We start from the raw sequence: 62,052 nt of genomic DNA, 5'->3' as shown, positions 1-62,052 counted from the left end.
ATTGAATCTGGATATTATAAGAATGAGCTTTGAGTATTTTCAAATAGAGATGGATAGTGATTTGGAGGAGCTGGTTGCACACAATAACACCAAGGTATCAGATTATCACCAGGAAAGGGTTAAAGTGTTTACTTGGATGGCTATTCAATTGTTCTGATGAGGAATTTAAAGAAGGATGAAGTATGACTCCATTGAGATTGAGGAAATGGAAACAGAACCATTGTTTAGCATGAAGACATTTCTAGAACCCAGGGAGGAAGATGAGTCTAGGACTGAATATGATGTAGACAGTGAGTATGAGGACCATGATGATGACTTTATGGGAAATTAATTTACTATCATTTTGAGTTGCCTGTTGGTGATTAGTTTCATCTCAAAATGATGTGGGAGTGCGCTAATGGACTGCTATCTCTTTGAAGCCTTCCTCAGAGTAACCTTGTGATGTATACAGCAAAACTTTTCCTTAAGAAAAGCATCCCTTGAAAGCTGAGTGAGAAATGAATTTTATGAAGGCTAATTGCAATGTCAGACCTAAAGGTACACATACACCTAGTCATGCTCTCATCCTTCAGAATTTTTTTGTCAGTCTATCTTTATGAGATGAAAGATTGTATCTCTGGGAAAAATTGTTACGTGCTTGAGCAGCTTATCGTCGGTATCCATATTATATGCGAAGTTGTGGCTTTTTTGAGTGAAAGTAAGCCTTGACACCTTTTAGATCCTAAAGTTGATGTCTGTGTTACATACTTGCAGCTTGATGCTTCTTATAGGCTTTGAAGTTATAGAGTTACTAGTATCGCCTGATCAGATATCCTTCAATATTTGAAGTTATGCTTTTTATGATTTTAATAGATGATGCAGAAGAAACTTATAAATTATAAAATTTTTTAATCAGGAGTCATTATTGAATCCGTGTATTTTATTGTTCCTTTCCCAACTTAAGGCATGCTCCAAACCAGTTCTGTTCTGCACTATCTATCTGTACCAAAATTTCTATTTCAGTGTTTCAAACTGATTCTTTTAGGTCTTCCTTTCTTTTAAGCTTCAAGAGATTCATATTTCATGTTCTTTTTCTTATTTTATTTTTTTTGCATACCTCAACATGGTCATTATAGAATTTTTCATTGGTTCATCTTAAATTTTTCATGAATAGCTGATGACCTCTTAGAATTTTTCATTGCTGTTGGTGGGTAGTTTCAGCAAAAAATGACATGGGACTGTGCTAATGGACTGCCATCAGTGGGAAGCCTTTTCTTTTTTTGGTAGAACAGATTGATTATACAAATCTAGTATGAATACATCCCATAAAAGCCAGAAAGTAAAATATCCTGAAACAAAGGTGGGATGGAAAACGAATCAGTTCATAGGACCTCGCTCGAGTGTTGGGCTACGTAAGAAGCAACCCAGTCAGCCGCCCAATTAGCTACTCTGTAGATATGCCTGGCCACCAAGGACACACACTCTCTAGAGCTTCTCCAATTGCATGTAGGAGTGGGTGGGCACCAGCTGATCTTGCTTGCCCCTGAATCCACCCGATCATTGCGGTCGAGTCACCTTCGACAATAATACAGTTAGCTCTAAGGACCCGCCTTGCAAGGGTGATACCAGCCCAGGCCACTCTCAGCTCCACTCCAAGTACATATGTCTCAAAAATCGGCATACTGCCTGCTGCCACTAGACTCGAATTTGGGCCTTGGATAACAAAACTTGCACCCCCTCTACACCCGTCATCCACCACGCTATTGTCGAAGTTGACCTTTGATGAGAGCACAAAAGTGTGATCTACATACCACTTAAATTAATCTTATTGTTAACAGATGATGATAATATCGTCGAGTTAAATTGTATTTTGTGTTTCGCATAGTCTTATCGTAAATCAGAGATAAAATGCACATTTGGTACAGGTTTGGTTCAGGAAGATGCTTAACCCAAGCTGTGCGCACCCAATCTCGCCATATCCTAGTCGAACCCATCATTTATCAAACTCACAATTATGGGCAGCAGCCAGGCCTGACCATATTAGAGCGACACTTGGCGACCATCCACATGGAATGCACCAGAAACATCCGAAGCCCATCCTTCCGCATCAGTCTGCATCCCAAAACACCCAAAGCACCGCATCCTCTTCCTCTTGATTCTCCTGCGGAACCAGCGAGCAGCACCCCACATCATCTTCTTTCCCCGTAATCCCAGCTTCCGGATCAAGCAACGCAATGCCCGTGATCACCTCCCAGCATCACGCGTCCGTGAACCGTGTCCAACAGCGTCCGCGTGCCAACCTCCAGCCCGAAATCCAGCCACGGATTGCCGCCCTCCGCCTCTGCAGCACCCGTTTCTTCCTTCTGCAGCGCCCCAGCAACGAATCCATCTTCCGCGATCAACGTTCGAGATCCCTCTCCTTCCGCCTGTGAAGCACCCCAGCAGCCGCAATCACCGCCCCGGCTGTCCGCGTCCTCCACCGTTCCAACGCTCGTGATCACCTCGAATGGGAGGCGGTGAAGATTGTTATAAGAGGGGGGAAGAAGAGAGGCATCGGGGGGCCGCCTGCTGGGGTTGAAGGAAAAGAGAAGAAGGAAACAGGGGATGCCCTGTTTCCAAAAATAAAAAGAAAAAAAAAAGATATAGAGAGAGGAGTAACAGGGGAGAGTCTTTGATGTTGATGGCTGGCTAATCCTTTAGGTGAAGGGTGATGGAGGAACCCTTGATGTATTGCTATCTTTGAAGTAAATTCTAAACCTTTAATTCTTATAGATTTATATTTCCAATATATTATGGATTCTTGCATAATTATTTTGTAGATAGTTCTTTAATGGTTTATGTTGATCGACATGTGGACCGCTTTAGTATTTGATTTATCGTTGATGTAATAGGCACGATAAATGCTTAGAAATAGAGTTCATATGTCCCTAAAATATATCCCATGCTTTGATCTATCCTATATTTATATCTTTAATCAAGAATCGAAGAATTTATTTCTTGAATGCAAAATTATCAAGGGGGATTCCAGATCCTTACTCCATCTTAATCTATCCATACTTTGATTCTCTGTGTACTGATTTGTTTTCTATTTGTAAAACATCATCTTAATCAACAAATTAACTGAATTAATTAATTTGAGATTACGCTAATAATCCATATATCGTTCCCTGAGAAATCGACCTCGGATTTCCGAGTTATACTACTTGTGCGAATCTCCTGCACTTGGGAGAACATTTTTTTTCGAAAGCATCAAGTTTTTGGCGCCGTTGCCGGGGAGCGGCTGAGTTATTAGTATAATTTTAGATTTAATTTTTACCTTAGTAGTTAGTATTTTTTTTTTAAAAAAAATTAAATCTTTACTACTATTTTTAATTTCCTGCACAGTTTGCATCAAATTCTGATATCATAGAAATTAGCCGTCTGATTTGACTCAAATTTGGTCAGCTAGTGCAAGACACGTTGTTCAATAATCTGAACGGTCTGATTGACATTCCGAGACTTTTAAGACCATTAGATTAATACGAAACCTTGCTGCTTTATGTTTTAAATTTTCTGCATTTAATTTTTTTTTGAATCAGAATTTTATTGTTATTATATCTCATTAACCCTTGTTGCTAATTGAAAATTGAAAAAAAAAAATGGAAAAACCTAAAATTTCAAATTTCAAATTTCAGAATTCAAATTTCAAACTTCAACTCATAAAAATTAAAAAAAAAGAAATAAATAATTTGCTTGATCAACTATTCAATGAAATTTAATGTCATGTCATAAAACATTAAAAAAAAAAATTCTCTTGATTGTTGCATATAGTATAAGGCATCAACATAAAATATTCTAAGGGCTGAACCCGTTTAAAAAGATAAGGTCGGGATTTCATCACTCGTTCTTAGCCCAAAAATCACCCCAGTGCATAAATATCCTAAGCTTAACTAAAATCAACTAGACGTTGGCCCCTAAGGACATTCGAGCTCAATAGGACGAAGACCACCGAAAGTTGCACCAATTTCGCTCTGTGGCTTAGTTGATGTTTAGGCAAGCTTTGTCCCTATAAGGGAGACAATTCATCTGTTCGAAGCAAGTGGGTTTTAAGTGGGACCTTTGCGAACGCATCGTGACCCCTCCACTTACCTGGGAGCTTACCTGGTCAACTCGGTTCATTAGACCGGATTGGAGGCTTAGGTGTCCTCTTCAAACCAGTTAGGAGCTGTCTAGAAATTTAAGAAAAACATTAGAAATTAAGGTGTAATGTTTTGATGCATGCTTGATTGTGAATAGATTTTTGTTTTTCTATATTAGGTTGTCCTTTTAGATATCTTTAGGTAGCACTTATATTAAAAAAAGAATAAAAATAAAAAAAAGAGAGGAAAATATTTTGCATGCTAAAGTGGAATAGGGACGACACCGGTCGATTAAGTCGTACAACTTTAGATCATCCCTTAGGACACATCCTTGAAATTCCTTCGCAGTATCTCACACCTTGTGAGATGGCTGATTTAAATGAAGATGCGGGGAGTCACCACAATCGAGAACGAGAACCCCATGTTATGACTCTAAGACAATACCTACAATCGGCTAGGACTAGTCAGCCTTCATGCATAATTTTTCCTGATAATGTAGGACATTTTGACATCAAACCAGGGGTAATCCAATTGCTGCCCAAGTTTCATGGGTTAGAGTCCGAAAGTCCGTATCTTCATTTAAAGGATTTTGAAGGATTGAGCATTACATTTAGAGTGCCAAACGTCACCGAGGATGTCCTTAAGTTGACATTGTTCCCTTTCTCTCTAAAGGATAAGGCCAAAACATGGCTAAACTCTTTGCGACCTAGATCAATAAGAACTTGGCAAGATATGCAGAGAGAATTTTTAAAGAAGTTCTTCCCCACACAAAGGACCAACTTTTTGAAAAGACATATCAGCAATTTCCAACAAAAAGATAATGAAATATTTTATGAATGTTGGGAAAGATTTAAAGACCTTCTTCTCTCATGCCCTCATCACGGATTCGAAACTTGGAGAACCATTAGCTTCTTTTATGAAGGTTTATCTCCACAGTTGAAACAATTTGTAGAGACCATGTGCAATGGTAGATTTTTAGAAAAACACCCTGATAAGGCGTGGGAGTATTTGGATTCCCTCGCTGAGACTGCCCAACTTTGGGATAACGGGGATAGAAACAATAAGTCTTTACCTAAGCCTACTAGCTCTGTACAGAGAGGCCTTTACAACCTCAGAACTGAGGATGATCTTCATGCTAAAATGGCAGCCCTCACTAGGAAGGTAGAAGAAATTGAGCTTAGGAAGGTTGAACCTGTCAAGACTATAGAGCTTAGAAACGAGTGTTGTGGTATCTGCGATATGTCGGGTCATACTACTACAGATTGTCCCACCATACCGGCATTCAAAGAAGTTTTGCACGATCAAGCAAATGCTATGAACTCCTACCAAAAGCCTTATAACGATCCATACTCGAATACCTATAACCCTGGTTGGAAGAATCATCCAAATTTTAGGTGGAGAAATGATCATCCTCAACAATCACACCATTCAGTTCCTCCACCTGCACATCCTACTTTTGCATCACCACCCTCTCAAAAGCCAAATATCGAGGATACCTTGCAATCCATACAAACTTTTCTACAAGGTCAAGCTAATATCAATGCTCAAAATACTCGAAATTTTGAAGACATAAGGAACCAATTGTCAATGTTGACTACCGTCCTAAGTACCCAAGAGAAGGGTAAGCTTCCAGCTCAACCCCAACCTAACCCACAAGTGCACGGTAGTAATAATACGGCTCCTTCTAGTTCGCATACAGAACATGCAAAGAGCATCATGACTTTGCGTAATGGAAAAGTCATTAATCAGACCGTCCCATTGAGACCGCAGGTCTAATTCTGATGCTCCCAAAGCCGATGAAAGGGACAAAGAAAAAATTGAGGTCCCAACTTCTACCGAGAAAGTAGAATGTCTTTTTCCTCCACCTTTTCCACAACGGTTAAAGCCGTTGCAAAAGCTCGAACCTAATTCTGAAATTCTTGAGCTTTTTAAGCAAGTAAAGATCAACATACCTCTTCTTGATGCAATCAAACAAGTACCCTCATATGCCAAATTTCTGAAGGACTTGTGTACTGTTAAGCGCCGATTAAATGTTAAGAAGAATGCATTTTTAACTGAAAATGTGAGTGCTATTTTGCAGCACAACATTCTCCCTAAATATAAAGATCTAGGTTGCCCAACCATCTCATGCATCATAGGCGACTTTAGGATAGAGCGAGCATTGTTAGATTTAGGGGCGAGTGTGAATTTGTTGCCATATTCTGTATATGAGCAACTTGGTTTAGGTGAGTTGAAACCAACCTCCGTCACTTTGCAATTAGCTGACAGATCAATTAAAATTCCGAGGAGGATTGTCGAGGATGTATTAGTCCAAGTAGACAAGTTCTACTTTTCTGTCGATTTTATTGTATTGGACACACATCCGGCTTCGAACTCACAGTCTCAGATTCCGGTCATTTTAGGACGTCCATTCCTTGCAACTTCTAATGCATTGATTAATTGTAGGAATGGCATCATGAAGCTTTCTTTTGGTAACATGACCTTAGAACTGAACATTTTTAATGTGTGCAAACAACCCAATGATCCTGAAGAGAGTAAGGAGGTTGATTGGGTTGAAACCATCGCAGAAGAATATTTGTTAGCTAAAGCAATTAACGACCCATCCAATGATAGCTTAATTGATTGGTGTCCTAATGGAACCGATGATGATGATTTGTCCGTCATACCTATTGTGGATAATCTGGATATCAAGATGGTCAATGGGTGGAGACCAAAAGTAGGAGAATTTGAGAGGTTGTCGCCTCGAGAGGTGAAAATAGTACCATCCCATGAGCAAGCACCCAAGCTCGAATTGAAACCCTTACCAAAGGAACTTAAGTATGCTTTTCTTGGACCTGATGACACTTTTCCTGTAATCATCTCGTCTGGACTTGATCATACTCAGGAAAAAAAATTAGTTGGTGTTCTAAAGAATCATAAAGGAGCCTTAGGGTGGTCTATTGCAGACTTGAAGGGGATTAGCCCCTTAATCTGTACGCACCGGATATATTTGGAGGACAATGCCAAAACCACAAGGCAAATGCAACGAAGGTTGAATCCTACGATGAGAGATGTGGTTAAGACAGAAATCCTCAAGTTGCTTGACGTGGGTATTATTTACCCAATTTCCGACAGCAAGTGGGTAAGCCCTACTCAAGTCGTTCCTAAGAAGTCGGGTTTGACGGTGGTAGAAAATGAACAAGGTGAACTAGTTCCAACTCGTGTTCCGACGAGTTGGCGCATGTGTGTTGACTATCGAAAGCTGAATTTGGTCACACGAAAGGATCACTTTCCTCTACCCTTCCTAAACCAAGTGTTGGAGAGAGTTGCAGGGCATGATTTCTATTGTTTTCTCGATGGCTATTCGGGATATTATCAAATTGAAATTTCACCAGAAGATCAAGAGAAGACTACCTTCACTTGTCCTTTTGGCACATTTGCTTTTCGACGAATGCCATTCGGGTTGTGTAATGCACCTGCAATATTCCAAAGATGCATACTCAGCATCTTTGAAGACATGAACGAGAAGTTTTTGGAAGTGTTCATAGATGACTTCTCCGTTTTTGGTGACTCATTTGATGATTGCTTGTCACATTTACAAGCAGTCTTAGCTCGATGTATAGAAAAGAATTTGATATTGAATTGGGAGAAATGCCACTTCATAGTACCAAAGAAAATTGTCCTAGGACATATTGTTTCATCGAAGGGCATGGAAGTAGATAGAGCTAAGATCGACTTAATTGCTAAGCTACCTGCACCCAAGACGGTTAGAGATGTTCGATCATTTTTGGGACACGCCGGATTTTATAGGAGGTTCATCAAGGACTTTAGTGTCATAGCTCGACCATTATGTAACCTCCTGTCCCTTGATACACCATTCAATTGGACTGAAACCTGTCAGGAGGCATTCGAAAAGTTAAAGTCTATGCTTAGCATTGCACCCATCGTACGACCACCTGATTGGTCATTACCTTTTGAGATTATGTGCGACGCTAGCGACTATGCGATAGGAGCCGTCCTACGACAACGCAAGGATAATAAGCCATATGTCATTTACTATGCAAGCAAAACCTTAAACGATGCTCAAATGAATTACACCACCACCGAGAAGGAATTGCTTGCAGTAGTATTTGCCTTAGATAAATTTCGCTCTTATATCTTTGGTGCTCCTATTGTTATCTTCACAGACCATGCAGCGTTAAAATATTTGCTAGATAAGAAAGAGGCCAAATCACGCTTAATACGATGGATACTTCTTCTCCAAGAATTTGACATCACTATTAAAGATAAAAAGGGAGTAGAGAATGTGGTTGCTGACCATTTATCACGGCTAGTTTTTCATGATTCAGTGCCACAGTTTTCCATCAAGGACTCATTCCCTGAAGAGCAGTTGTTTGCACTTTCTAGTATGCCATGGTATGCAGATATTGTAAATTTTCTTGTTACAAGCCGGATGCCAGAACATTGGGGGTCGACAGATAGAAAAATTTTCTTGCGCGAAGTAAAGAATTATTACTATGACGAACCCTATTTATTTAAATATTGTAACGATCAAATCTTTAGACGATGCATACCGGATCATGATATACAAAGCGTACTTTCTTTCTGTCACACTGATGCTTGCGGTGGACACTTTGCCTCTAAGAAAACTGTTGCAAAGGTCTTGCAATGTGGTTTCTATTGGCCTACTATGTTCAAAGATGCCCACGAGTTCTGCAGGACATGTGATTCATGTCAACGTATTGGAAGTCTAACTCGTAGGCAAATGATGCCTCTTCAACCCATTACTATTATCGAAATTTTCGATTGTTGGGGCATCGATTTTATGGGCCCATTCCCACCATCTTTTGGATATGAGTACATTTTAGTTGGTGTTGAGTATGTGTCCAAATGGGTAGAAGCTGTGCCTTGTCGAACAAATGACCACAAACCAGTTTTAAACTTTCTTAAAGAAAATATATTTTCTAGGTTCGGGATGCCCAAGGTTATAATTAGTGATTGGGGAAAACATTTCTGTAATAAACCTTTTGAGATCCTGTTACGAAAGTACGGTATCACTCATAGAATTGCAACTCCTTATCACCCGCAGACTAGTGGCCAAGTAGAGTTAGCCAATCGGGAGATTAAACGAATTTTAGAGAAAACGGTGAATCCATCACGCAAAGACTGGTCTTTAAAACTTTCTGACGCATTGTGGGCTTACCGTACTGCTTATAAAACTATTCTAGGTATGTCCCCGTATCGGCTAGTCTATGGAAAAGCATGTCATCTACCTGTTGAAATAGAGCATAAATCGTATTGGGCCATTAGAAAATTAAACTTTGAATTGTCAGATGCTGGTTTAGCTAGAAAATTACAACTTAGTGAGTTGAATGAAATTCGTCGGGATGCGTATGACAATGCTAGACTTTGTAAAGAAAGAATGAAAATTAGGCATGATAAATCAATTCTAAGAAAATCTTTTGAACCTGCACAAAAAGTTCTTTGTTATGACTCTCGATTACATCTGTTTTCTGGAAAGTTACGATCAAGATGAACAGGTCCTTTCATTGTAAAAACTATTTTTCCACACGGGGCAGTTGAAATTGAGAATCCACAGGATGGCAAAATTTTTAAGGTAAATGGACACAGATTAAAACCTTTTCTTGAGAATTTTGCAGATGAAGAGTACTCCTTTTCCTTGGGGGAGCCTTCTTATGACTGAGCTTGACGACAAAGGTATGTGTATATTAGTTAGAATTATATTTTTCTTTTATTTCTAGTTTTCTTCTTAGGTCTTCTTTTCTGGAAATCAACAGCTCAAGGTATTCTTCTTCCTCCAATATTATTTTCTCTATTGTCTCTCATATATAGTTTTCTTGCATCTTTTACATTGAGGACAATGCAATGTTTAAGTTGGGGGGAGGAAAATATTTTGATTTAAAAAAAAAAAAAAACTTGTTTTTGCATTTGATTTATTCTATTACTTTCTTTTCTGAGCAAATGCACGTGTATTTTCCTATTAAGCTTGTGCAACTATTAAGGCAAGGAACACATGCATACTATGATTGATTAGAGACCTATTATTAGATCCCCACACGTATACTTAATGACAATAGGAAAGCCTCAGGAGTTCACATTTGTTAACTGCATTTTTGTTAGCTTTATCCGTAAAAAAAAGTATGAGTATCCTTGTTCGTACCATAAGGTTTATGATTTGGTTTTCACATAAAGATAGAGGTTGAATATTCCAGTTAGATTACTTAGGTGCCTTATGATCCGACCTTGGTTGACCTATAGTCACGTTGCAGTCACATATATAATAAAAATATCTATATGGTTCAGTCTACCATCTCTTTTCTTGCATGATAATTAAAAAAAAAAAATCCTTATGATGACAAGTCTGGCCTTGTGGCGTAGTCTGGTTCGAGCAATTAAGTCCGAGGGGTGTTTCACCTAATGTCTTGAGCCAACTGGATGGGGGGTCATTGGCTGAAAGCTCGCTACATGAACCTTACTAGAGCCTAATGGGGTTGGACTATTGTAATCGTCATATGTGTTTAAAAATAAAAATAAGCATGAATAGGGTTGGTCGGACTGAACCTAGTGACATGTGGTAATGACTGGTTTGACTCCATTGTGTTGGACCTCTGTGTACCCGGGTTGTTTAGTTGGGATTGATAGCTCTTTCTTTACATGCGAACCATCCTTGACAAATTTAGACAACATGTGATATTCTGAAAATGTGATGGATCAGGTTCTAATAAATTGTAGAAAACATTTGTGGACTTGAGTAGTGCACCTAAAACTCAGGCGGTACCCTGTTGTGGTGGAGGTATTAGTGCTCCAAGAAAGTCATTCTATTTATGCACACTACACTTTAGTATTCCCCTTGCTTTGATACTTGCCAAGCTTAAGAAAAATATATATCACATGTGTATTAGCTTAGGCTTTATTTCATATTTTTTTTTAGGATCTCATGACATATCATTCATGATGTTTGTGGGTAACATCCCTGAAAACCCTCACGAGACAACACTCGTCCACTAGGGTAACCTAGGGGTTAACGGCTTGTTGCACATGCTAAGTGCAATCGTGATTCCTACGAAATTGAGTACTTATCTTAATTTTATGCAATTAGTTCTAATAAAACATCAAAGGATCAACCAACACTCTTTACTCTCATGTTATTGTTTACTCCAAATTGCTAGAGACTAGCAATAAACTAGTTGGGGGGTGTGATGAGAGCACAAAAGTGTGATCTACATACCACTTAAATTAATCTTATTGTTAACAGATGATGATAATATCATCGAGTTAAATTGTATTTTGTGTTTCGCATAGTCTTATCGTAAATTAGAGATAAAATGCACATTTGGTACAGGTTTGGTTCAGGAAGATGCTTAACCCAAGCTGTGCGCACCCAATCTCGCCATATCCTAGTCGAACCCATCATTTATCAAACTCACAATTATAGGCAGCAGCCAGGCCTGACCATATTAGAGCGACACTTGGCGACCATCCACATGGAATGCACCAGAAACATCTGAAATCCATCCTTCCGCATCAGTCTGCATCCCAAAACACCCAAAGCACCGCATCCTCTTCCTCTTGATTCTCCTGCGGAACCAGCGAGCAGCACCCCACATCATCTTCTTTCCCCGTAATCCCAGCTTCCAAATCAAGCAACGCAACGCCCGTGATCACCTCCCAGCATCACGCGTCCGTGAACCGTGTCCAACCGCGTCCGCGTGCCAACCTCTAGCCCGAAATCCAGCCACGGATTGACGCCCTCCGCCTCTGCAGCACCCGTTTCTTCCTTCTGCAGTGCCCCAGCAACGAATCCATCTTCCGCGATCAACGTTCGAGATCCCTCTCCCTCCGCCTGTGAAGCACCGCAGCAGCCACAATCACCGCCCCGGCTGTCCGCGTCCTCCTCCGTTCCAACGCTCGTGATCACCTCGAATGGGAGGCGGTGAAGATTGTTATAAGAGGGGGGAAGAAGAGAGGCATCGGGGGGCCACCTGCTGGGGTTGAAGGAAAAGAGAAGAAGAAAACAGGGGATGCCCTGTTTCCGAAAATAAAAAGAAAAAAAAAAGATATCGAGAGAGGAGTAACAGGGGAGAGTCTTTGATGTTGATGGCTGGCTAATCCTTTAGGTGAAGGGTGATGGAGGAACCCTTGATGTATTGCTATCTTTGAAGTAAATTCTAAGCCTTTAATTCTTATAGATTTATATTTCCAATATATTATGGATTCTTGCATAATTATTTTGTAGATAGTTCTTTAATGGTTTATGTTGATCGACATGTGGACCGCTTTAGTATTTGATTTATCGTTGATGTAATAGGCACGATAAATGCTTAGAAATAGAGTTCATATGTCCCTAAAATATATCCCATGCTTTGATCTATCCTACATTTATATCTTTAATCAAGAATCGAAGAATTTATTTCTTGAATGCAAAATTATCAAGGGGGATTCCAGATTCCTACTCCATCTTAATCTATCCATACTTTGATTCTCTGTGTACTGATTTGTTTTCTATTTGCAAAACATCATCTTAATCAACAAATTAACTGAATTAATTAATTTAAGATTACGCTAATAATCCATAGATCGTTCCCTGAGGAATCGACCTCGGACTTTCGAGTTATACTACTTGTGCGAATCTCCTGCACTTGGGAGAACATTTTTTTTCGAAAGCATCAACCTTGAGAAAATTCTAGAATGGGGACTCCCAGGTGAGAAGCACTATCTGAGTCGCTGCAGAAGCAGAGGGGAAGCTCCAGGTGTCCTGAGCTATCGCAGTCTCTCCAGCAATAGAGGGGTAGGTGACCTCAACAGCTTGCATTAAGGTCCTCTCCAAAACGAACCTCGCCGATCGCCGGGTGCCTTCGAAGATGTAAGCATTCTTGGCCAACCATATATGGTAGGCAACATAGGCAGCTCTAATGCCCTATGCCCTGGACGCCTTGGTGGTGCTGCTCTGCAAGAACTCTAAGAAAGTCGAAACAAGCATCCTTGATTGGAGCACCGTCGGAAGCGGGTTGGACAGCTCCCAAACCTGAGTTGCCCTCTGGCACCAGATAAAGATGTGGTCAATAGACTCCACCTCACTGCCACAGCACGGGCAGGTCAGGAGGATGCCCATTCCCCATGTACCAACAACCCCTTAGTGGGAAGACAGCCCCAGGCCAACTACTAGATGAAAAGGCTAACCTGAAGGTGAACTCTCAGTCTCTAGATCCGTCCACCCTCCAATCTACGGCCAGCCTCCACCCTGTATAGACTGTAGAGCTTCCACGCCCTTACCCTCGGGTTGTAAGTGGACCTCTTGACCCTCGTATCCGGATAGCCATGCACCGGGATCGCAATGGACCGCACCCTCTCAGCAAGCCTATCCCCAAATAGTTGGGCCACCAGCTCCATATTCCACCTCCGCTCACCAGGATGAAACAAGTCGCAGACTCTCAGTGTCGCCGTAGTCTCCATACTGATTATAGTCGGCCAACGCCTCAGTGGTAAAACCAGGCATCCTACATCACCTAAACCGATTGGCCATCACCCAACAACCACCTGATATTGGAAAAGAGTCAAGAGACCTTCTGGGCATGAGCGCAAACTTCCCTCCAGAAGAAGAACCTCTAATTTTCTCAGTTATTAGCACCTAGGGTCAATTGGCCGTACTTAGCCCGCGTCGCTGAACTCTAGAGACTATCAGGCTCAAGTATAAATTTCGCAGCATGCCTAGCTATCATGGCCTCCCTCCTAACAATTAGACACTGTTGTATACCCAATCCCCATCATGAAGAGGTTGGCAAATAGTCTCCCAGGAAATCAGGTGCACCCCACCACTACCACCACTGTGTGAGCCCCACAAGAAGCTCCTAAACATCCGTCCAAGCTTGATCACAGGTTCTTCGGAAGAATGGTATTAGTCAGGAGGTAAACCGGTATCGAGCTCAAAACCGATCTAACCAAGGTCACCCTGCCCATCATCGATAAGGCTCTGGATTGCCATGCCTCTAGCCGTGCACGCATGCCCTGTTCTGCTGCCGCACACTTGACCCTCCGGAGTCTACTACCAATGATAGGCACACCCAGGTAGCTTCTCGGTCCATTCTGCTCCGAGATCCCCAAACATTCTTTGAGTGCAACCTGTAGCTGAGGGCGAGCCTTGGGACTGAAGAAAATAGCAAACTTGTGGAGATTCACCTTCTGGCCTAACACCTGATAGTAGTAGCCTTCAAAAATCCTTCTGAAGAGACTGGCATTCCGAAGAGAGGCCCGTCCGAGCAACAAACAATCATCTGCAAAAGGCAAGTGCAAAATCGGCCGGGCCTCTTGCGAAGGCACATAGGAGTCAAGCGCCTGGTGCAAGGTCGTGGCCCGAAGTGCACGTGACAATGCGTTATCACACGTGATAAAGAGGTAAGGGGAGAGGGGACAACCTTGGCGCAGACCGACAGTCGATCGGAAAAATTTTGTCGGGGTGCCATTGATCAGGATGGCAAAGAAGGGCGCACATACACGATTGAGGATCAATTTAACCCATGCACTGTGGAAACCATAGCTCTCCAGGGTGACTTGGAGGAAGTTTCAACGCATTCGAACATAAGCTCTCTCCATGTCGAGCTTGATGGCCTTGAGACTTCGGCGGAAAGGCGCTCTCAGCAGATCATGCATAAACTCCTGGGCCAAAAGGATATTGTCTGTGATGCTTCGCCCCTCCACAAATGCCCCCTGCTCAGGGCTAACAATATGGGGAAGGATCAGTTTCATTTTGCAGACCATGATCTTAGCAACTGCCTTGTACAGGGTTGTGCATAGGCTAATCGGTCTGTAGTGACCTGGTTCAGATGCATCCTATATCTTCGATATTAGAGTGCTGAAAGTTCTCTTCCAGGCCTCTGGCATCCTCCCAGAGTTGAAGAATTGCTGGATCGCGACCACCAACTCATAGTCGATGATTACCCAGAATCTCCTGAAGAAGGGGCAAAAACCATTGGGACCTGGCGCTTTATCCTCCGCCATAAACCAAATGGCCTTCCGAATCTCATCCGACATCACCTCAGCTATTAGGGCAACGTTGTTTGCAGCACCAACCTGCGAGTCTGGCAGTGGATACGAGAAGGATCCCTTCCCCCCTCCCAAAGTAGCAGTCCACCTTGCTTGGAAGAAATAAAAGATCTCCTGCCTGATCTCCTCATCCCTATCAATCCGCTGCCCATTGCTGCTCCTTAAGATTCGAATCCGATTCCTATGTCTCTTGATGACCGTGGACTAGTGGAAAAATCTGGTGTTCCTGTCCCCCTTCCTGATTCACTGAACTTCGACATCTGCTGCTATAGGACCTCCTACTGCTGGAGTAGGGAGTGGTGCATGGCAAGTTTCCCTCGAAGCTCGGCTAACTCGTCCTGAGTGAGTCTCCCATTCTGGTACTCCCTTTCCTGGAGCTCCGTGATAGCCACCTTAATGTCATCCAGTCTCCTGAAGATATTGCCGACCTCCACACGATTCCACTTGTAGAATCTGCGCTTAGCTAACTCCAATCTGTGCATCACGCGATACATGGCATCACCATGCATTAGGATCCTCCAAACCTCTCGGACAATATGCCAAGACTAAGGGTAGGCGAGCTTGAACTTCTCAAAATGGAAGGGGCTATGATACTCAGTGCTAACGAGAATTGGACAGTGATTTGAGGCAATCCGCGGCAAGTGGCATACCTGGTAATTAGGAAAACACTGGATCCAGCCGGCAGTGGCAGAGGCTCTGTCAATTCTCTTCCATACCCTGACCGTGCCGAGATGATTATTGCACCAAGTAAATCTCGGGCCAGTGAAACTAAGATCAACCAAATCGTTTGCTCCAATAAAGTCACGAAATTTTCTAATTTTAATCTTATCAGAATAGGGTCTGCCCCCTCTTTTCTCCTGGGGGCCATCAATACAATTAAAGTTACCCGCCACCATTGACGGAATGCCCTGCTCATTCAGGTTGGAGATCTCCTTTCGGAGTACCCGATGCTATCCGTAATCTATACTAGCATACACACCAGAGAAGAGCCAAGGGTTTTCATTAGATTCTGAAATCACAATAGCAACATGCTAAGTACAATTGTGGAAAACATCCACATTCGCCTCTCCCACCCTCCAGGTTACAACAATGCCTCCGGCCAGCCCCCGAGACTCAATGGCATAAAAAGCCCCATGAAACCGGAAATCGACGATGAACACGAGCAAGACTCCCACTAGATAGCCGCATCTCCAGCAACACACAAATTCAGCATATGTTGTTGCACCAGTATTCTAAAAGTGGATAGGAAGGAGGGTTTGCCGGCTCCCCTACAATTCTACAACAGAATTTTCATGGCGGGGACTAAGCAGAGGATGGTTGGGCTTCCTCCCCCGAGCTCCCTCCAACATCCGAGTTGGCTAGATCACCTTCCAAAGCCAAGCCTTTTCAAGAGTGACCTTGTGATGCATACAGTAAAACTTCTGATGAAGAAAGTTATTCTTTGAGAGCTGAGTCAGAAATGAAATTTATGAACTCTTTGCAACGTCATGACCTAAAGGTCCAGCTAGTCATGCTCTCATCCTTCAGAAAATTTTGTCGTTTGTCAATCTTTATGAGATGAAAGATTGTATCTCTTGTAAAAATTATTGCATGCTTGAACTGTTTATCTTCACTATTTATAGTGGATACATTTTTGCAAAAGTTTGTAACTTTTAGAGTAAAAGCAAGCTTTGATACCTTTTAGATCCTAAAATTGATGTCTATATTACATAACTGTAGCCTCATGCTTCTTATAGGCTTTTCAGTTTTTCGAGACTTACAAGACTTGCCAATCAGATGTGCTTAAATATTAAAACTCATGCTCTTTATGATTTTAATAGATGGTTCGGAAGAAACATATAAATTATAAATTTTTTTATCAGAAGTCATTACCTAAATTCATGCATTTTAGTGTTGTCCCATCTTAAGGCATACTTCACCTCTCACATACTATATGCACTAAATTTTTACTTCACTGTTTCAAACTGATTCCTCTAGATCTTCCTTTCCTTTGAGCTTCAGGATTCATATTTAGTGTTCTTTTATCGATGTGCATTTTTGCATGCCTCGACATGGCTGTTTGAGAAGTTTTTCTTATTTGCCTGGAAAAACCCTTATGAATAGCAGATATCCTTTTAGAATTTATCGTTGCTGTTCAAAATTTGAAGCATGATAATGATTTTGTTTACCTATTGAATCACAAAACTATACAAATTCTTTTGTTGCTGAACTGCACTAGTTTCCTTAAGTATTTCTTGCATTTAAACTTTGCACTTATTCTTCTCATCCATTTCATTCTATCTGCAAGTCAGACCTCTGACAACTGATTCTATTAAAAGAATAAGGCAAGGCATTCTATTATCAAACATCCAATTCTTGTAAGTTTACCGAACTATCTTTTTAATAAAATACCCTTGATTATTGAATGTTTGCTAGTCTAACTCCTATCTAAAGAGTGTGATACAACATGCAGAAATTATTTGCTTTAAAAGATATTCCACAGAGTTGTCCAGTGATAGCTCAACAGTTATTTCTAACAACTTCAAATTTAATTAGATAGGGTGCTTCTACTAACTCACTCAACAGAATTTAGTAGTGTAGGATAAATTTCAATTTCATCTGGTTGCCAATCCCCATGTCCTTGTAGATTTGTTTACACCCAATGCAAACTAATTATAGACCAACTGATAATAAGAATAATGATGCATCAACCAAGGAATTTTGAGTTATTCATGTATTGACACTTGAAGGGATAATGTAAGACAGTCTAGGATTGGGGCTATAGGGTCTAGAGAAGCAACGTTGAAACCTGTAGGCTGCTGGAATTAGTCTATGACCTGAGTTTTCAATAGAACTGAACTAAAAAAGTAATGTTTTTGAAGAAAATAAGTATTGGTTATTATCAAGGTTTTAAATACCGATATCAAATCTATAATGGTTGTCCCAAAATAGTACAATACCAATGCAGTATTGATATGGCTGGTATGTACCGAGACCCTCGTAATCAATAAAAAAGAAAAGCAACTAGCAAACATTAGAAAGGTATCCAACTGGTTTTGGCAACCTGAGGTTGGTACTAGTGTTGGTTTTGCATCAGAATGGGATGGTAGCACCAGTACTGGTGGTACCATCCCATTCCAACAGTATTTGATTCCTTGACTATTATATAACAAGTCTAGGAATTAATTTGGATTTTAAGGGCTTAAACAATCAAATAACTGGAATCAAATGCTTGCTAGAATTTTTTTGGGAAAATATCTGATTATACATGACAGGAAGGAACTGGACGAGATAAAGTTATGTTTTGGATCAAAGAGGTTAGAAGAAAGCCAAGTGATGACTGTAATAAAAGAATGAAAGAAATAAATGGTAGAAGGAAAGAGGGAGGATAGTACTGGACCCAATCCGGAATCTTAGAATCACACCTAGGTTGCAAGCCTTCTTGCTTATTCTATGGCATCATACTACAATAAGCAAGGTCAGAGGAACCAGTAACAAACCCCGTACTAGTTTTCCGGCATGTACCGACACAGCGGAATAGACGGAAGAGAGGGAGAATGAGAGAGGAAGAGAGAGAGAGAGAGAGAGAACGGGAGAGGGAGGACGAGGACACTGGCGGAGGGCCCGTGGAGCCCGACAAAGGCCGCGAGGGGGCCGACGCCGAGGAAGAAGGGCCGCTTAAGCGGCCGACCCCTGTTTCGAACCATGGGCTCTCCGCCGGCATCCTCTCCCTCTCTCTCTCTCTCTCCCTCTCTTCTCCGCTTGCTCTCTCTTTCCTTCTCTTTCTCCGGGTCCGGAAACGCGTTCCATTTTTTGAGCCGGAACCGTACCGGTGAGCCACCGGTATGATTTGAAACGGTTTGAAACAGGCGGAACCAGCCGGTTCGGATTGGTTCCGCCGACCTTGACAATAATAAAAAGAACTTTGAACTTTCATTCATCATTTTTTTGCATAAAAAAGATATGATTACCTCTATCAACTCTCATATCTAAAGGAATAGATAAGCCTAACAAGACTTTTAGGCTCTCTAAAATACCCTTATAGCATGTGATTACTGTTCATAGTTACTATAGCATGAACAGTAGTGGTACAGTAACTTGATTCATAAAGCTATCAATAAACTATAGATCATTTAATCTCTTTTTTGATTTTAAAAGATCCACTGAAAACTAGAAGTAACCAAAAATAAAAGGAAATACAAAAAAATTGATAACTAAATTAAATATGATAAAAATATTTAAGTTGCAGCCGCTATGATGCATCGTGGAACGATCTTGGATCTCCATCATTTGATTTTGCTGTGTAGGAACTTGCCCTGGTTTCTTTTAAGTCAGTTCTGAAGCTGCATTGATTGATTTCTCATAGCAATGATAACTTTTGATGGATGCCCCCCATAGGATGTCTAAAAAAATTCCTAATGCTTGGACTCCAGGCATCTTCTCATCCTCTCTAAAACATAATAAAATGAGTGTATGCCTCTCTGCTGAAACAAACCACAAGTGCCAGATTAACGAAAGCTGAAAGAATGTTGGAAGATTTTGCATTTGTGAACAACTTCATAGTCCTCTTTGATAGCTGTTGCTAGTCCTTTTGGATTATTCAGACTTAATATAAGCTGCCTTGCGATCTTCATAATTTGTTAGCTCTCCTATTGACTGATAAGTTCCTCTTTCTATGTGTGTGGAAACATTTCGGCCATGATCGAGTAATCATTGACCATGATTTCAGAATCTTTCAAAGACTGTTGTGTTGATTGCAAATTTGCAATGAACTTCTTCAGATGGTAGAATCACCTCCTTCTTTGGCTCTTTCTATTATTGGTACAAAAAAAAATCGTTTACTTTTAAAGATGTTTCTTTTTATTTATTTCTTCAGATGTGGTAAATTTTGGCTCTTTTTTCACTTGGATCATAATACTTACTTTGTTGTCCTCAATCTGACTTTCAAGCTGAAATAATTTATCTGATGTTGAAATTGATCCTGGCTTCTCCTCCATGATGTCTTTGTGCGCTTTGCCAAGCTCTCTAGTTGTTGATAATATGATACTCTGCCTTTTGTGTGCAGGGCTGTTGGTGTTATGACACTTCACCTTTGATGTACACCTAAAAAAGCTCCCAATTTGGAATTTCTGTAATTCAGTCAACTTACAATTCTTCCTTGAATCATGATATTTCGAGGTTAGTAGAGAGTTCAACATTGTTTTTACTTTATTGTGCATGCTGATCAATAACTCATCACGTTGTCAGTGTTAAAAGACCCCTATCATGATGATACCAGGACTGTCCTTGACGAGTGTACATGGTGTGTAATCTATGTTATAAAACCAAACTGATGTAGGGCAGTGTAGTATAGGGATCTATAAGGTGTAGAGAAGCAGGACTGAAACTTTTAGGTTGCTGAAATTTCAGGCTATAACCTGAGTTTTTAATAAAACTGAAGTAAAAAATTAATGAATTTTGAAGAAATAGGTATTGGATGGCTATTATCTAACCTAGGGTTTATGAAGTGTTTATACCAGGAATCAAGAGCTTGCTGGAGTGTTTCTGGAGAAAAAGCTGATTATACATGACATGAAAGATTTAGGGAAGATAAAAGTAGATTTTTTTATCAAAGAATATTAAAAGAAAAGGCAAGTAATGACTAGAATAAAAGGATGAAAGAAAAAAATGGTAAAAGGAAGAGTGACGATAATACGGGACTCACTTTGGAACCTAGGAATCACACTTAGGGCTACAAGCCTCATGCTTATTCTACGTCATCACACCATAGGAAAAAAGAAAACTCTGATCTTTCATTCATCCCTTCTTTTTGCCTAAAAAATCTGATTACCTCTTTTAACTTCCATGTTTAAAGGAATTGATAACCCTAACTAGACTTTTAGGCTCTGTAACATACCCTTATAACTTCTGGTCACTGTTCATGTTTATTGTGCCGTGAATAGTGCATGAACAGTATTGCTATAGTAATTTGGTTCATGAAGCTATCAAATAAAACCAGAGATTACTTAATCTCAGCCCTTGATTTAAAATTTTCTTCTAAAAACTAAAACTAACCAGAAAGAAAATACAAAAAATTGACAACTTTATTAAATCTTATAAAAATTCCTAAGTTGCAGTCTTATGAAGAATCATGGCATGATCTTGTGTCTCCATCAAGTGATCACGATTGGCTGCTTCTGAAACAGGCCATATTTGGGTAGTTTGTTGTTTGAATTAACTATCTACGAAATCAATTTGGATAAAGAAAAGTTACAAATGTAAGGAACCATTAACAACCACTAAGAAGTTACCAAGTAGATGTAGTGATTCATAACCCACCGAATAACCGATGTGGGACTAACCACACGCCCGCACGGTCCTCATATACTCCTCCTGTTTCAGCCATGATATTCTCGTCAGGTTAAGGGTTCAAATCCATACAAATCTAATAACAAGCACTACGATCGGCTCGTGGTCAGCCCCAATAGATCCATGTTATAGTATCCCCTCGTCCATATAAGTTGGGTCGGATTTTTTCTGATATCATTTATAACAACTCAGGATCTTACCCAAAATAGCTAACTAGAAGGTATTATATGCGTTCCTTAATCCTATATAAGTACCCAAGATCTATCCAGCAAATAACCGATATAGGAATAAACACACGTCCGTATAGGTCCTCACATGCGTTGTATTAGTTTAGACTTGTGATTGGACAATAGCTTGGTACTTATGATCATATGATGGAACAGTTTGAAGCCCAGGTGTCTGCATCTTCAATTGGTCATGCTTTAAGCACTGGCTAGTTGGGCCGATGCTGAGCATGATTCAATGCAGTCCATCTAGCAACGGGGTCAAAATCTCAACCTCATGCCCTGGTCCTCTGCTGTTTTTTTGGTTTTCTTCCCCTTTTCGTTTTTTATGTTATGTTTTTGCTGTGGGAGACGGTTTGAAGTTGGTGAACTAGAACTTTGAAATATCAATTGCCTAGGACTGGAATGCATGAAGCAAAAGCAAGCTATCAAATTTGAAGTGAGTTTAGTCAAGTTTGGATCCACTCCATGATGCATAAATCATTGTTGGTGGACTTCCATTCCTTCTTTCTTATTTTTCGGAGAAGATATGGTTTGCTTCCTTTTATCATAACATTAAAAAAATGAAACTTATTGATTTTTATGCAAGAAGTAGCATATTTTTATCCCCATTGTATAAGGTATGCTTTGTGTTTGTCTGATTAATATCTGATATCTTTTGGTTTTTGTTTGTTTCAACAGAGAAAATATAACAAATTGTCTTGAAAAGAAAAGTCTTGGGGAAAAGTCATGAGAGAGTGGGAATTCCCTCAATGATGAAGTTCGACATTATGATGCAAAGTTCTGAGTAAACTTAATGCTCCATGGCCACCCACCTTCTGGAAGTTTTTTTTTTTTTTCCTTCTGGTGCCTCTCCAAGAGAGAGAAAAGAGGCAAGTGTAAGAACTAAAATCCAGAATTTGCTCATCATGTAAAACAACTTTACTAAGAAAACAATCTTGAATAATGGAATCACATCAATCCATCCTTGTTTTTACATATAATTAAGTGAAAGATATAATGTTAGTATCAACCAAATACAGTTAAATGAAAAGAGAAAAGATCTATCAATTTATTACAAAGTAAGTCTGATTAAATTTTCCCACCAAATTGTGCAGCCAAAACAACCACCCAACTTTTAGAAGAAAGGTAGCAATCTCCTGACTTCAGCGAAGCTTCCAAGAAGACTTTGACTAACCCCAGTCCCTGTCATTTCTGCTGGTTTAAGAAAGGCCGGAAATGTCAAATGTGGCATCCCATTGTTTGACTGGAGTACTTTTTTGACTTAAATGTTGGAAGAAAATGAAAGCATGGACCAAGCTTTAGTCTTTATCACCTTCTGTAGGCCTTCAAACTGACCCTTGTACGAAGGATCCACATGATGATAAGGATCCACATGATGATAAGGCTGTGACCCATTGTACCCTCGGCTCTAATGCCACTTGTCACGAATTCAGAGTCTAAAAATTTTAAGCTATTAGATGGAAAGCTAGGATGGCAAGTAATGAAAAGCATGTACTGAGTTGAGTATCAAACTATAGCTGGACCATAGAGGATGCAGGATGCTTCGTTAATGTCCATTGATTTAGACTCTTTTCCCCTTCTCTTATACAACAAAAAAAAGATCGAGAGTGGCCTGAACCAAACCAAGAACAAAAACAGAAGCCTTTTGACTCTCTCACATATGGCTCGGCCTCGAGCCCTGGGCGGATGAGACAAGAAGCAAATAGGAAATTAAGAAGACAGTAGAGATAATTTTGTTAAGTTGCTAAGATGGACTAGGTATGTAACCCTATGTTTATTATTATGTCTAGGTATCTAACCCTATGTTTATTATTATTAGTCTGACTAGTTAGAAAATTGGGTATCTTATGCACCTAAAGAATATATGCACAGGATAAAAGCCCATGCTTGATATTCATATGAGAGGTAGATTGAATGGTCTAGGAGAAGAAACATTGAAATCCAAAACCCTTTCGAGTGCGCAATAAAATAATCGGGATTACTTGTTCGACCTAAAGGCGATTTATCTTGTCCTCCTCTTTTAAGAATTCTTTTGCTTTTCTTTTTTGAGATAAATTCTTTTACTTTTCAAAGCTTATCTAGGTAGAAAAGTTTCTTGCTCCCCGTTGCTAACATTTTCCGGGCACCATTCATATAAGGCTCGTTTGGTTCGCAGGAAAAGAAGAAGGAAAAATGTGGTCAATGGAAAAGTAATGAGATGCCTCTTGTTTGATTGGAGTTTTCAAAGGAGAGAGACGGAAAAGTTATATTCCCATGGGAATATGATTCCCACATTTCATGGAAAAGTCTTTCCCATGCGAAATATGAGAAAGTTACTTTTCCATAAGCCGGAAATCATCCTATTTTTATTTTTTTTCAAAAAGACCCTTCAGCATTAAAGTGGCATTAAAGACTTAATTTTTATTAAGGGTATAATAGAAATTACACATAACTTTCTCAGGAAAGTGGATGGTCAACCAAACATAAGCACTCTGAAAATCTGTTACTTTTTCATGGTCAACCAAACATGCCAAAAGAACTTTTCCAGGCATTTTCTTCCTATGAATCTGCTTCCCAGGAATCATATTTCTAGGAAGGAAAATGCTTCCCGCGAACCAAACAAGCCCATAAGAAATATTTATCGCACAAGCTATTTTGAAAATAGGCCCTTGATGTTATTTATGCACATCTTATTGATAGAAAAGATGGTTCAATCTTGACTGCATTTGCTGAATTAAAACAATGGCTGAATAGTCAATGGGTTATCGATTTGACAATTTGCTCGTTTTTGTGTTGCCTACAGATTATTGCTTCAAATGCTCATGAATTTAGATAGGTGTTTGAGTTCTGCACTCTGGACTGTTATTTTATTTTGAGTTTTTGTTGCCCATTTTAATTCTTGAGACTTTGTTTTCATGACCATTTTGTTTAGTCTCTATTTGGCTGCAATCCACGCCTGATTGTTAATTAACAAAAAAATGTAATTATGTGCAAAGGACTAAAAATAAAGTGGCCAGCTATCTGTAGAGCTAATCATCAAATGGAAGTCAAATTAAAGTAGAGCTGTTAACTTTTCTATATTAATTATATCACTGCTAAAATAAAAAATATTATTTTTAACTAATATATAGATTTGCATCTTAGAAAGATTATCTTGATTGAACAGTTAAAAGACCAAGTAAATGTTATTATTCTGTTGTATGATGGACATTGTAACAGTATATGATATTTAAACAACAGATGCAATTAAATTCCCACCTTGTACAATAGATAGCACACCTAGGAGACAACTAACTTCTTAAATAAACTGTTATTGCAAGATGATGGCTTTTATTTTAGTTTTAGAGCAATGCTGAGTCCAACAAAGTGTTGATGATGAGTCAAAGCAGGAAAGGTATGGATGTAGTCTTGATTGGTAGGCCTAACAACCCTAGTTTAGTCGGCAATTGACCTTGAGAAAGATTGTCCCAACTATCTAGAACTTGTGGGCTAATTAGTGGGGACAAAAACATCCATAATTGGCAGCTTAGAGTCATCTGTCTCATTAAGCTCGTATAAGATAAGAACCAAAAGAATGGCTAAAAAAATTCTGAGGCAAAACAAGAAATTTTGAGGTCGGTCTATTGGATTAACTATCATTTTATATTTTAGTGAGTGAAAATTAAATCCTAGACCCTTGATTTTGATGGCTATTTTATATTTGATTTTTGACCCATGCATAAGTATGTAAGGAACAAGTACAATTATGTAAAGAAAAAGATATAATTATGTAAAAATTCCCTAACACATACTATTTCATTTCCTATGAAATACAATAAAGGTTAAATAATAAACAAGAGATAAATATTAAAAACAACTGACATTATAACAAATTACAATGTCTAGATTCTCCCTGAAGATGCATCAAGTTCAAAAAGGGACACAATTATGGACCACCATTCATCAATTAGTTAATCAAAGATATCCCTTTAATTAATGAAGCTTAAGATTGTATAAGCAATGGTTGTGTGATATCACGATGATGTAAGTGACCATTCTAATGGTGTTGGAATTTTTCCAAGCCATTATAGCAGTTGAATGTTCCAAGCTTTTGAAAGCATCTAGAGCGAGAAATCAAATGCGTCTCTAATGAAGGCCTCAAATTACTAAAGAATAAGCATAGTCTATTTTTATTTTTATTTTATTTTATTTTATTTTATTTTTTGTGTGTAACACTTTGCAAAAAAATATCGCACAAAGTATCTTAGATAGATGTAAACAGGTATATCACATGAGGCCTCTCTTTAAACTATTTTTCTTGATAAAATGAAACTCTTTTCTCTTTTTTGATGATTAAATAGGTGAAGAACTCGAGCAAAATAAGGAATTATCAAGAAAATTGCAGCAAGCTTTCAAGAATGCTTTCTTCATCAATTTTTCACAACCCTCAAAGTTCTTGTGAGTGACACCTATAAATAAAAACAATGAGAATTATTTGATTAATTCAAATTAAAATCCTCTCCATGTTGAAAGAATATTTGCAATTCAGTTATTTGTCCAATATTATCTATGTAGGTCCCATCTAACTATGATCGGGCGAACAAATAGGACAAGCTATGCATGGCAAGTGCCTTAATTGTATGTTCAATCATCTATTAAGAATAGATGGGACCGAGTTGTATAGATGGTGATGGGCTAATGACTAGATAATTCAATTATCTTAATTTTGCATAAAAAATATTAATTATTAATTTTGTAAGAAAAGATTTGTTTTTTTTTAAATTAGGGTTTCTTAGGCATTTTCATCCCATATTTAAATACAAGATAAATAGTATATATTTACTATATACCGAATAAATATTTACTGATACATATATATTGAATATCTAATTCATATTGGTTGGATTACTACTTGTCTCACACTTAAATATATGACCAAAGATTGCCAAGGAATGATGCATAAATATATATTTTTCTGCTACAAAAATCTAAGTTTTCTTCTACTTAATGAACATTTTATCGAAAATCCACTTCAATTATTTAAAAAACTTGAGATGAGTTGATATTTAAAAAACTCATGGAAGTCAACCTTGGAAAGAATATTTCTAAGTAAAAAATGTTATAAGCTAGTTAGTGGTCATTAAGAAAGTTGATATTATAAAAAAAAAATTGACAAAATCTCTTGAAATATTACAATATTATCTTTTAGGTTAAAAAAACTGAAAGTCTATATATGTCTAAAAATATTAATGAAATAATAGTTGATTCTTTTTATAATAAAAAAAGTCCAAAATCTTTGAAAGTTATTGCTTGCTAGATTGATAAAATCTTTTTATGATTATATTGAATATCAAAGTTCAAATCATGCATTCACATAAGCTCAGCATCTCAGGAGTATTTGAAGGAATGGAAACTCTAAAAGGGAAACATCAAATACTCATATTTATGTCACATGATAAAAGCATTAGAAGAAAAGGGGTGAGGGGTGGGTGGTGGCGTCTCCTTTCTTCCTTCCCCTCTTATTTCCTCATGTGAAAGTTTAGCATTTATGCAAACTTCTTTATTCTAGATTCAAGTAATCCTTCATCGCAGCTATCCAACCAACTATGCTACTCTCACACTGCATCGCATATACTTGATGTTAGTAGTTGCAACAGGCATTGCTTTGGCATTAGGCAATGCCTTAACAATCACAACCCTTATTTTCTTATAGGAAGTTATAGTTTTGATGAATGTAGAATGATGCACCTATAAGTATTGTGGGCTTGGATGATTTATCTTGGATGGATCTTTCTTGCCCTTTTTTTTTTTTAATAACGAGAGAGTCATCATTATCTAATGTACTTATCATATATACTAAAATAGATGCACTACTTGCATTGATCTCTTTTCTTACCTTGTTGACACTAATTATTAATAACATGATTTATTCCTTCTCGCATTCCACATTATCATTTATAAGATAAAAATTATGTATTATATTGATGAAAATTATATATTAATTAATTATAGCTAATAGAAAAATGGTTATAATCACTTGCTATGGAGATACTGATATTAATGATGAGATTTAGATCCTTCTCACATTTCACATTATCATTAATAAGGTGAAAGCCATATATTAATTAAATCAATGAGACAAAGAAAGTTGATACTAAAGATGTAAACAAATAATTGCAGGCTATAGAATAATAGTTCTTAGTTATTCTATAAATATTATAACAATTACAAAAGAATTTATATAACAATTGAAGTAGATATATCTAACATTCATAATTTATTTAATATAATAAAAACATTATATATAAAAAAATATATAATAGATATATTTTTTATTTGTTACAAGACTATATTTAATATCATATATAACAAATATAGTATATAATTTAATTTTAACTCAAAATAAAACCAATTGCCACATCTATAGTCTTGAAATTTAGTATAATCTATACTCCACCCTTCACACATATAATTTACTTTATGGCTTCAAGTAACAACCATTACAATGTCGTAGTGGCACTATAATAGTTTTGACAAACCTATGCAATATTTTAAATCTAATTTATTACACTTCTATATTATATTTACAATACAATTTGAAAATAGATAAAAAAAATTATATCCATGGATAGTGCAAGTTATATGCTAGTATACATATGAAAATGGAAGCTTTGCTTGTGCTGAGCTCTTCACTCACCACATAGACACTAATACTAATGACGAAATTTAAATCCTTCTTGTGCTCCATATTATCATTAATAAGGTGAAAGCCATATGTTAATCAAATCAATGTATTAATTAAAATATATATTAATTAATTGTAGCCTATAAAATAATGGTTTTTAATCCCTCCTCATGAGGATACTAATATTACTAATGAAATTTACATACTTCTCAAATTCTACATTATCATTGCTAAGGTAAAAACTGTATATTAATTAAATCAATGGGACCAGAGACTGATATTGAAAATGTAAATGATTAATTGTAGGATTAGAAAATGTTTTTTTAATTTGTTATATAAATATCTTAATAATTATAATAGAATTTATATAACAACTAAAATAATATATTTAATATTCATAACTTATTTAATATAATATAATAATTATATAAGATAAAAAATATATATTCTTAATTTGTTATAATATATATATATATATATATATATATATATATATATATATATATATATATATCATATATAATTTACATGTTCATTATTTAGTTTAACTCAAACTTAAGCCAATCAACATATGTATAAGCTTAAAATTTAGTATAATCTATATTCCAGCATGCACATATCTAATTTATTTCATTGGTTGAAGTAATAGTCATTACCATATCGTAATGGTACCAGAATGGTCTCGACCAACCTACATAATATTTTAAATATAATTTATTAGACCGCTACAATATATTTTAAGAATAATCCAAAAATAGATAAAACATAATATTTGCATATTTAATGGGTTATATACTAGTGTACAACTATGGTGAGATCCAGATTTTTGTCCATGGAGGAGTCATAATTTTCCATCAATAATAGGACTTTATTTCAATTATATGTTCACATTTGGTTATTTCAATTTTTTGATCTCCTAAAAATTCAAGCATGTAACTTCTTTCCTTCTCGTAATCTAAGAACCAAAACAAACTCCCACATTTGGATTTTTTTTCACAATAAAAAAAAATCAATAGTAACTTATGAGATTTTGATAATAATATTATAATAAAATTTAATATCATTGATATTAAAATCACTCATTATAATATCTATTTGATGATAAATTAAAGACAACTAAAATATATAAATTTTATTTTTTTATAAAAAATATAGTATGAATTATATTTAATGATTTCTATCTAAAATTTAGATGATCTATCACTACTTTTAATTAATAATTATTTTTAAGAAATTAAATGTAGAGAGCTTCTTTTTTTTTTTTTTGCTAAAGCGGGTATTTCATCCAACATGGGTATGAATATACCTAATGGAATCAGAAAACAAAAGGTCCTGAAAATCTCCGGGCTTCCCTTCCTCTTCAGTTCATAAAGTGCCTCTAGAGTGGCTCGCTATATAAATGCCGTCACTCTGTCGGTCTCGTTAGCTTCACGATATATGTACGTAGTGTGAAATGTAATATTTTTATTTATTATTATTCAAATATTGTGGAGTAAGGGGTGAACTTCTGGTTGGATTTTTTTTTTGATCCAATTGATAATCATGATCGAGTCATGCTTTGTAATGATTGAGCCTTGTTGTTCTATTTAAAGTAAAGATAATTTAGAATGGAGATCAAGGCAGCATGCCGAACTGGCCCCTAAAAGTCTAAAGAGAAAAACAGGACAAGAGTCGCTGTCCAAATAAAAATCTGGGCCAGAGCCGTTCCTTCCTAGAAACACGCGTCGCTTTGTACGTAAAGAAGGAAAACTCTTTCAACTCAAAAAGAGTTCGCAGCATTCCACGCCTCCGCCTTCGCGGTCCCCCCGCCACCCCTTGACCCCTGAACCACCCCTGCTCCTCTCCATCACACGTGACCTCGCCCCAAATCCCCAATACCCTTCATACTTCCCCCTGACGACTCCCGCTTTCAAACAAAAAGAACTCGGCAAACCTAAGTAGGTGAAACCTCACATCACTTTTCAAAATTCTTTCAATTCCTGTGACCTGGCAAGCCATTTGATAAAATAAAAAAACGTTGTCCTATGTTCCATAGTGTATGGATATTTGTGCCATCTATTAAAAATCATATAACTGTTTCTCCTAAAATATGCTAATAAATGTAAACTATTATACATCATTACACTCAACCATCGCTTTTTAACTCCTATTGCTCTGCTTGCTTGGCCTCTTCATTTCTTTGTAAGCTCATGACATAGATCTCTTAAGCAGGACCTTCGTCCTTCCCTCTATTGCCCATTCTCCAATGATATTTTCCTTGATCCATGGGCAGCTTTTCATTCTCTGTGTTTAGCTCTGTGAACCAGTGGACTGAGCCTGGTCCACTCGACTAGCCTAGCCATATTGGGCCAACTTCACGTGCTATGTACAAAGGGAGGATCCAGAGAAAGACTCCAATTGAGAGCCTTCTTCCTCTCCGATCGCGATGGTGATCGCAATTTCATCGTCACCCAAAGACCGGCCGAATAAGGCCGGAATTGTCTATTTAAAGATCCTCTTCCTTCTCCTTCGAGTTCACCCAAGCTACCGATCTCAAGCTTCTCCTCCGATCTTCTTCCTCAATTTGTCGCTTGAAGGAGCCGCCAGACCACCTCACTGGATCGAAGAAGGTCTTCTTCTTCTTCTTTCTTTCTCTCTCCTATTATTTAAATGAGATTTGGGTTGGCGAATCGCTGGTAAACCATTCGAAACAAGGTGCCCTGTTACGACCCCTTTTTTTTCCAGGTTTCGTCATCATCGGCCACCGTTGCCGGCGATGACTACGGCTGAGAGCCGTCGTGGCCACCTTCGCCTGGGGCAAAGCCACCATGGGTTGTCACCCCTTCTGATTGAAGAAAAAAAGGGGGAGACGGGCTCTCCCCTATTTTGGGGAAGAAGAAGAGTCTCTCTCTTCTTTCTTTCTCCCATCTCTATTTCTCTTTTCTCTCTCTTTCTTTGTTTACTTTCTCTCTCAATGTGGACTTTCTCTCTTCTTTTTTCTCCTCTCTCCTCTCTCCTCTCTCTATCTGAACTTTCTCTTTCTAGAGTTGATTGGCCCCATATGTACGACTCTCAGTGATTTCTGGATTGACCCAGATGAAGGGGCCTGATCTAGAGTCGTTGAACAACGTGCCGAGCCCATCATAGTCCTTGCCAAATATTATTAAATTTGATCACTTTCGATATCTATCGAACCATCTGTACCTACTTCGAACATGATCAGATGAGTTTTGTCTTGATTAGACCAACCGAGGTATCGGACACTTCTGCTTGGTCAGCCCTATGAGGGTATTGGAATTAAAGTTTCCATTTGTTTTAGAATGATTGTGATAAATTCTGATAATGTTTAAATACTATGATTTTAGAAGGATTTTTGAAACTGATTGGATTAATACTTTGGATTCGTTCGCAAGATAAATAATGTAACTCTTTTTCTAAATCTATCAACAAATTATAGATATTTTCTTAATCAAATTATTCATGATTTATAAAGTTGATGCATAGTATTTTATTATTATATATGCATCTTTCTAGAATCTTGTATAATTCTTAATTGAATGTATTGATTTTGATATAGATTAAGTTTGATTGATGTCGATGTCGTATAAATTTATGTATCTTACGATTTGGAACACTGAATACGAGAAAACGAGTTTTTGCTTCGAAATAGATTTGGACTCGCAACAATACTATGTATCGATACCCTGCCAGTGGGGTTCATTCACTGGTATATCGATACTTTGCCAATAGAGTTTATTCGCTAGTATATCGACACTCTACCAGTAGGGGTTATTCGCTAGTATATCGACACTCTGCCAATGGGGTATAAGTTGGCATAACGACACCCTGCCAATGGGATATAAGGTAGTGGCGAGGTTCATGGTGGGGAGAATGAAGAATTTGCTGCCCAGTATTATCAGCCAGGAGCAGGGCACTTTTGTGGAAGGAAGGAGTATATCAGATAACATCCTGCTGGCTTAGGAGATGATGGGAGATTTACAGCAAGTTCCGAGGAGGCGATGTTTGATGGAAGTGAAACTGGAGATGGAGCGGGCTTATGACCGAATCCGGTGGATTTTCCTCAGATGGGCATGGGAGAGTTTTGGCTTCCATCAGGTCTGGATCGATTGAGTTCTAGGCTGTGTGCAGGGACCAAGTTTCTCCATTCTAGTCAATGGCACGCCTTCATCCTTTTTCCGAGCTACAATGGGGCTTCACCAAGGATGTCCTCTGTCCCTGTATTTATTTATCATTTGTTCTGATGTGCTTTCTCGGGCTTAGCATGTAGCCTATGAGGACCGGGAGCTGGCGGCGTACAGCCCAACCCCTAGTGCCTCCCTATTTCTCACTTACTTTTTGCAAATGATTGCTTGTTGCTTGCTAGGGCGAGGGTGAGGGATGTGAGGGCCCTTCAGAGTGTGTTGTTAGAGTACTGTGCGGCTTTCGGGCAGCGAGTTAATCTCCATAAGTCGTCCATATATTTCAGTCCGAGCACGGAGCGGAGGGTGCGGCGAGAGATCAGGGCGACCTTGGGGATGCAGGAGCAAGAGGGGGCGCTGGATTATCTTAGGGTTCCACTCACAGGGAGGAGGCTGCAGGTAGCAAAGTGTTCTGCCTTGGTGCAAAGGGTGCGGAGCAGACTTGAGGGTTGGAGGGCATCATCACTATCTATGATGGGCAGATTGATGTTGGTCAGGTCAGTCCTTTGTTCGATACCCATTTATCTTATGGCCCATACTGTTGTGCCAAGGACGGTGCTGGTGGCGATTGAGCGGCTCATGCAGAGCTTCCTATGAGCCTCGGAGGGGGGGCACGGGATACATCTGGTGGCCTGGAAGAGAGTTTGTCTGCCACTGAGCGAGGATGGTTTGGAGGTGCAGTTACTACTAGCGAGGTGCGAGGCACTACTGATGCGACGGACAGTGCAGGTGGTTCTGGAGCCGCATGGATTCTGGAGTCGGATCATGATACTTAGATATGGTCGGGCAGGCTTAGTCGAACAGGTGGTGGGCAGCCGGAGGGGTTCCTTTATGTGGCAGGCGATTCGGAGGTATCTGCCCATGGCCTTGGTGCACTCCAGATGGTTGATTGGCGACGGACGGAGCATTGATGTGATGGAAGACCCATGGGTAGATGCACTTCCACCGAGCACGTGGCCGACGATGATTAGTGATGAAGGGGCTGTAGGGCTACGGGTGTTCGATCTCCTGAGGCTGGGCCTTGCCGTCCCGGGATCAGCAGGTTTCAGATGTTAGGATTTGGAGCACCACTTGCAGAGCCAGAGTCAGGATTGGCGACGTTTCCCAGGTTCTTCGGCGGGAGTCAGAGCTGGGTTTGGATTGCGGCTGGGTATGGAGGTTTGGGTTACACTAGAGGGTTGAACTATTCCTCTGAAAGGTGGCTTGGGAGTGTTTGCCGACGAGCTCCGTGCTGAACATACGTGGAGTGGAGATCCCCCCACTGTGACTGGATTGTGAGGTAGACGAGACGGTTGACCATACACTATTCCGGTGTGTGTGGGCGAGGGAGACATGGAGACTGTCCGGGATCCCGAAGGATACTTGGAGCCGGAGAGACTGCTTTCTTAAGGTGGTTCGGCACTGGTATGGTGCCCCCCAGATGCGTCGGGTGGCTATTATAGCATCCTGCATAGTTTATCAAGTATAGATGGCTAGGAATGCTAGGGTATTTGGCGAGTGCAGTCCATCCCCACGATTCGTGATGGAGCGGGCTCGGGCATAGGCAACAGAGACTATTCATGCAGGTTTAGATCATCGACCTTTGATAGCTCGAGACATCTGGGGCTTCCATATTATTTCGGCAGCTTCTTACATGATTTTCTTCACATGGAAGCCTCTACCTCCGAATTTTCTCAAGATCAATTTTGACGACTCTGTCCTGGATGGTGGTAGGAGGGGAGGGGCCGGTTTTGTCATCAGGGGCCTGAGTTCGAGTGTGGTGGCAGTGGGGGGGTGTCAGCTCTTCGACACCTCGGTTCCAGAAGTAGAGTTACGGGTGGCTTGGATGGGATTACGTTATGTGCGATATGTGCTTTAGGCGACTTCCATCCTCTTGGAAGGATATTTGGCTACAGTGATCAGCTGGTTCCGGAGGGGCCCGAACAGTGATAGAAAAGTTTATCCCTTACTCCGTGATATTTGGTTGATGGTAAGGAATGGTGTCACATTTCAAGCTGTGCATGTATATCGTGAGGCTAATGAGGCAGCGGACTGGGTGGCGGCATTTGTAGCGCGCCACTTAGGAAGCACATTATGGGTTGGGGAGGATGAGATGCCTGGTGCATTCCGTGACCTTTTGTTTGCCGATTCTACTGGGTTCATCCGTACCCACGTTGTATGATACGCCTGTTTCAACAAAAAAAATGAGAATTACATGTTGGCATGTCGACACTCTGCCAGCGAAGATTATGCATTGGCATATCTATACCATGCCGGTGGGAGTTATACGTTGGTATTTTAATGATTTCATATTCTGGCCTAGTCACATGGTATAAATGTGGTCATAGTTCATTAACATCGAGATGAACTTGATGATTTGAAAGATAATTAATTTGTAAAATAAGCTTCGAAATTTTAAGTGACTGAATAGCGTATCGTTTTGGCTTTGAATCGATGTATTTTGTATGTTTAATTTTAGTATATTATTATTATTTTATTTCTTAATTTATCTAACTAAAGTATTTATTATTTACTACGTTGTCTAACTCATTATACGATTTGTTACTATTTTTATAGATTCGAAAAATTAATTCAACTCGAAGATTTATCGTAGGAGAGCGATTAAAAACAAGATTTTGACATTTTTATTTATACTAGATTTTATATTAAAATTGATACAAAATTTTAAAATATTATTAATTTTATTATTTAATAAAAAAATTAAATATTATTATTTAATTTTTTTTGCTGTTTAATTTTGATAATACGATGAGATCCTTTGCATATTTACGGAAAGGGTTATCTAGTGCGGCGGTTGCTGCGAACTTCGACTCGGGATCCCAAGTCGGGACGTGTCAAGCTCGTGCAGCAAAGAAGAGGACATCACTCCTCTGCCTTAGTCCCTTACCCCCTTCAGAAGAAATGGGAAGCCCATGATCTCTTCCTTCTCCTAAACCTTTTTGACAGCTAGCACCAAATTTTTATTCTCCTTTCTCCTTCTCTTCCTCATTCTCCTCGTTCTCGTAGCTTTCCTTCTCCGTGTGAAAAGAAACAAAGAAAGGAGATCGGCCCCGAAAAGAAAGCTGTATCATGGGCTGCGTACAAGCCAAGTGCTGGCTTCGCTGCCGCCGGTGCTGCTGCCGCTGCCAGCTCTCCTCCGCCGGCAGCGACGGCGCCGCCTCCCGTGACGGCGACCCCGGCCACGGCCGGCACATCATCTCCGGCAGCCCCGTGGGCTCCGCCGCCGTCCCCTCCCACCGCCTCCTCCTCCAGTTCTCCTCCCTCTCCCAGCGCGGACACTACCCCGACACCCCCGATCGCGAGAACCAGGACACCTTCTGCATCAAGACCCAGCTCCAAGGCAACCCGAACCTCCACCTCTTCGCCGTCTTCGACGGCCATGGCTATTTCGGTGCCCAGTGCGCCGCTTTCGCCCGCGACCACCTCGTCGAAGACCTCGCCGGCGACCCCCATCTCCTCGAAGACCCCGTCAAATCCTTCAATTCCGCCTTCCTCTCCACCAATTCCGAACTCCACAACAGCGAGATCGACGACACGATGAGCGGCACGACGGCGATCGCCGTCCTCGTCGGTGGCGACACGCTCTTCGTCGCGAACGTCGGCGACTCGAGAGCGGTCGCCGGCGTCTGGGACGGGGAGCGGGTGGTGGCGGAGGACTTGTCCAGTGATCAGACGCCGTTCCGGGAGGATGAGTATGAGAGGGTCCGGCGGTGCGGGGCGAGGGTGCTGAGCGTCGACCAGGTGGAGGGCATAAAGGATCCGGCAATTCAGAGCTGGGGGATGGAGAGTGAAGGGGACCCGCCGAGGCTGTGGGTTCAGAATGGCATGTACCCTGGGACGGCGTTCACGAGGAGTGTCGGGGACTCGACGGCGGAGAGCATCGGTGTCGTCGCCGTGCCGGAGGTCATGACGGTGAGGATCACGCCGAGCCATCTCTTCTTTGTCGTGGCGAGCGACGGGGTTTTCGAGTTCCTCTCGAGTCAGGCTGTGGTGGATATGGTATAGCTCTGTTGATTTTTCAGATTTCTCAAGAAAAGGATTGCTTTTAGTTTGCAGTTGCTTCCTGTTTCGCCGAATTTATAGTTTCCTGGTTTCGTAGCTTTGAGGATCGAATTATTTCATTCAAATGAATTCCTGAATCATAAAAGTTAAAATGTGGTAAAAAAGGTATATGCCAGCCCTGAATAAAAAGCAAGGGATTTGAGTTGGGTACATGTGCAGTTGATGCATTATTTAAATGAATTTCATCTGCCACTGTGGTGGTAGCTCAGTGGAACTGGGTCTTACTTCCAACCAAGTGATTCCGAGTTCGAAACGCGCGGGCGTTGATTAAATTGTGAAGACCGGATGCTCTCTGCTCGGACACGGAGTCTGGGAGGGCTTATTGGTCCGCCGGTAGCCTCGGTGGTGCCAGGTGTGACGTCCTCACACGGAGGGTAACCGTGCCGGAGCCCAAAGGGGTAACGAGCCGGGCCCACGGGTGGGAAGGGTATGAGTAAAACCGGCCGAGGTGCCCAACACACGGTCATTTCTGCCCGCATCGAACATTCTCCTGGCGGGGTGGGGGCTCAGTGGGAGCTACCACGTGGAGGTGGGCTCGTCCCTTCCTCTTTTTTTTAGCAAAAAAAGCAAAAAAATGAATTTCATCTTTGCCTTCTCTTCTTGCCGGGAGTTTCTTTCTTGAAGTTAATATCTTTTACTTTTATTAATCATCTCTTGTCTCACAAAAATTTCCAGTTATATGTAATAGGGTTTGAGACTTTGAGCTATAACTCATGTCAACAAAGTTTGATATGCATCGACTCAAGGTGAATGATGGTGGAATGAGGTGAAAGTGAAAGACATGGCACATTATCTGTTGATGCATTAGTGGAGCCAAGAGAGAGAGAGAGAGCAGGGGCCAGGGCAAAAAGATAGAGACAGTGGCAATGTAGGTGTGAAAAGAAACTGGGGGTTGAGTGTGGCCTGAACCTTTTTCTCTCTTTGACGCACGGCTAGCTTGTTTGGTTGCTGAGATATCTTTTTTTTTTTTTTTGGTAATGCAGAGCTATTGCCAGAATAGCTGGTTCTGTCATGAAGATTTCACTAGTCTGAAGGAGACTATGTTAGGAAACTAATCCTTTCCAGCCCTCCATCCGAATGAGTTTTCTGCTATATGACTATGTTGTGCATTCTTGGTTTTGGAGATGATATACATGTATATGTATATATCTATATCTATATCTATATATATATATATATATATAGATGACACATATATATTTTTGTGTAGGTATATATATGTATATATATGTGTGTGTGGATGTGTATATTCTTGTGTGCATGTACGTTTGGATGTATATTTGTATATATTCATTTTTGTATGATGAAAAATTGTAAAAAGATATGTTGCTTTCAATTTTAGATGCACATAGCTAAGGTTTACACTGTGGAGCTTTCTAAGGGAACAACAGCCCAGATATCATTTAGGTTGTTCACTTTATAACATTACTAGCATGTTCAGATCCATGTGGATTGATTTTGCTAGTTCGTTAATATATTGGAAAACTACTCCCTGCAACATCTTTTTAAGAAATGCAAGCTTATGGTTGGATTGTAGTTGTCTCCGCAACCTTGTATGCTTGCTATTGCAAAACTTTCAACTGAAACTTTATCTGCTATACTATCAAATTCATTGTTAGCAGAAATAAACTTGGATTTAGCATATTTCGAAGCACATTATTATGTTCTGCATTTTTGCTACCTTAAAAATAATATATCCGATGAACTTACTGACTAGTACTTCTATATTGCTAACTGTTAGGTCAATGTTCTTATGAGCTAATTCTTCTTCCTTGAACCACCAATTGATGGAAATCAAAGTAATAGGAAGTGAAAAAAGTTATGCCCTTGGTTGCTTTTTTTGACTGATAAAATCAGTAAGCTATGGATGCATGTCAAGATACTAGGAAACATGCAAAAAACTTATGATCTACATTTTGGTATATCACAACTACTATATGATACGCTGATGCAGTAAGTTGGATCAATCTATATTGTTTCTGATAATTTTTCAAAGTGGGATTGATTCCTACATAGAAGTCTTGTCATATATACAGATAGATGGTGATAAGAAAATTAATATATATTAAGAAATTTCATATAGTTTATGGCACCAACAATTGTTTATTATAAACTAAATGTTGCTACTCATTCATAGTGAACTCGTATTTTTTGGTGACAAATCCACCTCGACATTACAACAACAAAGAAACTCATAGCCAGAGCATAGAAGAGGTTCAAATAGAAAAGATAGATTTTCTGAATAGCAACTTAGACAAATCACAAGCAGACAATAAAGTTAAGCAAAGTCAGAGTGTAAAGATAAGTTGCTTCAAATGCCCCATTAAAGAGCAAGAAGATGAAAACAAGAGATGGCAAGAGTGAAAAGAAAATCTTATTCAAACATTAAACAAATCTAAGCACTAAATTGTACTAGTAAGGAATTAAAATGAACATAGGTGTGAAATGGCATCACCTTATTATAGTCTTTAGTTTGGTACATAAATCTTTGTATTATAATGTGGCCTTCCCACCACTTAAAAAGAGAGGGAGGAAGAATCGGTTCGGACCGGTTCGAACTGCTCGGAACCGGGCAGTTCGCACCAATTCCGCTTGGAATTGTCCGGTTCAGACCATTTCTAAGCGATTCGGGGCCGGTTCAGGCCGGTTCGGACCGATTCAGGGGCGGTTCCAACTCCCGCAGCCGAACCAACCCGTCCCGTCCCGGGTTGGCTCGGTATGGCCCAAACCGGACGGTTCGGCCCGGTTTGGCAGACCATGCTTTTAATTTTTTGCAAACTCCAAAGTGTGTTTCGATTACTTTATCTGTATTGCTATAGTTGGGAGGTAAGTTCTCTTTTTTATATATGTTTTAATGCTTAAAATCTGTGATTTCTATCATTCAGGGAACTATGCATGCTTTTGTTTGTTGAAGGTCTATGATAGTTGTCTACTTGTCTCAAGTGACATACTCAATATTTCTGCTGTTATACTGTTTTTATTTGTTGATCAGGCAATTTAGAATGCCATGCTGTTTTTGAAAGTAAAGGGTACAGGCAATAGATGTATATACTGTATATAGAAAAGCTGTCGTTCAACATAATGGATGTATATATCCATTTATCAAATATTGGGATTAGTTTTGAAGTTTAGCATATAAATCATTCTTACCCTTTATTTGTAAGGTTACGTTAAATGTAAGTATGACTCTAGACTCTGTTTCAAAATTTAGACCAAGCTATCTTGGTCTTCTTAGTCTTGACACATTGATAGAAATACAAAACACTGTCCTTGAACTAGTTTGTGGGTGGATCTTTGGTGCACGTGGATATTGTCTGGATTAGATAGATATCCATTAGCTTATACTTAACAAGTGCAGTCCTAAACTTCTAGAAAGTTCTTTCCTAAACTTTATAATTTTATTACTCAACATTCTCCACTATATGAAACTTGCCTAACATGATTGCATACTCTTATCTACCTAGTGCTATTTTTAGCAAGATTTTACATACCAGACCATACCGGGCATACTATGCTGTATCAATAGGAACCTGACATGGCATAAGGGCTTGATATAGCACCAGCCAACACATGATATGGATGCTATGCTGACTTAGCACTTTTTCGTATATCAGTATTGGGGGGCTATCAAACCATGTTGTATGATAACGGTATGGTACTGGTATAGGACCTAGTATTGAGATGTAAAACCTTTTATCTGTAGTTTTGTGTTTTATTGTAATAATAATGATGATGATAATAATAATGATAACAATGATAGCGATAATAATACACCTATAGATAACTGCTTCATCCACCCCAATTTACTCATGTGTCTTGTCTATCTTTTAATTCCTCTTAAAAGATGATCATTATTGGTACTCTCTTCGTTATCAAATTTATACAAGCTTTATTTTTTAATTCTTTTTCACTAATTGCATTCCTCGTACTTTATTTTCATTTTGTTGTTTTCTAAAACTCTTTCAAGCTCCACATTCTAATATGCAACTCAGCAAATGCAGATATATTACCATATGGGATTTTTCATGCGACCCCCTGCAAAACTTTGGCACTAAAAGCAATTCCTCAGTCTATGAAATTTCTGCAGACACCTCTGACAAGTCTAGCTGTTTTCTGCAAAGAAAGGAAGGAATGTTAACGATCAATAATCAACATTCAATCACAAATAACGGGCATTCATGATTATTCTTCTTAAATAGTTGTTTAAACTTTTAAATAATGATTTTTTTCCTGAAAATCAGATTTTCTCTTGAAAATCAGATTTTCTCTCTTTTTCTTAAATTTCTTAAGGAGAAGCTACTAGCAAACCTCAATGACCACTAACAGCTATTATATTCTCCGTTTCGAGGAAGCAGATGACAAAAAAGCACATCACTTATTTTCACATTGCATTGATAAGATCCTTGGTTAGGGTGTGGAAATTCAAGTTCCAATGAACCATCTATAAATAGTGTAGGTTATACTTAGATTTTATAGTTAATTTATTTATTATCTATTCTTTTTTTTTGTTTAGTTTTAGATAAATAGGTTGGATATTTTAAATTTACTTGCAATTTAGGGACTCAATTTTAGGCTATTTTTCTACTGGGTTTTCAACTCCTATTTTGGGAATGATTAGTGTCAGTAGAACTTACTTTAGTTATGGGTTGGATTAGGAAAGTTTTATAATTATTAAAGTTGTATTTAAGAGATTTTGATGTTTGTTTATGCTGGGTTTCATAAAAATGAAAATTTTCTTATTTTAGTGAATCCTATATTCTTTGTTAGGAAAAGTTCGATATCGCCACATATGTTTCTTATTATTATCTCTCTCTTAGGAAGAGTCTACAAGTATCCCGATTAGATAGAAAATCCTAATCTAATAAATATATATTAAAATGGAGGCTTTGCTTGTGCAAAGCTCTCTATTTGCCATGTGGATACCCATATTAATAACATCATTTATATAGCTCTCTATTTTGCATAGTAATTAGAGTTATTTAATATGGTTCTTTAATAAGAAGTTTATTAACTTATTAAACTGTATTAAATAAAAAACCTTTATCAGTATTACTAAATTAATATAGAAATTAGTTGTATTATTAATAATCATATTTGCTTGATGTATGCTGATATTAATGAAAAACACTTTCCATTAGTTCTATATCCTGCCTGTATCTTGCATGGGTCATTAAATTTTTCTAATATTTTATTAATTTCTATTGTATTTTTATGATCATGATCTTACTTAAAAAATGAAAGTACAACCACTAATGATCCCTCTATATTGCATTTATATGTCTCCTAGATGCAATACGTTTCTATTTCTTATTATGCGCAGGTTGGATCATGACCTTATTATTTTATAGTAATATTTTTTTTACTATATTGATAGATATACATATACTATTAGAATTTTGTACAGTGATAGTATATCATAATATTAAATATTGAAAATTTATTTTAGAAAATAATTAGGCTCTTATATTTACTATATTATATTCTATTTCTATTATTCATTCTATTATATCTATTCTATATTACATTTCAAGAATAGTTGAAAAAAGGAGAAAAATTGCACCTTGGAGATAAGAGTTCTCAAAAAGGACAGGGGGATGGAGGATCATTTGAAGATGGAATTTCAGTATAAAACTCCCTTCCATCAATGGTTTGAGCTTCTGAATGGACCAGTGACAGAATTACTAGAAATGGTGTTTCAGGCCACTTTCTTTGATCGAGAAGGGTAAGGAGAGATAACACGTCGTTTGCTTCTTTCTGGTGGTCGGATACCATGTCTAGAGAAGGACATGGCCTTAGAAGGCAGTAATCTTAAGAGGTGCATGCATGCAAGAGTGCATAAGCAGGAAGCCTGCAGGGTATTCAAATGCTACTATGTATATGCAACAACTACTTACTACTACATTTCCACTATTGATTAAAAGATAAAATATAATTTAGTTCTTATATAATCCCAAAATTCAATGTGTTTTATTAATCATCCACTCACTATTTATTTATTCATATAGCTTACCTAAATGCAACAAGGATCCCATGTTGCTGCTTCAAGGGAAGCACCACAAACTTCAATCAGCTGATGACTGTAATGAAGATTTTAGGCTTCTTGCATGTGTCGTAAATGTCAATATTTCTTTGGATGAGTGCTGTATCAATTTGAGTTTCTATTTTGATATACTGAATCCAAATTACTCCTAGTTTGCGGTTGGAATTGCTTCTATTACAGCTTCGTGTCCTTTGCTGCAGGTGTCCAGATACCCAGATCCCCGAGATGCCTGCTCAGCAATTGCTGCAGAATCCTACAAATTATGGTTAGAGCATGAAATTCGGACTGATGATATAACGATCATTGTCGTGCACATCAGAGACTTGTGTGGTGTAAGTTAAATGTTGTATGCATCAATTACCTAAAATTAGTTGCATCTTTGGTTTGTTAGTTAGTGCTAGTCTTTCAATAAAATCTGTTCAGTCAGATGCTGTAGCAACTAATGAAGCAAGTCATGCTGGCACAAAAGCTTCCTTAATGGTTTCACAGAAAGCAAGAACAGATATATCTGCATCCCCAGGGCCAGAAACTGGTCATCCAAAAAGAAGGAATTTCCTTGAGCTGCAGTCATGTCCTTCTGACTTTTCCCTGGAACGAAGTCTTGCATGTGTTGCTCCTTCTCCTACACACTCGTTATCTATAGAAAAGGTATGCATCTACTGCGATGCTATTGTGTTCTACGTCTTATTGATCCTCTCTGAATTCATTGGAGATCTCTCTTTCTTGACAGTGATATGTCCAGACTGACTGACTGACTGAAGCTGCCTGGTATTTGTCCTACCTTCCAATGTAATGTGCCTTATCTAACTTAAACTTACTTTCTAAAGGGAAGCATCTAGTCTTTTCTATGGTAATTTGGTTATAAAATAATGGAATATTCAATTTACAGTGCCAATTTTTTGTCAAACAAACCATGGAAACTGTCAATTGGATTGCCTTTCTTTGTTATATCACTGTAATTTTGAACATCCATGAGTTCTTAATTGTTTGATTGTTTCTTTTGTAATTCTGCATGCATGGAATATGCTTACTCTAACTAATTATGCCTGACAGGATAAGTTCAGCAATGGTGGAGGGAATAACTTAATTCCTTGTGGGTTTTTAATTCCAGGAATCCATTATCAGGAGCTTTCTTTTATCATCTTGGCCACATTTCCAGTATGTCACCTTTTACACCACTTGTATATAACTCAAAGGCTGTTCAAAGCAGTGCTGATTTGAGGAAAAAATGGTGCCTCTTGACCTTTTCAAGGACTATTGAGTGGCCATTGCTGCATGGAGGTGGAAGATGGTTGTGCGGTATTTGGCATCCTACCTGTTAATTTATTGCAGAAAGCATGGGGGATGAAGCGTCAAATGGTCGGCATATGAAATGCCTGTGTTAGGAAGTTAAGGTTTATAATAAGGTGATGAACAACACTCCCAGGAAAAGCATAGACAAACCATGCAACTGCTTCGTCTTTTGGAGAAATGTTATTTCCTTGGTTAAATGAAGGAATGAGATTGGTCATCTTGTACATAACTAACTAGACTAGTTATGTGAAACATGCTTGAAAAATGCTAAATAGTGGCAAGTCTCTACCTACCAAAAAAGAGAGAAGAAATAATAGTAATGTTGTTGCGTTACTTTGCACTTGCTTGAATGCCTTGTGTGCTTGCTTAATGTATGTTTGGAGAATTTTGTCTGTGATAGAATGATGATTTCTATTTCATGACACCAGAACTTGACCTTCTCATGTGGATGTCTGACACTGGTCTGTCAGCTTAGATTGCCTGTGAGATCTTCCAGGTCATCCAGAGCTCGGCCAACCAGATGAATTACTTCAATCTGTGCAACTGCGTGCCTCATATCTACACAAGTAACATTCCAAGTGTTACAATAAGAGTCTAAAGTTATTATATTTTAGTGCCACAATTTTGGGGGTTATTTAATTTTAGTGCCACGACTTAAGTTTTTCTGCTGATATTAGCTTGTATGAAGTTTTCTGCTCACCATGTAGATATCAGTATTAATGAAGGTAGTTTCTATTTGGACATCATTAAAATTCATTGCTTAATGTGCGATAAAAAAAGAACTATTGAAGTTTTATATTTATTTTAATTAGTTATACTGCTATATTATATTTTAAGAATAGTAAAAAAAAAAGGAGAAATGATCGTACTTCGTACATAATGGAAGATATATGCTAGTAATTATTGATTTTGCAAGCAAAGATTATTTTTTAGAAAAAATTCAAAATTCCTGGATAATTTTACTGTTAAATATAAGTACGAGATTAATGACAAACTTTTACAGAATGTGCAATATACATTTATTGAACGTTTGTTGCATGCATCGAATACTTGATAGATATTTGCACAAGACACTTCACCTGATATACATTTGTTTAGACTACCTTCTTCTCATACCTCGGTTAAGGGTAAAATCATTGACCCCTTATTGCATATCATCCAAAAAGAAAAAATTAAAGCCGATATTTTCTTGCAAAATCAACAATTTTATGGTTCCTTATCCAAAATCTATGAATATATATATATATATATATAATATTATTCATATATAAATAATATTATTCATGATCACTTTAATCTTTTTAATAAGAGAATATTATATTTTTTACCTATCACTCAATAGTTCAACTTGCACAACGTGCATTAAAAGCCAAACAAACTAATATAACAAAGATCAAGAAGAACGAAAACAAGATTAATATACCCTCACTTGATCCCTTAAAGCATCTAGCTAGTGATGCACTCGGCTTCTTGACATCATTGTTCTCATATTTGAGCTCTTCAGCAATATGGTTGCCACATCTGATATTCTAACTTATTCTAAATTTGAAGTTAATGGCATGTCGCTAGCTAGAAGCTTCAAAGGGTTATGTAATAGGATGAAAAATAAGAAACACCAGAAAAATTCCATTATCTAAAGGGCAAAAGGGATCTTACTGGGAAATTTTTGGAATAAGAGCGATTTTATATGCAAATATCTAGAAGATGGGTTTTGTATGCAATTAATCTGTGATAGAGCCAAAAACTGTTATAAATAATCTATTGTACTATAAAATTATAGTTCTCAGTGTATTGGTAATACTCCGCTCGTGATACTGTGATGGAACGAGAAAAGCGAAGAGTGATTTCATCACTGTAATTATACTTTAAAGATTAATATATAAATTGAATCAAACTATTATTTGGTGGAGAAAGTTCTCTTCAAGAAATTTTATTAGTATGTCAAAAAACTATCCCACTAAAATATTAGAAGCATGGATAAGGTATGACCCCTAATTTTAATTCGGATGTTCCAAAGGGCAGGATGCTGGGACTCTGGGAATCATGTTGCATGGCCATCAACTCAAGCTATGTAAATAAATTCTTGTCTTCTACCTTTGTGGGCCAAGTTCTATTGGGTCCACCTTCCTATAAATATAAAAATATGGCTAAAATCTTGGCTCCTACAAATCCTCGCATAGTCTAACCACCAGTTGCACCCTCTAGTGCATCATATTGTCTATCTACACACCAACCCTTAGCAATAATAATTCAAAACTTTAATGTTGCTATATTTCTATTTCTATACCTCGCTCGTGGTAGACAAGGTATGTTTGGTGGGTCCTTAGTTATCCATTAAGGGCATATTTGGTCACAAAGAACTATATAGAAAATAAAAAAAATCATATTAAGAAAACATTTTTCAAAGATATAGTAGTGAATTTTCTTAAGTTGTTATTTTTAAAAAAACAAAAAGAAAAAGAACTACTTTGTCATAATTCATTCAATTCTCTTTGCAACCAAATATATCTCAGATATCCTCTTCCTGCCATATACACCACACATAGCTACTGCCAAATTCTAGCACTGAAAAGTCTGAAGGCCTCCAAAAATCATCCTCAATTTGTTTAGGATTGTCAATAAAGATAAAATAGACAGTGGCAAAAGGAAAATGCTTGAATTGAATCAACTAACAAGTGCCATATTGGACCAGACTTGATCTTCCTTGGAAATCCAACATCCTATAAACCTCTTCACTAGCCTTTCCTCTTGGTGCAGCCAGTCTCCACTACACTAAAATGACATACTTCTAAGCTCCAAGACCCAATCTTACCTCCAACCTCCCCTTCGAAAAGAAAACAAGAAGAAGAAAAAAAAGAAGAAAGGAAAGCATGGATAAGTTAATGGGGATCCAGCACCAGCTTTTAAGGGATGCATGCTAATAAATACCCCCCTTGCCCAGATTGCAGTCCACGTTCACTGGGAAAAACTCGGTCTTTCTACCGAACACCTTTAAATTTAGCAATATTAATATATCCCTCCAAAGTCAAGACTTTGTATTTATCCAACCCCCAACCCAAGCCGTCGTTGGTGTTGTCTCATCCGAGCCGGAGGGTTGGTGTGGCGATGGCGTCGGGCTCCGTCCAGAAATCCGAGGAGGAGTGGAGGGCGATCCTCGCGCCGGAGCAGTTCCGGATCCTTCGGATGAAGGGAACTGAGTAAGATTCGCTCTTATTTCTTTTATTTCTCTCCTTTTTCTTCGAGTACTTGTGGCTTGATCTTAGTGTTGTTTTTCCCCTCCCAATGCTGATTTAGGCGATTTTCATGATTTTTTTTTGTGGTTTCGTTGCTTTTTTTGGAAGTATGTGTTTTGATGCGCCATAACATCATGATTTTTTTTGTGATTTTAGGTCTATTTAGTCTGTATTTTTTTGAAACCTGCGATGTTTAATGAAATATATAAATTCCTGAAATCGTCGTATTTTTGAAAATTTCTGAAATTTCTACTTTCGTTAGAGTTCTTCGTATACATTTTTTTAAAAAAATTTTCAGATCTCTCGCCTTTCAAGATTCGAACACCTCCAGAAAAATATCACTACTTTCAGAAGCTACAAAAGCCTTGGGTTGGGAAAAAAGTGGTGGAATCGAAAATTCGATTCCTTTCTTTATAAAAGGTAGTCAACCATAGCCCAACTTTTTCCTGTAAAGGAAGGATTTTGGAATTAAAAGCTCCCAACATAGGCTAAATTTTTGCATGTGCTTATCTTAAAACTTCTGTCTTCTTGCGATTTTCCTGAGAAAATGATGTGCCAATTCGGATTAAACCATGTGAGTTTGCATAGTTTTCTTGGTTTACAGATTTTAATTGACACATGGTTCTGGATTGTTTCTTTTATCGAATTCTTAATGAATTTGTATGATCCTGATGTAATGCTTGGTTGCATTTAGACTGTGAATTAATTAAGTATTCCTGTATCCATTGTTCCTTGGCTTTACTTAGAATTTCATTGTCGTCAAAATCTTTATGTGCTTTTAGCATTAATTAATTCAACCATGTAATGTTCATGTGATGTTATTGAGATAAGGTCAAGAGATTAAGGCCAGCTTACTCTTGGCATTGATGTTGGAAATGTTGGTCTGCCTAGTGCCATGTTAATTACCAATTATGCCGTTCTGTTTCTCTGGTAGTTGGTTTTTGATAATATTTTTAGCTGCTTGTTTATTTGTTTTGCCATGGACTTGTTTTTTTTTAGTTTGACTTGGCGCATCTATTTTTAATTGGAATTATGGATTACTCTGATTTTGTTTTCCAGTTGGCAGTTTCAGTACTTGTTAACTTGAAAAGCTATATGCTGAATTCATCTTGTTTTGGATTGTCTCACTTGCCAGTTAGAAGCAATCTTTTGAAATATTGTGATTTAGGTTACTTACTGTTTTCAAGTCCTTTTGTTTTGCTGTTCCTATCTGCTGAATCACAGGCATTCTGCTGTGTAACACTTGAGCGTATAATTGATTTACTTCTTAGATCACTATTTGTCGTAAGTTTTATGATTAGGATTAATACATATATCAGCTGAAATCATATAATTGTCTATTACTCTCTACTTTGACCTTCAAAACTATGGTTTGAATATGCGTGCATTTGGAGAAGGCCTAAATTCTTCGGTATGTTTTAGTGTTTCATTATTTTGGCTACTTAGCTTGATACCTTGTGTATTTCCTGATTTATCTGATGATATGGATTCATATTAGCTGGAGTCTTCTACCTAGAGTGCTGCAACTGCTCTGAAATCTCCAATATCTTGCTCCAGCACCCGCTTCCTAAGCTCTACCTATTCAAAGTTTTCATTGAGCTCCACTTCCTTGCTCCTGCATTAAAAACTACTCATGTACCTGCTTCTGATTCAGGTACTCAAAGATGGTTCCTTATTTTCTGTTGATTTATTAATTCAATAAGTTGTTTATGTTGAGACATATTTTGCAAGACAATGTTAATTTTGCAAAACTTCTAGATTTTCCTGCCTATCAACTGGTATACGAAGACTCATGAAACGGTTCTACCTTGCTTGAGTATGCCTAGTTCAGGTATTTGGCATTGACACAAAGGATTCAAGTCAAGCTAACAACTAATCATAAAGGTTTTGCTCAATATTTTTCCTGTAGCCTTCTCAAATTGGAGTTTTGCTCCATCAGAACTCCCATGTAAATAGGAAAAGTCATGGTTGATTTGTTATATAATAATAAACCTTTATTTACAAATTATACTGCCATCACTTCATTTACAAATTATGATTCAGTTGGTTGCTTTGTACTAGATGGACTCTTCTACCGTGCACCTGCTTTGGAATCTCTTCAATTTCTTGCTTCTGCGGCTTCTTCCTGGACACTTCCTTCTTCAAAGTTTTTTTTTTTAAAAAAAATATTTTTTATTTACAAGCTTTGCTTCCCTGCTTCTTCCTCCAAACCTACTCTTGCACTGTCTTAAAGCTTTGTTGATTGGCTGTATAATAATGAATTTCTACTTTCAAGGTATGATGGCATCGTTTAAAAGGGAAAGGGCATTTAAATGTGTTTGACAATTATCGGATGGTTTTATGGTTAAACAGTTGATTCAATTAAATGCATTTCATAAATTTCTTTGTTTCATTTTTGAATCAAGTCAAGTATTTTGCACAGACATGTTTTCCTTTTAACAAAATAACAAATGAGAATATCTTAGAAAATTCAAGATAATCTTTATGTATCCCATGGCATGTGGATGCATGTAAGATATGAGAAATGTAAGGGCTCTATTACAACATTACATTCATAAGAAAACTCACATAACTTTGATGTAACACCAAATGTTCACTTAAGGTATCAAGTGTAGATCTTTTGTTCCGACTTCTCTTCTAATCCCCCCATCCATCATGTCATCGCGCTTGAATATCTGCAAATTGCAAGTCTTAGCTTAAATTAGCAACTTGTACTTCTAGTTTTCTCAATGATTTTTCAAATGATGAACTTTTGCTGGTTCATGAGCTTGAACGGACCAGTTTCAGATTTCATGCCGGGCTTACGATGTTTATGGTTCATTTTACCATATATTTTATTTTTTAAAAGAGATTAAAAAGAAAATGGGACATTCTAATAGAACCGAACCCCTCACCCTCAGAAAAATAAAATAGACAAAGCAGCAGGAGGAAGAGACTGGATGTCCGCTTCTGGTGCAGCTCATAAGTTTAAACAATTGCTAAGCTGGCATTCATTTCAGCCGATTCTAAATGAATGGAAAAGAGGCCTGTTACTACGACCAAGGCCTAACGTTGTCATTTAACTCAATGATCATGTCCAATGTATTGAATTATTGTTTTAGTCATTTAGAAATCTGACAAGTACATCTTCCAACAGAAAACAAAAACGGTAGGCCGTAATATTCATACTCACAATTCGCGTTCTGCACTTACAAATGAGACCATGAAAAAATTTGGAAGAAAAAAAAATATCTAGTTTCTTGTTTTACTTCTGTGCTAATATGATGGTATTTTTCAGATACCGAGGCACCGGTCAATATGACAAATTCTTTGGTGAAGGTATATACGAGTGCGCCGGATGTGGGACTCCCCTTTACAAGTCCACCACCAAGTTCAATTCTGGGTGTGGCTGGCCAGCTTTCTATGAGGGTCTTCCTGGTGCCATAAATTGCTCGGTGTGTCTTCGCTTATTAGTTTTATAATGATAATTTTATTATGTTTTCATGCTTCTTTTCTGCCGTCCATTCATTTGTGTTCATAGCGATTGCTTACAATGCTGACTTGTATTGTCAGCCTGATCCTGATGGGAGGAGAACGGAAATCACTTGTGCAGCTTGCGGTGGGCATTTAGGTCATGTGTTTAAAGGAGAGGGGTTTAACACACCTACTGATGAACGCCACTGTGTCAATAGCATTTCGCTCAAGTTTGCTCCTGCCTCCTGATCAACTTACTTTCCTCTTCCAGCAGCTTGATTGTTGCTGTTGCTTTCTATGCAAGTAATAAAGTTGACTCATGTATGAATGGTAAGTTATCTGAAGTGGCTCCTCATATGCGTGTGTCTGTATATATGTATCTTAATTTTTTTTATCTCATAAACTTCAGTTATTTTAAATACTTTAAAATACTTTCTTGTGAGACGCCCGAACGTTGGTTTCTAAAAAGATGCGGTATTTACCGGCGCGTCTTTTTAGTTTTTCAGATAGAACTATAAATAAATTTATCCGGGATATGAAAGAGTTTGTAAATAGACTCATTCGGAATTAATTCAAATTCAAAACAATCTGATCTACTCTATCTCTCAAGAGTTTTTTTTATAGAGAATTTTTTTTTTACAGAACTCTTAAATTTTCTGGACATTCGAAGGAATCGGTCGGATTAAGCCTCAACAACGATCGTGCCCGTTAGAGGAGGATCGGGTTGAGCCGGGTTGTATCTTGGGACGAGATCACTGCAGATCTGCATATAGAAGATGAATTACACAGTGTATATCATGTGCCTTGATCCACATAAATACTTTTCAATCTTTTGATTTTATTTTAGTATATTATTTATTTATAATATTTTTATAAAATAAAGATCTAGCCGTTTTTAGGCAAAATATTTCAAACAAAATCTATATTATATAGGGGTATGTAATTAAGGGCATATTTGGATATTTGAAGATCTAATAAGACGCTCCGACAAGAGACATTCTTGAGAAAATATGGTGGAAGTGAACGAAGATAGGGCGGTCGGATAAGCAGTTAATCTCTAGCTTCCAAGGATAGGACAAATCACCTCTCAAACATGATTATTTATCCATAAAAATAAAGAAATGGTTGCTTTTCCTAACTGGAATTGGCCCCCTGGACGTAACAGGCCAGTTCCAATGCTTGCAATTCGCGGACGACAAGCTGGCCTTCTGTGAATGATCGAGCAAATGCTCAGCGAACCTCAAATTCATCCTGTATGCCTACGAAATGCTATCTGGTCTAAAAATCAATTTTGAGAAATCGAAAGTCATCGGCCTGGGCATCAATGGAGCTCAAACAGAAACCTTGACTGGAGCTTCATCATTGAAAAAAATTGAAAGGAAGCTAGCTGGATGGAAGCATAGCTACTAACAATGGCAGTCCGACTGGTGCTTGTGAACTCTGTAATCACTGCGACCCCCCTCGACTGGATGTCCGCCTTCCTTTTTCCCATAGGCCACAAGCTCGTGTTAGCTGATAAAGCATGACCTTGTTCTCAATTCCCACCTTCTAGATTAAGTTTTCTCTCTCTCTCTCTCTCTCTCTCTCTCTCTCTCTCTCTCTCTCTTTTTGTTTGATGTCTAGGAGGTGTGAAATTTGGCTGAAAACTCGAAGGAGGAAGAGTATGTCGGTGCAACCAATTGTAGCAAAGTAAAAAATCCCACTATGACACGTACGATACAAAAAAGACGGTAATTAGAAGAGAGTAGGACAGACCACTTTCTTTCAAAGCCAAAAACACCATCTTGATTAGCTACTCCAAGGATCCAGTTCTTATAACACCCACTTATAAACTCTCGGAATCTATTAAAAGAAAGAAGAGAGAGAATAGAGAGAAGACAAAAAAAAAAAAGAATAATTCCAGCAATAGAATCTTCACTACTCAAAGATTTCAAGTATGATTACAAAAAGAACCCAGTAGAGATATTTATAAGTAGTATAAGGAGACTTTTTTTTTTTCAAGTTTCCATGAGGAATTTTAAGTCCTATTCTAACTTGGAGAATTGTAACTATTAATTTTCCTAATAACATCAAAAGTTATATAAAAAGAAATCCACAAAAATCAAACTCTCTATGATTAATTATCATGAAAATTTTTTAACTGAGACAGAAAAATAACTAATCATCAGAAACTAGTTGACTCATAGATATGGGAACTGCGATCCGAGCGGCCGGGGCTGGCGATCAGGGCGGCATAATGTGCATCCTAGGCACTACTCCAGCATCTCTCTCTCTCTCTCTCTCTCTCTCTCTCTCTCTCTCTCTAAAGACACCTTTTGGATTGTGTGGAGTGCAAGTTCTTCCGCAAGTTCATGGAGCAGAGGCTTCATGATCCAAGGCAAATTCCCTATGGTTCATATAATGCTTCCAATACTTCAAAGCTTGCACAGTAGCATACAGGTCAATGTTATTCATGGAGTACTGCTTCTTAGCATCATGAAAAATCTTCTTTAAGTAGATAATTTGCTGCCTCTATTGGCTGACTCCCCAATTCCTAATATGAGGCATCGCGTTGAAAATCCAGATACCTTGTCCAAATCGAGAAGGTACAGGCTAGGTGACTCAGCCATCCACAACTTGAAATCTTGAAATTCACAGTTGTCTATATAAAGAGCTCTAGGGAGTATCAACTATTCATGTATTTGTGATGTCTAAGAGGCTTATAGAATATCTACTTCAACTTCTTTGTCATTTTGGGATTAATTTTCACAACAATAAAAGCAACGAGATAGAATATAATTGAGTCTACAAAGATAATTTGCTTCTATTTTTCTTCTATATATGACTCTGCTAGACTAGCATGCCGACTGAATTATCAATTTTTCTAAGGTCTAGTTTTCAATTCAAACATGTAAAAACACTCCAATTAGAACTGATCAAAATCCCGCATGCATAAAGGCGAAAGGAGGATCTAAAAGGCTTCGTGGCAATAGACGAAGTGAGACTAATCGATTGCGAGAGAGCATCAAGTGGTTTACTTTAAGTAGTGAGCGAGAGAACAAGTAGATTGTGGTGAGCGGGCTAGGAATTTTTTAGGTGAATGCGACAACATCCTACTCTCGCTTAGTCATGAGCACTCATCAGGTGGACCGAGTTGGTAAAGAGACAAGTTCCAAAAGAATAAGCCATAAAGGTAGGTCCGCGAGCACGAAAACAAACTAATTACAACTCTGTTCAGTGGAACCACTTGCGCTTATTGCGGAAGATCCAGAAAGCTACCTAAACGAAGAGCCCATCTCTAGTATAGAATTTTATTATTATAATATGTAGTTAGTTAATATAATTAGCATATAAAGCATATAAATTAAATATATATAATTATATTAGGTCAAGTTGGGCCAGGCCAATTTTTAATTTTCCAGGCCGGCCTGATTTTCAGATCAGGCCTGCTTTTTTGCCTAGGCCAATCCCACGGGCCTATTGTTAGTGTCCAAGCCCTCCAAATTTTGGGTTGCAGTGGGCAGGCTGGGTCGGCCGTCATGCCCATGATCAACTCTAATGCCAATCATATTCTTCTACTGGAACCATTTGATTTTTTAAATTATTCCCTTTTATGTATATGGGATTTTGGTTCAAATGTTACTAATATCCTTAGCACTCAATTCAATCTTCTCATTTCTTCGCACTTATTAAAATGTTCCCGCTAATTAAGGAATACATGTGATCTCTTTTTTTTTTTTTTTTTTTTTTGCTGAAAACGGATATTTCATACAATACGTGTACGAATACATCCAAGAAAATCAAAATAAAGCAACTCGCGGAGCGCATGTGGCAGCTCCTCCTCCCCCGACCAAAGGGTATACCCTGAGTGATGAGCCGCATGGGCCGCCACCCAATCGGCTGCCCCATTAGCTTCTCTAAATACATGTTGAGCCTGAAAGGCTCGCTCATCTCCCATCATGCTCCCTATGTCGCGGATCAAAGGGTGGTCTGTACCATCACCCGTCGCCTCCCTCCGAATCCATCCGATGACCGTGGTGGAGTCGCCCTCCAAAATGATCGACCTGGCTCGCAGGATCATCCTCGCATGGCGCACGCCCGCCCAGGCTGCTCGAAGCTCTGCCTCCGGAACCGACGTATCGAACAGCTGGCAGCCACCTGCTGCAACTACCCTGGAGTGCGGGCCTCGTATAACAAAGCCCGCACCACCCCGCGCACCGCCGTCCAACACCGACCCGTCAAAATTGACCTTGAGGAAACTCGGGGGTGGGGGCTCCCAGGTGAAAAACACCATATGGTGGGCTGCCGAAGCAGAGGGGGGGCCCCAGGTGTCCCGAGCTGTCAAAGGTCTGTCTGAAGAGGTGGTGGGTACAAACTCAAGGGCCTGAACACGAGCAAGCTCCGCAGCAAACCTCGGTGACACCCTGCGGTCGCCGAGAGTACGAGCATTTCTTGCCAGCCAAATCTGGTGCGCTGTGCAAGTCGCTCTAATAGCCTCCTGACACGTCCCGGAACTGGGTAGCCCCTGTCGTATCATGTGAAGGAACTGTGGCCTGTCACTCCGGGCCTCTTGCGAGATCCCGGCCCACTGCCATGTCAATCTCGCCCATACACACTGAAAGAGCACATGGTCTACCGACTCCACAGCCCCACACGCTCCACACTCTGCAGGGATCCCCCAACCACGCCTACTCAGCGCAGCTCTCGTCGGAAGGCGATCCCAGAACACCTTCCATAAGAAGAGGGCTACCCGCGGGTGGAGACCGTGCCTCCAGATCCATGTGCAATCCGGCCCCCTCTCCCGTTCTGACTGGATGACACGGGAGAGGTCTCCTAGCCTAACACTGGCCTGGCTCGATGTGCCCCATACCCTGACATCCCGCCCCCCACATCCTGGTAACGGAAGAGACCGGATCCTCGCTGCGAGGTGTACCCCAAATAGCTGTCGAAGTCTAGTATCATCCCACTCTACTCCACCTCCTGCCAAAAGGTCGCTAACCCGTAGTCCCTCTACTGCCTCTACATCGACCATGGTCGGCCAACGCCTCAATGGCACGGTGTCCACCCATGGCTCGCTGGTCACATCAATGCTCTGCCCGTCGCCGATCAGCCACCTGGTGCTCGCTAATGCAGTCGGTAAGTGCCTCACAATCTCACGCCACATGAAAGAGACTCGGCGGCCCCTCCATGCCCCCCCTAGGCCCCCTCGTCCATATCGGGCTGCCATCACCTGACTCCATAGGCTATGTGGCTCAAGTATAAACCGAACTGCATGCCGAGCGATGAGCGCCTCGCGCCTCTCCATCAGGGACTGCACCCCAAGACCGCCCTCACTAATAGGACGGCAGACCTGCTCCCAAGCCACCAAATGCACTCCATGGCCTCCACCGTGTGAGCCCCACAAAAAACTCCGAAGAAGACGCTCAATCCTCAACAAGGTCGTCTTTGGCATAACAGTGTTGGCCATGAGATACATCGGTATGGATCCCAACACTGATCTGACCAAAGTCAATCTCCCCATCATGGATAGGGAAGATGCTCTCCATCCCTCAAGCCTGCTCTGTACCCGCTGCACCAGGCCCGAGCACTCTGCCACTCGCGGTCGTCGGCCGGTGATGGTAACTCCCAGGTAGGTCAGCGTCCCCTCCTGCTCTGGTATCTGCAGTAACCCCCGGATCTCCTGTCGAACTCTGGACTCCGTACTGGGGCTGAAGGTAATAGCTGACTTCCGGAAGTTCACTCTCTGGCCAGACGCTATGCAATAGTCCGTCACCACCCTGCGAAGAACCCGTGCCTCAGCCACTCGTGCCCTGGTCAAAAGAAGACAATCATCAGCGAAAAATAAGTGGGAAAGGGGTCGGGCCCCTGGTGCCGGACTATACGGCACCAGCTCCCGGCTAGCGCAAACTCTCTGCAAAGCTCGTGACAAAGTATCAGCACAAATAATAAACAAGTATGGAGATAAAGGACATCCCTGCCGTAGCCCCAATGTGGACTCGAAGAAATGTGAGGGCGTGCCGTTGACCAAGAGGGAGAACTTTGGTCCCCGTACGCACCCCATGACCCATCCGATCCACTGTCTGTGAAAACCATATGCCTCCAGCGCCTGCTCCAGAAAGCTCCACCTGACCCTATCATAGGCCCTCTCCATATCCAGCTTGATGGCCATCAAGCTGCGCCGCTTCGGTGCTCTCTGAAGATCCCACATCATCTCCTGAGCCAACAAAACATTATGTGAGATATTTCTACCAGCTACAAACGCCCCCTGCTCCTGGCTAATGATGCCTGGCAAAAGGGGCTTCATTCTGCCCACCATTATTCTTGCCACGACCTTATATAAAGTCGTGCACAAGCTAATAGGCCTGAAATGACTAGGCTCAACCGCATCCGGACGCTTCGGTATAAGCGTAACGAAAGTGGCTTTCCAGTCCTCCGGCATAGCAGCCCGGGAGAAGAAACACTGGATAGCCTCCACCACACCTCGGCGGAGAATGCCCCAGTACTGACGAAAGAAAAAAGGCGGAAAACCATCGGGCCCTGGGGCTTTGTCTGCTGCCAGTGCCCAAACTGCCTCCTGCACCTCCTGTGCCAGCACCGGTCGGATCAGGGATGCCCTCTCGACATCACCAATACCCGTCTCCACCCTCAAAGGGCGGAGCCCATCACTGACCTCCTCATCCTCCGTCCATCTGGCGCGGAAAAAGTCAAATAAGGTCTGTCGGACCGCCTGCTCGCCCTCCACTCGGTGGCCCGAGTCATCCCGCAAGGAATGGATCATGCTCCGCTGCCTCCGAATAACCGTCGACCGATGGAAGAAGCTGGTATTACGGTCGCCCTCACTCACCCACTGCACACGGGATTTCTGACGCCAGAAAATTTCATGCTGCCGTAGCAGGGAGTGGTGAGTAGCTAATAATCCCCGAAGGTCGGACATATCGTCCTCCGGGAGTACACCCCCCAGGTCTTCTCTCCTCTGCAACTCCGCAATCGAGGACTCTACCCCCTCCAAACGTCGGAATATGTTGCCCACAACCTCACGATTCCAACGGCGGAGACGCCTCTTCGTCAGCTCCAGGCGGCGCGACACCTGCTGCATGGCATCACCACGCACCGGAGTACGCCACGCGTCACGAACTACGTCCCACGACTGGGGGTATGATAGCCAAACCTTCTCAAAACGGAAGGGGCTATGGTGGACATGTACCGATGAGGTGGATAGCAGCAGGGGGCAGTGGTCTGAGGCTATCCGGGGCAGATGCCTGACCCGGGAAGTAGGGAACCGGAGGACCCAATCAGGGGATGCTAAGGCCCTATCCAGACGCTCCCAGACTCTAGCATTACCTGACTGGTTGTTGCACCAGGTAAACTTTTGTCCGGAAAAACCTAGGTCTACCAGGCCGTTCCGCAATATAAAATCGCGAAACTCCCTCCTGTCCAGCCTATCTGCAAAGGCTGCACCCCCCCGCTTCTCATCCTCACCCTGGATACAATTGAAGTCACCAACCACCACTACCGGAACACCCTGAGTGGTGATGTTGGTGATCTCCTGCCAAAGGACTCTCCGAACTCTGTGATCCGTACTCGCATACACACCACACAGTACCCACGGAGCTGCTCCCGGTTCTGAAACTATCATGACTACCTGTTGAGGGCAATTGTGGAAAGCATCAATTGTCGCCACTCCTCGCCGCCAGAGGACCAGAATGCCTCCCGACAGCCCCCGAGAGTCAACTGCGTAGGTCTCCCAATCCCTCTCCAAACGTCGCCTCAAACGTCCAAGTCCCTCTCCAGATAATCGAGTCTCGCATAGGAAACAGATCTCCGGACAGTGAACCTGTACTAGTCGCTTAAAAGATGACATGAAGGACGGCTTGGCCGCCCCCCTACAATTCCATGCTAGAATCATCATGGATCACAGTCCACATAGTCGGCCTCTGATCCATCCTCCCCTAGGGTCGCAGGGACGTCCACAGGCTCAACGCCCTGGCTGCCCCCCTCCTCCTCCCCCCCGTGCGCAGAGAGAGCAGCACCCATGACTGCTGCCCTAACGCGCTGCACAACAGTGGGTATGTCCGTACCCCCTCCCAGCTGTAGTGGCTCAGCCTCCGCGGAAGGGACGGAGCGGCCCCCCGCCTCGCGTCCGGCTAAGGCCGCATCCACTCGCTGACCCGAGTCCAAAGGCAGAGGCCCAAACCGGAAGACTGGTATCGTCTCGCCGCCGGCCTGCTGTTCTGGCGCAATCTGAACCCCCACCCCCAAATCAGACTGAGACTGATCGCCCACCAGAACCTGGACCTCTGGCCCCGCACTGAGAAGCACCCGTGGACCCCCCGTGCCCTGGACGTGTGGGCCCTGGCCCCATAGGCCGTCCTCAGCCCCCTCAGCTTGGACGGCCTGGCCCATCAGTTCCCGGGCCCGCTCCCCCATCGCTGGGGAAGCCCGCAGGCCCGGGGCTGAGCGGGCACGGGGCGCGCCCCGCGCTGCAAGCGCGCCCCGCGTACCCGCCGGCCCGCGACCCCGGCGCCCCGTCCCCTGGGCCCGGGCGCGCTGGGCCGGCACTAAGTCAGCCCGCTGGCCCGCCGCGGGATGCGCGCGGGCCGGCAGGCCCATCAGTCCTGGGCCACGCTGCACGCCCTGGTCCGCTATCGGCCTGGGCCTTTTCTGTGACTGGGCCCGGGCCGCAGCGGATCCGCTAGCCTCCGGATCAGCCCGCGGCTGGGCGAGCTCCCGACTCAGCCCCGAGTCAACTCGCAGATGAGTGGCCCCCTGACTCGGTGCCGAGTCTACTGGCTCGAGCAGGTCATCGTCCCCAAGCCAGTCAGCCGGGTCGACCTGAGGAAGACCGGGAGGAGGAGCCAAAGCTAGCCCTTCCCCCTCCGCCGCCGGTGGCGACCGGCGGCGCGCAACCTTGGCTGGCTTTTGCCAGCCCTCCGTGTCCGCCGGGGACACAGGAGCAGTCGGCGCAGGTGACTGGTGCGGCGGAGATGGCGATCGTCTCGAGGATGACCCAGCCCCAGGGTGGGGTCCGGTCATCACCCCCGGCCGCGGCGGCAAATCCCCCCGTGGGATCTTCTGCCGCGTCGCCACCATCCACGGGCCATAGACTGGCCCCTGGACCTCCTCCCCGCCGCCCGAGGACGGTGGAGCAGCCTCTCCCCCCTTCTCCGTTGCCACCGGGGGCGTCTCCCTGTGTACGTTGGGCTCCATCGGAAAGCGGCACGCCGCTTCCGCGTGCCCCATCCGCCCACAACGGTGACAGATGACCGGGACGTTCTCGAAGACGAAGGGCTGCCACCGCACCTTCGTCTTCCCCTGTATCAGGACACCGGGCCGCAGCGGTTCAGAGGTGTCGATTGCCACCTTTACTCGGGCAAAACCCATCGCCGCCTGCTGCTCGGTGACCCCGTCTACCGCCACCGGCTGACCGGCCCGCGCCGCTATATGAAGTATGGTCGAAGTCGACCAGTACTCCGAGGGCAATCGCGGCAACCGGAGCCACACCAGCGCCCTCTTCACCGTATCATCCCCGGGCTCAAAATCAGGGACCCACGGGCACATAGCGAGGAGTTGCCCCGCCACCACCCACGGCCCCTCACTGAGAGCCCGATCCCGGTCCTCCGTCGACCGGAATCTCAAAGCAATGAACTCGTCCGCAAGCGGGACGGCCACCACTTCTTTAAGTTTAGTGCGAGCGGCCACATCCTTGGCCACCCATTCCGCCGGAATCCGGCGGCCAAAGCTGCGGGCGATCAAAGCCCGGCCCTCCCACACCTGCCGGGCCGCCTCTATCGGCTCCTCCGGAAGCTGCAAGACGTCCGGGAAGCGGCGGCTCAGGCGATCTACTTCCTCGGCCGTGGGCCAATGGGTAACCCACGGTCCTGGCCTCGACCAAGCCGCAGGGCGTACCCCGCGACCGGATGGCTTACCGTTGCCTCTCGCTTCCTTCGTCTCCTTCGCCGCCGGCTGCTTCCCCTTAGAATCCATGCTTGGGCCGTTCACCTGCAAAACAGTGTTTAAGCAAAACCAAGAAGATAGGGGTTACCGATTGTCCCTCCCGGCTATGGCCAGCCGTGGGTCTGCACTCACAGCCAGAAAGTTCAGTAGCAGGAAAAACACAGATCAATCCCCTCAGGCGCCGGCGATCTCCCTCGAGCTTCACCTGCAAAACAAAGTTTAAAACCAATCCAGGAAGAGACGGGTTACCGAGGGTCCCTCCCGGCTGTGGCCAGCCGCAGATCTGCACTCACAGCCAGAACGCAGGCCAATCCCCTCCTCAGGCGCCGGCGATCTCCCTCGCGGCTTCACCCGGAGACGGGCCCCTCGAGCTTCACCTGCAAAACAAAGCTTAAAACCAATCCAGGAAGAGACAGGTTACCGAGGGCCCCTCCCGGCTGTGGCCAGCCGCAGATCTGCACTCACAGCCAGAACGCAGGCCAATCCCCTCCTCAGGCGCCGGCGATCTCCCTCGCGGCTTCACCCGGAGACAGGCCCCTCTGCCGCTCGGCCCCTTGTTGACCACCGCCTCCCCGATCTAGGTAAGGAAGTCGAAGCCGCTCGATGGGATACGGAGGCCCCGATCTCGCAACCCCGGCCGTCGCGTGGACCACGCCGACCTGCCGAAGAGTTACCGGCCGAGTGCCTCACGAACACCGCCAGTTACCGCACGGCCCCTTGTTGACCACCGCCTCCCAGATCTAGCCGCTCAACGGGATTCAGAAGCCCCGATGTTGCAGCCCCGGCCGTCGTGTGGACCACGCCGACCTGCCGGAGCGTCCCCCGGCCGAGTGCCTCACGAACACCGCCGGTTAAAACTAGCCGTTTGGGCTTTCTCTCTCTACTCCAGAACTTCTCTCTCTACTGGTTCTGTATTCGTGGCACATGTGATCTCTTTTGATATGCTACCTTAGACCTAGTATCAGAAGCTATCTTCAAATTTCAAGGGATTCTTTAAATAGGCACAATGAATGTCTTCTGGCTCTAAGATATTGTATGAAATGGAAGAATCTAGCATAGCCAAAAATATAAAAGAGAATATCATCAAGCAGGATGGGCTCTCATTAGGGTCAGCAGTGGCTCTCATGTTTCTACCTGCCGGGAGGGGAAAAAAATACGGCAACCTTGATCAATATTTAGCAATATGAATTACTAAACAAAAGGTCATATAAATGCAGGTTTTCAAGTGTAACAAGAAGGAGAAGAACACTTATGAGATCCAGCCACTCTATTATCTATTTTACTGTTTTCTTGCACTAAGATAGTTTCAGAAACCTATTTGAGAAAGACTTGCCTTCATCGTGGTCTTCTAGATGCAAAGAACAAGGAAACAAAATATATAAATGACTTCAAAAAAGCATAGAGCTTAATATAAAAGGAGTATATGAAACAAATTGAGAGAGCTATTATCAAGACAATCATATCATCTTTCTTTTACCTACTATAAAATTAAAGTATCCATAAGGCCCACATCTCTCCAACAACAT

The 62,052-nt window shown here is 40.9% G+C and overlaps 3 protein-coding genes, 1 long non-coding RNA gene, 1 other non-coding gene and 1 pseudogene across 13 annotated transcripts in view; 4 read left to right on the top strand and 2 right to left on the bottom strand.

Moving 5' to 3' along the window:
• LOC103721365 (transcription termination factor MTERF4, chloroplastic-like) overlaps nt 1–464 on the top strand; it is a 1,688-nt pseudogene extending 1,224 nt beyond the window's left edge.
• A 4,411-nt stretch (nt 465–4,875) lies between these two features.
• On the bottom strand, nt 4,876–4,984 carry LOC120108426 (small nucleolar RNA R71). The gene has a single exon (XR_005509792.3). It is a non-coding gene; the product is annotated as a small nucleolar RNA R71 (small nucleolar RNA).
• A 15,180-nt stretch (nt 4,985–20,164) lies between these two features.
• Nucleotides 20,165–22,662, top strand: LOC149751021 (uncharacterized). The gene is made up of 2 exons (XR_016398880.1): nt 20,165–20,294; nt 22,370–22,662. It is a non-coding gene; the product is annotated as an uncharacterized LOC149751021 (long non-coding RNA).
• A 12,650-nt stretch (nt 22,663–35,312) lies between these two features.
• On the top strand, nt 35,313–44,240 carry LOC103696015 (Protein phosphatase 2C family protein). 8 transcript variants are annotated; one of them, XR_003383252.4, is made up of 6 exons: nt 35,313–36,511; nt 42,815–42,946; nt 43,038–43,262; nt 43,345–43,382; nt 43,726–43,772; nt 43,867–44,240. XR_003383252.4 is itself a non-coding variant. In XM_008777497.6 (5 exons), the coding sequence occupies exons 1-4, from the start codon at nt 35,582–35,584 to the stop codon at nt 43,345–43,347; spliced, it is 1,290 nt and encodes a 429-aa protein (XP_008775719.1). In that variant the 5' UTR covers nt 35,313–35,581; the 3' UTR covers nt 43,348–43,382; nt 43,668–44,240. The 8 variants fall into 8 exon arrangements, 2 of the variants coding, with proteins under 2 accessions (XP_008775719.1, XP_008775720.1); XR_015974453.2 differs by having other exon boundaries at nt 43,668–43,772; XR_003383250.4 differs by having other exon boundaries at nt 35,314–36,511; nt 43,345–43,403.
• A 2,379-nt stretch (nt 44,241–46,619) lies between these two features.
• On the top strand, nt 46,620–50,917 carry LOC103696012 (peptide methionine sulfoxide reductase B5-like). The gene is made up of 3 exons (XM_008777492.5): nt 46,620–47,104; nt 50,418–50,574; nt 50,693–50,917. Exons 1-3 carry the CDS (start codon nt 46,818–46,820, stop codon nt 50,840–50,842), a joined length of 594 nt encoding a protein of 197 aa, XP_008775714.2. The 5' UTR covers nt 46,620–46,817; the 3' UTR covers nt 50,843–50,917.
• The window catches only part of LOC103696014 (Cox19-like CHCH family protein), a 17,686-nt gene continuing 2,898 nt past the window's right edge, over nt 47,265–62,052 (bottom strand). Inside the window, exon 4 of one of the 2 annotated variants that reach the window (XM_026800750.4) lies at nt 47,265–49,815. The gene's annotated coding sequence lies outside the window, so the exon portion shown is untranslated. Of the gene's footprint in view, nt 49,816–61,279 lie in introns of those variants that run through there. The other variant, XM_026800749.4, reaches the window with a different exon arrangement.

The sequence above is a fragment of the Phoenix dactylifera genome, chromosome 17 (assembly GCF_051530095.1).
Source record: "Phoenix dactylifera cultivar Ajwa chromosome 17, Ajwa_hap1_PhDact_Kaust_v1.1, whole genome shotgun sequence".
NCBI classification, from domain to species: Eukaryota; Viridiplantae; Streptophyta; class Magnoliopsida; order Arecales; family Arecaceae; genus Phoenix; species Phoenix dactylifera.
Note: the sequence above shows the minus strand (reverse complement) of the source record. Positions and strands in the feature narration are given on the sequence as shown.

Excerpts from the sequence above, each read along its gene's own strand:
- LOC103696015 (XM_008777497.6), top strand. The coding sequence starts at position 35,582 with ATGGGCTGCGTACAAGCCAAGTGCTGGCTTCGCTGCCGCCGGTGCTGC. Across the intron at positions 36,512-42,814 it reads GTCAGGCTGTGGTGGATATG|GTGTCCAGATACCCAGATCC; the intron begins GTATAGCTCTGT and ends CCTTTGCTGCAG. Across the intron at positions 42,947-43,037 it reads ACATCAGAGACTTGTGTGGT|TCAGATGCTGTAGCAACTAA; the intron begins GTAAGTTAAATG and ends AAATCTGTTCAG.
- LOC103696012 (XM_008777492.5), top strand. The coding sequence starts at position 46,818 with ATGCATGCTAATAAATACCCCCCTTGCCCAGATTGCAGTCCACGTTCA. Across the intron at positions 47,105-50,417 it reads CTTCGGATGAAGGGAACTGA|ATACCGAGGCACCGGTCAAT; the intron begins GTAAGATTCGCT and ends GGTATTTTTCAG. Across the intron at positions 50,575-50,692 it reads CTGGTGCCATAAATTGCTCG|CCTGATCCTGATGGGAGGAG; the intron begins GTGTGTCTTCGC and ends TTGTATTGTCAG.